The 72089-nt window shown below is 32.9% G+C and overlaps 4 protein-coding genes across 4 annotated transcripts in view; 2 read left to right on the forward strand and 2 right to left on the reverse strand.

Moving 5' to 3' along the window:
- LOC148600245 (uncharacterized) overlaps positions 1 to 13602 on the reverse strand; it is a 17545-nt gene extending 3943 nt beyond the window's left edge. The window contains exons 1-16 of the mRNA XM_088557217.1: positions 13509 to 13602; positions 11327 to 11369; positions 11106 to 11145; positions 10646 to 10754; positions 9228 to 9410; positions 7932 to 8070; positions 7465 to 7543; positions 7124 to 7191; positions 6500 to 6659; positions 6092 to 6245; positions 3979 to 4109; positions 2944 to 3058; positions 2619 to 2738; positions 1732 to 1834; positions 1020 to 1181; positions 368 to 543 (exon numbers count right to left, since the gene is read on the reverse strand). Of these exons, the coding sequence (XP_088413343.1) occupies positions 368 to 543; positions 1020 to 1181; positions 1732 to 1834; positions 2619 to 2738; positions 2944 to 3058; positions 3979 to 4109; positions 6092 to 6245; positions 6500 to 6659; positions 7124 to 7191; positions 7465 to 7543; positions 7932 to 8070; positions 9228 to 9410; positions 10646 to 10754; positions 11106 to 11145; positions 11327 to 11369; positions 13509 to 13517 (1791 nt within the window). The 5' untranslated portion in view covers positions 13518 to 13602. The remainder of the gene's footprint in view (positions 1 to 367; positions 544 to 1019; positions 1182 to 1731; positions 1835 to 2618; positions 2739 to 2943; positions 3059 to 3978; positions 4110 to 6091; positions 6246 to 6499; positions 6660 to 7123; positions 7192 to 7464; positions 7544 to 7931; positions 8071 to 9227; positions 9411 to 10645; positions 10755 to 11105; positions 11146 to 11326; positions 11370 to 13508) is intronic.
- Positions 13603 to 20272: 6670 nt separating this feature from the next.
- Positions 20273 to 30009, reverse strand: LOC148600246 (uncharacterized). Its single transcript, XM_088559527.1, has 5 exons — positions 29895 to 30009; positions 24601 to 27245; positions 23165 to 23208; positions 22348 to 22516; positions 20273 to 21459 (listed from the first exon to the last, which is right to left on the reverse strand). Exons 2-5 carry the CDS (start codon positions 27209 to 27211, stop codon positions 21140 to 21142), a joined length of 3144 nt encoding a protein of 1047 aa, XP_088415653.1. The 5' UTR covers positions 27212 to 27245; positions 29895 to 30009; the 3' UTR covers positions 20273 to 21139.
- A 174-nt stretch (positions 30010 to 30183) lies between these two features.
- LOC148600247 (eukaryotic translation initiation factor eIF1-like) lies at positions 30184 to 41428 on the forward strand. The gene is made up of 4 exons (XM_088559529.1): positions 30184 to 30350; positions 35071 to 35234; positions 39505 to 39636; positions 41201 to 41428. Exons 1-4 carry the CDS (start codon positions 30314 to 30316, stop codon positions 41213 to 41215), a joined length of 348 nt encoding a protein of 115 aa, XP_088415655.1. The 5' UTR covers positions 30184 to 30313; the 3' UTR covers positions 41216 to 41428.
- Positions 41429 to 46090: 4662 nt separating this feature from the next.
- On the forward strand, positions 46091 to 59899 carry LOC148600248 (uncharacterized). Its single transcript, XM_088559528.1, has 9 exons — positions 46091 to 46248; positions 47631 to 47964; positions 48397 to 48429; positions 48852 to 48958; positions 49770 to 49843; positions 50902 to 51713; positions 52668 to 52771; positions 53519 to 53592; positions 54689 to 59899. Exons 1-9 carry the CDS (start codon positions 46213 to 46215, stop codon positions 59763 to 59765), a joined length of 6651 nt encoding a protein of 2216 aa, XP_088415654.1. The 5' UTR covers positions 46091 to 46212; the 3' UTR covers positions 59766 to 59899.
- The last annotated feature ends 12190 nt before the right edge of the window (positions 59900 to 72089 follow it).

Consider the following 72089-nt stretch of genomic DNA (forward strand, 5'->3'; position numbering starts at 1 on the left):
TAAAGCTTTCAAAATCATTATGCTTACGATACGATACTCGTAGAAATTTACTTCAATAAAAAATACTGAAAATCCACATTTTTCCCTTCCTGCTAACTGGCCGCCTGGAGGCAAATAACACACATGTAAACGATATTCATACCCTTTTGTAATAAATAAATAAATTACAAATATGATTTTAAAGCACACATTCTCTGCTTTATTTTGACATCTTCTGATCGGATTATGAACTCAAATATCATGACTTAAAACTCTTAAAATTCATAGACCAAGATTCAGTGTGTTTTTGATACTACATAGTGGATGTATTTAACCCGGAAGTGGTAAGAGAGACCTTTATATTTATAGATGTGAACAATAGTCTTACCCTTCCTTTTGGTCGCCATTGTATTGTGTTTGTTGGGGCATTACAGAAATTGACTGGTATAGCTTCCGGTGATGCACGCGAAGACGAATTTGGACAGTCTGGTAATGACGTATTAGTGATATATGTAAACTGTAGCAAGGCTCTAACGGTGTCTAGTTTTCTACATTTTTCAATATCTGAATTATAGTAAAAATAAAAAGAGACAGCACATGAAACGAAAAGCTTTACTGCTGTCTTTTCAATATTTTTAACTAAGAATAATATGGAATTGCATTGATATTAAAAAGAAAACATATTGCAGTACATATTACTTCGTTATACAATTATAACTCAATTGCATTTTAAGATTTTATCTGCTTCTCAATTCTTTAAGAACACAAAATACAAGTCTTCTAAATTTGAATACATGCGCTTCTAGGAGTAACATTTCATTAGTAACACCTAAAAATAAATTGAATATTTAGAAAAAAAAATATTTGTTTAGTTCAGTGAAGAATATTATTTTTTGTATCTAAAGACTTAAACGCCTAACTGAATTTTATAACAGAAATCAGAGCTGTCATAAATATACTAGGTGCGAAGTATTTATAAATATTACAGACGGGTTATTGTGAAAAACAATAAGTAGCTGTTATTATCCTTGTCTACTTACTGTCAGTGTTATTGATAAACGGAACAAATGGAAGTGGGAGGATCGTAGTTGTCATTGATGTAACAGGCGATGCTGTGACCGACGTAGATGGCGTTGAACTTGCGGTATTTCCGGTGTTTGAGGATGGTGGACCATTTGGAAGTTGAAGACAAGACCTCGTATCTTGAATGATTAACGTAGTTTAGTTTGAAAAAAGAAATATATATTTCAATATGTGTCTTTAATGATTTATATCACTTATATCTCATGCGCATTATGCATCGTATTCAAATAACATTTCTAAATGATAGGTACTTTGTACATATTGATTATTAACTGTATTTACAGATTCATAATTATCATTGGGTTAGGGCGGTTGACCGTAACAACTATTACAGTCATCCCAAGATGGCGGATTGAAATTCTGGTAAAATATTTTTCTTAAATTAATTTGTCTATTCAAGTTATACAACCAAATAAATATGACAAATAGTCAGTCATTCATCAATGCTTAATGTTTGTAGCGGGAAGTACATGGGTAAAATGTATGATTAATAAGAAATTACAAGGTAAGAATATCGGTCATATTTTTGTTGTTGAATAATTTGAATAGACAACTTTATTAAAGAAAAAATATTCTCACACGAATATCGATCCTCCTTCGGTTATCCGCTTTACCCCCAGTGAATTATGGATTGATGTAAACATGCATTTAAAAGAAAACAAATCTTACTTTTTTGCCATTTTCTTGGATTACTGGTTACCGTTGGCAGTTGCCATGGTTTTAATGATGAAGTTGTTGTCACATGGTTACCCGGGTTTCCATTACTAGCAATCTAGAGATTTAAATTTTGCTTATCCAAATTGTAAGATTAGTTTCCTTCAGAACTAATACTGTATATAATCAGAATTATCGAATTTTCTGAATTGGCTGTTAAATTTACCTTCGCATAGCATGATATATGTATGTCTGTCCCCGAATAAAACAGGTAATTCAAATTTAGCAGATGCATTAACAAATATGCGTGTAACAAAACTTTACCAAAACATGTCTGTCATTATGGTGGATCGTTAGGTTTTCAGATTAAATCATCATGTACTTACATAAATCTTCTAACATCAAAGTTACATGTTACAGGATCATTTAATACAACGATCATGTTCTGGTAAAGTTGAGCATAACATACACCTTGGTTGGTAATTTTGTATGTTATAACCAATAGGTGGATGCCACCGCTGGTGGATGAAAGGTCTCTGATTGTATTAACCAGACCAGTAGTGAGTCTTGTCTGACCCCGAATTATATCAAGCATTTTTTGTCAAAATTGTCAGTATTACAAATTTTAAAAATCATAGAAAACATAGGATTGGTTCAGTTCTTGTATTGCAGATGGTAGAACCTGTTTGTGCTGAATTTGACTTCCTATTTTCAAATGTATGTTTTGAGTACTTCTTGTATCAGTGTTTTTGTTTTAATTTAGATCTTCCTATGTATAATGTATTTGATTGTAATGCTGCTGATGAAAGGTTACTCTTGTTACTCTTTGAAATACATATATTGCATATAGAAATTTGCAATATTAATATTGTATTTTATAACCTGGTCATGCACCTACATACCTGAGTATACCCTAGTTTATTAAGGCCATTAGTAACAGAGTATTTCGGATTGGAATTTGACAGTAGAACGTTGTAATCTGTGTTGTTCTCAAACTTAGGTTCGGAAATTTTTAAAAATACCTGTAAACATTAAATGAAAACAGAGGAATACAATTTCTATACACATATATATTAAAAAAAAATATTATTTCTCACTCATCTCATCAAACATATTAATGTATTGTGTCCAAATACGGGTAGGGACTTTAAAATAATTTTCATATAAACTACTGAAGTTCAAATATTTATGAATCTTAATAAAAATATAAGTATATCGAAATCGTACCTCATATTTACCAACAGGAATACTAGATGGAAGATCAAATGTTGCTGATACTTTTGCCTCGTTTCCAGGGAACCATTTGGCAGTGTCGGATCTAACGGGAGCTTCGTATATCTTACTGAAAACAGAGAAGTGTAACTAAGACCGTTCAATTTAAAGGTTAAACAACACAGGTAGTTTTACGTGATTGAATTGTAGCAACGTTTACACAGAGAAATTTAAACTCAGAGACAACTGCAAACTTTTATGTGTGAGACTGTGGGATATTTCTGCGACCCCACAAACAGCAACCCTTTGACACTGATACAAATATTTTCATACCTTCTTTCAGCAGTACTGTGTAGGACGACTGGAGTTAACAGAGACCCCTTAAGTTGAGAAATATTTCCCTACCTTCTGTCAGCGGTATTGTGTACGTCAAAAAAAGAGCTAACAGAAACTCCTTGACAGTGAGAGATTTTTTCATACCTTCTCTCAGTGGTATTGTGTAGGACGAATGGAGCTAACAGAGACCCCTTAGCACTGAGAATAATGAACCTACCTTCTGTCATCGGTATTCTGTGGGATGAATTGAGCTAACAGAGACCCAAAACGATGAGGATAATGTTCCTGCTTTCTGACGGCAGAAAGGAGCTAACAGAGACCCGTTAATGCTGAGAATCTGGCAGCGGTATATATTATGTCATCGGTATTATATAAGTTAAATAGTGCTGACAGAGACCCTTTAACACTGAGAAATACTTCCCTAGCATCTGTAAACAGTATTATGTGCATCAAATTGAGCTAATAGAGACTTCGTGACATTGAGAATGTGTTCCTAACTTCTGTAATCAGTATTCTGTAGGACGAATGGAGCTACCGCAAACCCCTTGATACTGAGACATGTTCCTACCTTCTATCAGCGGTATTCTTTAGGACGAATGGAGCTAAAAGAAAACCCTTGACACTGAGACATATGTTCCTACCTTCTATCAGCGGTATTCTGTAGGACGAATGGAGCTAACGGAAACCCTTTGACACTGAGACATATGTTCCTACCTTCTATCAACGGTATTCTGTAGGACAAATGACACGTTATAGTGACGGATCGGTGCAGCGTATCCTCTGTTTGATATATTGACTGCAATACAAGCTTGCCCTGTAGTACTCGCCATTGTAGGTAAGGATACCTGTAAGAGAAATATTATAAGCTTTATTTAAATTGAAACAAATAATCAGTCAAAGTAAATAAGACACTAAAATATCTTCAATATTATGAATTTCATTATTCCTTGTAGAGATAATTGGCGCTATTTCAACATGCACGTCTTAATTTTGAAAGATATCTTGACCTTACTAAGTTAACATGTATCACCTTGCTATTTATACTATTTTCTACTACTGGTATTTTGTCGAGTTGATTTTTGAATTGACTTGATTATGAATTGGATTAGTGTTCGAAAAATTATTTGTTATCCTTATATAAGAGTTTGAAACGTTTATAGCCGAAGGCCATGTGGGCTATTGCCATCACTTGGCGTCCGTCGTCGTCTCGCCGTTAACAATTTTTCAAAACTCTTCTTTTCTGACACTACTTGACCAATTGCAACCAAATTTGGAATGAATGTTCCTTGGGTATCATTCATAGAACTGATGTAGGGATTTTTTAATTTGTCAAAAAACATGACCACCGTTACTAAAAATAGAACATAGGGGGGTCAGACAGTAGTTTTTCGCATATATCTCCAAAACCGTTAAGTTTAGCCAAATTCTGACTAAATTAAAATGGTGAGATCTATTTGAGGTCAAATTTTCATTTTAATTTGTTAAGCGATGTTGGAGTTATTTCCCTTTTTCGAGGTCTTTTTGCTATTTTTAATGTTAAGTCTTTCAAATATCTTCTCCTCTGACACTACTCGACCAAATGGAACTAAACTTGGTATGAATGTTTCTTGGGATATTCTGCATATAACTGTTGTAGGGATTTTTTTATCTTTCAATCTTTCAAAAGAACATGACCGCTGTTACTAAAAATAGAACATAGGGGTCAGTCAGTAGTTTTTCGCATATATTTCTACAACCGTTAGGTTTAGCCACATTTTGACACGACTACAAATGTTCAGTATGATGAGATCTATCTGTTGTCAAATTTTCATTTTAATCTGTTATGCAATGTTGGGGTTATTGCATTTTTTGACGTTTTTTTGCTATGTCTAATGTTATTTCTTTCAAAATTTTCTCCTTTGACACTACTTGCCCAATTCAAACCAAGTATGAATGTTCCCTTGGGTATCCTGCACAGAACTTTATTATAAGGCATTCACTACAGATGTTTTATAGTCGTCATCATGATCTCGTGGATCATTGTAGTGTATCCATCTGCACCACGAAAACTGATTTATTCATCGGGTCATAGATTTTCGTTCCTCGTTTGTCTACCCTGGACTTGACTTTTTATGAGCAACTCGGCCGGTGTTTCTAGAAAAAAAAAACCAGAGAAAGCATACCCAACCGGTGCACCTGGTCCAAGCTCCCAGTTTTTAGTGGAGTCCGAGTTGCTCATTTGCTTTTGTTACTTTGTATGTTTGATTTTATTTGCTTTATGTTCTTTGTTGTGTTTGTGTGTTTTCTATGTCTGGTCTTTGTCCCTGGATTACACTCTTTTGATTACCGCTATAACCTTGGTTCCATTGATTACTCCTTCAAAAGTCTTCAGAGATCAAAATTATCAAGCGACTTCTTATAAGAGTCATTGCCCTCGAAAGATGAAAAATGATGTTTTTTTACAGTTTTCAACCAATATCTTGACAACAGTAATAGATTGAAAGAAACTTTCAATTGATGAAACGATCCTTATAATAAGTCCTACCAAAGTCTTCTTGAGTCAAAATTGTTGGACAATTTCTTGTTAAATTTATTGCTCTTGAAAGACAAACTTTAACCAGGTGAGCGATTCAGGCTCCTAGGATCCTCTTGTTAATGTGTTAGTGTAAATTTGTTTAATCACAATTGCTATAAGATTTTCGCATTTTACGCATGTATTCAAATGCGATTCTCTTGTGTCTAACCGTCTGCAAATATCATTTAGTACCACAAATGAATAAAAAAGCGTGGTCAAACCTTCATAATACGCATATACAGAAAAAGATAATAAATCCTACAACTTACGTACTGATTCTAGAGCTAGGCGGTACCCAAGTGTATTGAAAATCTTTTCAAGGCAGCCATATTTATCATAGTTCTTCACTGTTTCATCGGGTTCTAATCCATTTAGGTAAGTTAAATGTAGATCGTTGAATAACTGCTCCGACTGAGGGCACAAATTTCTGTTTAAAAGAAAAAACAAAACAAAACATTTCTATGTTTTAAATTGCACATGACTGCTAGGATGGTTGTCTCACTGACATCCATCTTTTCTTTCATGATTTGCTGTAGAATAGAAGAATGAATCATCTGCTTAAAGAAGGTAAAAAAGGAGCTACTTAATGTTGTTTGTTGTTCAATTTAATTTCATGCCATATTTGAAATAACCAAGAATTCATAACTGGTGTTTTAAACAACTTTGTACTTTGAACTTTACCTCGGTGGATTTGTTGTGTCTCCTGGATGACATGTTTTCCCGCCAATCAATGCTGTATCGATCTTCATGGTGGTAAATGCTCCTTGGTCTTTTGATAAATCAGGGAATGCAGATATTATGTTGTTTGCGTCACCTCCCAGCAGACATTCGTGATAATGTCCTTTAATAACAAACATAATCGACCAGTGTGTTTTTTAAAATGAACTTAGACGTTTATCATTTAATTTGGTCAGCTTGTAACAAGACTTTTGATAGGTTTTTGATATTCTGCATTACTTTAAGCTTGTTACTATCACGGTCTTTATCGTCGTTGGGTCTATAGTTCAAGTTCAGATTGATATAGTTCCCAAAATATAATAATATAATGTAAATATGATATATTTCATTCAGGCTCCATGACTGGGAAATGATTTGAAATACAATAACAAAAATGTATCATGATTGTTTTTCAAATTTTGACAGTTTTTCGCTTCTTCCTAGTCTGTCCCCAAACAATCCAAAAATTAAAATATACATGGTGATGAACGGCAGAGGGAATACTTAACGATGTGTTGATATAAATAGTGGTAATTAAAAATTGACATTTTAAATGATAGAAAGGTCTTTATAGTACACAACACTCACCGATTTGGCTTCTGTCTACCATGGGGCTAGATTTTAACTTATAGGCTGGGTGTGCAACTTGTATTGGCCTTAAATGCAATTTTGTTAATGACATTGTTCAATAGTTAATACAATAAAAAGACAAAAGAAATAAAAATTGAACCAAAACAAAGAAAATGATACAGAAACAACCATCGTAGACCTTATAAAGTATGCAATTTCGACTTATTGCCAGCACAACAAATTGATACAAAAATACATTTTATATGACGCAAATAGCATAATTAGTTACTACTACAAATTTATACCTTTTGGTAAATAAATAAATCTATTTCAAACATTCTGACATTTAAAGGACTTACATTTGAAGATTCTGAAGTAATGTACTTATAATGGTTGTGTCCTGTTGGGTACTGTTTGTTCCCGGGGTATACCATAAACCTAAGTATTTATGAAGTGAAACCAGGTATAAAATCATTTTTCGAAATATATTTTGATACAACTAATGCTAAGTTAAAAAAGTACATGAATCTAAAACTTAATATACTTTGTGGAGTGTACCGATTTTTCCTTGACTTTTTTAAATGTAAAATTCTAAGTTACACCCTTGATATATTAGTATTTTGCATTATTTATTTATTTCTGTTAAAAGCATATATGTATTTCTTGCATCAATTTAACTAACCCTGTCATGCAAATTTCCAACCCTGAAGAAGAAAAGAAATGATTGCTAGATTGTATAAAAATAAAAATGTGAAAATATACCCGGACTTAAATTGTGCAATAAAAATGTCTGCATGATTCTTATATTGAACTATACTTAACTTACCGTATTCGCCATGAAATCCTGCTTGAACCGCGACAACCACGCCATTGTACTTGTTTAGAATTGGTGCTAACTGTCTTATGTGATTCTGGATCTGGGTTATAGTCGGTTCTGACTGTGGGTTATACTGGCTGTCAAGACTCTGTATAAAAAACAATAAAAGCTTGTCCATTTCCAACGTTAACATTCATGTAATGAATTGGATACAGACGATAACTTTACTATCGACCGTATTATGTTATTACCAATAATAACTGTTAGGTTCACTACAATTCAAATATACATTTTCTTCTATGGAACATTATTTCTGATGTCTTTAATGTACTTGTCTAGATTATTTCTTTTTTAAAAGTGTTTATTTCACTTTTTATACAAGGAATCACTTTCTTTGTGGATATTTTTACGGAGAAAAAAATAACTAATGAAAGAATTCTGAACCAATCAAAAAACAAACAGTGGTGCAGGATAACGGTAATACCAACTGCTGTTTGACCCTTTATGTTCTATTTTTAGCAACGACGGCCATGATTTTTCATCGATCCAAAAAAATCCAAGCAGTCATATTGTTCAGGATAACCTAAAAAACAGTAATACCGACTTCCATTGAAATCCCTATGGTAGTTTCTGAGGAGATTTTAAGTAATAAAATCAAAACAGCAAAAAACGTCCAAAAGGGGCTATAACTACAACATGGGGCAACATATTTTCACAAAAATTTGACCACAGAAAGATCTCATCATAGTAAACACTTTTACACCAAGAATTTAAACCTAACAGTTTTGGAGATATATACAAAAACGATCATTTTGCGCAGGGTACTCTAAAGAACAGTCATTTTCATCCAAATCCATTCAGTTGTTGTAGAGAAGATGTTTGAATCAATGTTAAGGACGACGACGACCGGACGCCAAGTGATGACAATAGCTCACATGGCCTACGACCAGATAAGCTAAAAAGGTACTACTTCTTCAGTGAGTTCTTGTTTCACCAACACAATAATTATTGCAATTTGAACTTGTTTTTACTTTTTTGACACAGTTCTCAATTTTCCAAATCTTTAGGAAAATGAACACCATAATCATTACATCTTTCATTCTCTGTTTAACATGTTCATATGATATAATGTTATCACATGAAAAAGCTAATGTATATCTTTCTAATGAAAAATATAAGTAAATTTGTATACAAGTATTATTTACAAAGATAAGTATATTTCAAAACCCGGCCAAGTACCTTGCACACAGCACTTGAGAAATATTGTAGAATTTTTTAAAACATTGATAATTATAATCTTCTTACATTAATGTACATAAACCTTAGCACAAGACTCCAACCAGCGTCTTTGGCAGCTTCAAGGTCTTGTTCTAGTTTCTTTAGAAAGTCTTGCGATATTGGTGAACCATCAGTAAAACTATCTAGACTATACATCCTCAGTAAAAGGTTGGTACCATGGTTGTCAGTCAAACAACGAAGATGGTCTTTCTGTCAAATACAACACGTGATGTTGTTCCTACTATTCTATTCTGTATAGAATTACATATGTTAATGCACCGTCACATGTTTTTTTTTAATTTTTATTGAAGACATCGATGTTTACTTGGCTATTTACAAACAATCTGTATTTCATTTTATCATACTATTTACATGAAACGGTATTTAATAAGGTCAAGTATGATCATCAAGAAGAAAGTATTAAGTAGCAGTCTTTATAAAAATCAGACATCATGCATGTCAAAAACCCGCCGAATTCTGTTTTATTTCTTGTTCATGGTTCAATGGTCACATAACCAGTCTTTATTTTCATTTTGTTGTTGCGCTTGTGGGACAAAAATTATATAGATTGCACATAAAATTGGCACTTTGCAAGAGTTATCGTTACTGATTTGATTTGATTTGATTTGCTTGATGTTAGTGATAGATAAATGTTTGATTTTTCTAAATAGAAATCTGATATCTAAATGCAGAAATAATTATCGTTATGTGAAAATGTAGCAAATATTGCCTGAAAAAGCATTGTTTGTTAGGTGGGTTTTTCTACACCATGAATCACTTTACAATGGCAGTGTCTGATTTTTTTTATGGGCGATTACTTTATCACTTAGTAACAGAAAATACGTCAGTGACATCGTCGCACGTGTATCCAATACATTATATAAGGGACACCTTTGTACAATGAGTTATTTAACTTTTGGCAAAACAAGAACTATTCGTTACGTATGGTTATCACATTAATTCTAATTGCCGTGACAAAACTGACAAAAGGTATCACGCGTCATATGTACACGTAATATTATGTTGCCAGAATCATTTCATAAGAACATGGGATGTTTAACTTTTATATTTAATTTCCATTCTTCTCCACGTGCAACTCTTCAACTTCGCAGGTGTACAACTCCTTTTGTATTTTTCAATTCAAAGGAGGTTTGACTTCTTGTTTTACTTTGGGGGCTCCATAATTGCTCAGGTCTAATGGCTTTACTTTTGAGAGGTATTTTTATTACAGTTGGCCCATATTCGTGTATTTTAAATCCTTGCCTCTCCTTCTAATATCTTGGTAGTTGTCTTCCAAACGTTATTTAATATTATTATTATTTTTCTTAATTATTTGACAATCTAGCTATTACATATTAACATATTGCTGCTGTTGTCTTTAAAAAAAAGAAAAAAACTATTTATTTGATGTTTAGACGCAAAATGAAGACATACAATGAACTTACTTCCAATGGATGAAAATAAGATACAGATGTAACTGAATCCAAGTAAAGGCCACGTGCTGGATTGAGGATATTAGTTAATAGCTGGTTGTCAGTCTCGTGTGTATACGTACTGGAGACAAAAGATGTTACAAATGTTCATAATGGACTGAATTTTCAAAAATACGCTTTTGTGTCTAATATAATATATCCATACACCCTAATCCCAATTAATGTCATCGTGAAAGACTGAATATTTTGCAAGTGATTGATGGAAATACATGTAGTTTTTATCAGCAAATGAAAAAACACAACACACACACACATGGCATTCAGCTTACTTCATTGAGTATAAAACCTCCTTGAAACGATATTAGACAAATTCTATAGATCCAATTCGTCTCTCCTTCTTTTTTTTTTTTATATCAGAAATGCTTTTAGAACGCATTAATTTGGGTCATAATGAATACAAATCAAAACTTACATTTGCTGAGACCCACATTGTAGTTGGCCGTTTACGTCGACTGTGGAAAAATACAACAAATTATATACAAACTAGATAAAAGGTGTACACTTCGACATTATCAACGGTTTTAAAATACAAATGACTTAGGCTTGGTAAATACTTGCTACTAAATTCACAATACAATATTTGATAAACTTTGATCACATGCATATTGTAAAAAAGTTGCATAAGTATGTTACCGTGCAGCAGCAGTAAGGAAGTTAGAAGGAACAAGGTGAAAATCTACAAAACAAGAAAAGAACATCACATGCAGAATATACATGTTCATGCCAATATCAAAATTTTAAAAAGTGCGTTAATGATAGTGTCGTGCATATTTTCTTTTTATACTATCTGTAACGAATACGAAAGAGCATATGTTTTAAATATCATATTTCATAACAACTTTATTACAACAATGTACCTGATGGCTGGCATGGTTCTAGGAGGTGTTAAAACCATATCGTGTTTTGTTTATCATTTATCTCAACACATTCAATATAAACCACTTAAGATGTATTGATTTATGGATTGTTTTCCAGACTGATATGGATGTCGATGAATAAACATACGATTGATAAAGAGTGTTTTTATTTTTTGGCCATGTTATGTGAAATAACCACAACCCAAATATAAAACTGGTTATGCGAACATAACTTGGTTAACAATTTAGAAAGTCCGTATTATTTAATTTCTAATCAATTTAAGTGAAGATTCTTTTTTTTAATTGGAACTACGGACCGATCAACGTTAATCACAGTATTAAGTTAGTTAATGGAATTTAACCTATCTAGCCCAGATGAGAAATTAATAATCAAATTTAATTATTACTTGTTATACTACAACCTATATGTTAACATATGTAAATCTAAACTGTACTAGTGATGAATTTAATGTGTATCAAAAATATTTTAAATTGTATACAAAACCTAGAAGTTTGCTAGTTATATATTGATTGGTTTAATTGAAAATATGTCCAACAGCTAATATGTAACCCCTTGTATACAAAATTGTGTTATATTTAAACATATTTGTAACTGATTATCTGTTTTATGCTAGGGGGAGAGGGTGGGTCTGAGATTATTTTGAGAAAAAAAATAGTTCCAAATTTGAGGGAAAAATGTTCTTTACTCAGCCATTCACAGAAAAAAAAACTATGATTCAAAATTTCCACAATACATAACGACGTAGATTTCTAAATATTTGTTTTACTCCGGCTGCCACAGAAAAGAATATTTTCGCACTTGCGCGATAAACAATTTTTCTTGCTCAACAGCCCCTTTTCCGATACCACTAAAGGAGGAAACGGTATGTGCCTAATTTCCATCAAGTTCAAATTAAAGATATCTACGTACGGCTATATAAAATATCATATAACATCATAAACTTAAAATTAAAGGGCAAAGACTGCACTTACCACTAAGAGCATGGGCAATTTCCTAAGAAATTGTACACGTTATTGATACTTTTTCTCTTAAAGTTTCACCAAGTTTTAAAACTTATGACCAGTAGAAAACTGGAGAATTTTGAAAACTAGAAATCGAACTGCAAGTTTGATATATGGAATATATCTGTTTTCATTGTGTACCTTGAAACTCCAGTCATAACTTTATCATTGAAGTTACATTTTTTCAGATTCAAAATTTTATCATTAAAAACAAAAGAACCAACACCATTATATTTTAACTTAATGACGAATAACAATAAAAACCACCAACAGTTACTCAATAAAAATGGTAGTTAAGTCGTCATATTTTATGGTAGTAGTCTTTACAAAGCACGGGAAGCTCAACACTCATCGAATAAATTGCCAAAATCGTTGAATATGCTAATTTGTAAGGGATATAGTTATGAATTTGTTGTCAATCGTTTAAGATAAGTTTTTAGGTATTTTAAAACATTGATTCGCTCATAAGGGTCTTTACATAGAAACGTACACACCATACTTCGGCATGAAGCGGTTGTGTCTTTATTGTATGACTTGAGATGTACTGTGGTTCTCAAAACAGCATGGAACAACTGGGATTGATATTACATACCATGATAACATAACGTTTATTGGTTTAAACTGTACCAAGCACTAAATGCGTTTGTAAAGCTTGTAAAGATGGGAGATAAAGAAAATGCTCTAGAACAAAAACTGAGCTCGTAAAAGATTATCAACCTTGGTTCAAAAAGTTTAAGAGAAGTAGGCATATGCTTCAATATTTCATGCATGATCAGTTACTGATTATGGCAATGTCAATTTTGGTGGTGACCAATTTAGGAACTTCTTACATTTTAACGTACCGGTAGTATGTTTTAAATATGTAAATCGATACACTATTGATTGCATTATATCAAAACTGGTTAAAAGTATGCATAATTTGTACCAGAACTTACTCTAAACATTATGTTTCAGTTGACGTCTCCGTGTTTATTTCCTATATCTTATCTATTTAGGTTATTTCAGTACTTTTCTATATACAGACTAGACATTGGATACCCTATTGTTAGTTATCAACGTAGTCCTTTTCAATGTTTTGGTGCAATGAATTCTGTATCGTCTATGATAAAAGAAATATCAGAAAGCACTTTTACTATTCACAAAATAACCTTCTTATGTTACCCTATCTTATATTTGCTATAATGTTGTCAATGATTTCTTTTTCACCAGCAATAGAAATCAGTAAAATAATTATTGTTACTGTCAGCCATCACACACACACACACACACACACACACATATATATGTGTGTGTGTGTGTGTGTGTGATGGCTGACAGTAACTATGTCGATTCCTATCATTAATACTTTTAGGTTTATACTGCAAAGTATTTGATTTAACGTCAGTTCCTAAAAGCTGTGTGTAGCGTCGCCAATCTGACCGTCGATTGTTTCTAATTAGTGACGATCATGATCTTGATATGGATTTGTTATCAAAGCGTTTGAAAAGTATAGTACTAGTAATTCATTTGATATAGATAATCGGCAATTTTTATCATAACAACTTACAAAAAAAATGTGTTTTAGGAAATATTTTGATTCCATTTTCTAACTATGTCTTTTATTTTCTTCTGATATTAAACCATAATTCGTCCAGGGAGAAACACGCCTAAAATAATGTGTATATATGTATGTATTGAAATTCAGCATTTGAAATCATGTGTTACAATTACAGTTTTTGTCAAGGAGTACTGACTACTCATTGCACTGTTGGATTATCAAATTAATATTAAAGAAAGAACTTGTTGATATAAATCAAATAAAAATACAGCCGTAATTCCAAATCAAAGTGCTGTAAGCACTGGATGTTTTTTATTTTTGTTAGAACTAAAGCATGAACAAAACTACATGAAGTCAAATAAAACATACATTTGCATTTTTCATACCATTTAGAACTGTTTTTTTTTCTTAAGATGTATAAACTGAATGTCAATAATACTACCGATTTCTGAAGTATAAACTGTAATAAATAGTTCAATAGTACCGAACTTCAAATACATTTATAAATTCTGTTCCATTTCAACTTTTTTCCCATTTCTTTAAAAATCTTTCCAATTTGTATTTACATAAAAAAACTATACTAACAGGGTATTTATCCTACACTGTAGTTATACTCAAATAAAACCAATTTAGAAAATAACTTCCTTGATAAACATAATATTTTCAAAAACTGGAGACTTCTTATAAATTTGAATTTTCCCACCAATTTTACTTGGTTAAAAATCACTGCTAGTCACTTCCTGTTTATTAATTGAAAATATTAATGATAGGATGGAGGTTTTGACTGATGGGTGTGTTAAATGAAAGATGTTTCACACATCCAATGCTTCTTGACACATTACTGCAAGAACTAAATTCTCTAAATGCAAATTTATTACATAATATCTTTCAAGGCCAAAAGGAGTCCTCAAATCTTCAGTTGATTTGAAGACTAGATCTTAATTATATTTGCAGAATTAATAGAATTTTATTGAGCTGATTAACTGCTAGAACAAATTCACCAGTTATAAAAGAAATATTGAATGATATAAAAGAAATAACATTTGGACTATATTTGTGTGTAATGTTCAGAGTAATCAAGGGAACCAAGGTTATAGCGGTAATCAAAAGAATGTCATCCATGGACAAAGACCAAACATGGAAAACAAACATACACAACAAAGAACATACAGTAACTTAAATCATACATACGAAGTAACAAAAGCATATGAGCAACTCAGACTCCACTTAAAACTGGAAGCATGGACCAAGTGTGCCGGTAGGGTGAGAGTCCTCTGCTTTTCTAGAAACACCCGCTGAGTTGCTCATAAAAAGTCAAGTCAGGGGTAGACAAACAAGGAAATCAAAATCAATAAGACAACCTATCAGAAGATGATCAAAAGGAAATGAGGTTGTTTCTGAAGTAAGAAATGATCAGTGTGGTGTTTGCTGTCATAAAAAAGAATGTTTTATTAGTCTAAGATGCCATGAGCCACTCAGCAATAAACGGATGCTCGCCATACCAGTGCATCTTAATTTGTTGTTAAGCTTTCTATTTGTGTGTTTATAACTGATGTTTGATATTTGCACAACGATAGTTTTTTTTTATCGAATGTATATGCAGAGACTAAGCAGTACATAATAGTGTAAAATATGTGATAATAGCTTCGATAAAGGTTCTAACTAGAAACACATTACTTTTTTAAAAATACTAATCGACAGTACTTTGAGCACTTTCTTCGTAGCATATACATGCAGCAAACAGAGTAAACAAATAGTTGGTTTCAGGATTTTATTTTCCGGTCACATGACATATAAAAGGTAGATCACCATGGCAACACTATCCTTCAAAAGGTGAGCAAATTACATTATACAATCAAAACATAACAACAACTAACGATATGGATATCAGTTCTACAACAAAGGGGCTTTCCCAGACAAAAAATAAAAAAATTTACAAGCAGGCGTTACCTAATAAAAATAAAATAATTCACAAAGAAGGGGGTATTCCAGATATAATATCATAGAGTATAAAATGTTAAACATTTAAACATATCTTTAGCAACCAGGAAACAAATTTAAATATCATAAAATTTGATTTAAGTGAACTGTATTACCTACATGTATAGTTAGTTCAATAGTGAATAGATATTGATTCAACAAATAATACCGGTCATCTTTAAAAGATAATTACATATAAGTTTGTTAGACAGTTACCTGTTTGTATCAAATATTCTAACCACATAGTATAAAAATTAATTTGTTTCATACCTTTGTCAAACACATCATAGTCAATACAGGAAGACGCTCTGATACATGCTTTATATGACCTGAAGACAAAATCATGTATAAATATATGGTAAACCATTAGTTGAAACCATCAAATGGGGAAAATTAATTAAAGAACAGACTGTACTGTTAGATACAACAATTATGCATGTTATTACAATATTTCTGTTAGTTTTTCTGGTTGCACATTGTAAATGGGTGATATGAGTATCCTGAACCTTATTGTCTGGGAAAGCCCGGTCTATAAATGGAAAACACTTTACAACATTCATTAATCTATAAATAGCACTTACGTAAAATCAGTGGTTTAAATTTGATTCAACCTTCATTTGGAACAATGCACTGATACAAAAAGACAACAGAGAATATGATTATAATCTGAATAAATGTTGATGATTTAAAGCAATACTACAAATAAGTTTACCTTATTTACAAAAAAAAAGGTAAAATAAAAAAAAAAACTTGCACCCATTGTCGTGCTCAGTATATCCCCAATTGTACAGGAAGGTGATATCATTCAATTTAGTGAAAAATGGCAAAGTCCCATAAAGCAGGATGTTAATATCTGATGACACCTAAAATCACTTACAATGTATATCTTATCAGTATAAATCAACACGTCAAGTCTAAAATCAATTCATTCATAGGGAATTTTTAGGGACTTCCAGAACAGTTTAAGGTAGACCTAAGGTAAGGGACACAACTCTTTAAATCAGCGATATGTTTGTATCATATTCAATTTCACCAAAGCCTTTCAAGCTTTCCCTTGAAACAGAATGAAATCAGTCCAAGATACTTTGATGCTTACATGAGATGGTTGTAAAATGGTAAATACAAATGTTCCGATATTTGGTAAGAGTTGTGTCCCTTACCCTAGGTCTACCTCCTTAAAAACAGTGTTTGAACATCAGTCTCAAAAACAAAATTGGGATTAACAAACAACATGGTCTTAGAAATGTTTTCTTAAGAATAACCATATAGTATATGTTTCTATAAATAGCCATGAAGAAATGTATAAATAATGAATGAACAAACAAAATACAAAGTTTGTGTCATAAAATGAAAATAAAGCACCATCAAGTTATCATAAACAAACAAAACAACAAGTAAATAAATAACATTGGGTAATACAGTGTCAACTTTGGCACGATAAAATATCAGTACTCGTCTCTTTAAACATCATGCAAAATTTAATTCAAAATATAGTCATGTCGAATCAACATTTCAGAATTTGACCAAATATAATACAGTCTGTTTGATATAACACTGTAAGGAAAGTGATGACATAAGGAACTGTGGATATAACAGGAAATAAACCGATCACTTTCAGGGAGGTAATGCAATCACATTTCAGGGGAGATAATGTAATCATATTCCAGAGGACATAATATAATAAAATCTTGATATGATTTCATCTGACATCTGGCTTGATATTTAGAGAGACAAAAACTTTGCTAAAAAGCACAAATTCTATTTACATTAAAAATTCTAATTTGCTGTTTCTATGGGCACATACAAATCAAATAATGACAATGTGGAAGCATCTAGAAATTTATACTTACATAAAATCATACAATTTAATCATATCATATTATTATTATATTAGAAACAATTAGTCTAATATCATTATTTCAGGAAGTTGGTTTGAGAAAAACTTATTAAATGTCAACTGGTTCATTTCATTATCACATTATCCATAATGCCCTGGGGAAAATTGAAAAAAAGTAAACAATAAAAAAATTGGAAGTCGAATCTAAAATTGTATGTTCTTAAAATGTGAAAATGAGGTAATTTTAAAACTTTTTAAATATCTTTTCTGATTCAAGAATGCCAAAATTAATTTGAACGAAGATTTTAACTCCCAATTTATGGGTAAATTGTAGATTTTCTTGTACATCCTGCATAAGCTGATTTACCTAACCAGTTGTTGTGATATCCATCACAATAGGGTTTGTAAGTCTTATTCTAGTTTCATTTTCCTTACCAGAATTTTGTTTGTAGAATATTTTGAATTTCAAAGACCGATCTACATTTTATTGTTTCCTTCCATATCTCAGAGCACTGCATTACGTGGCAAAATCTATCATTTGCCTTTCTTTAGATTTTTATCATGTAGAATGAATTTTTATCGTTTTTCATCATTGTTTTTACAAGGAAAATTGTTTTGGCTTGTAAGTACCAGATTCATGGTGTAGAAAAACTCACCGAACAAACAATGTTTTTTCAATCTTCAGATGCTAAATCTTTAGGTAACATCAGTTTTTTTCTGTATTCAAATCCACACTTTTTGAGAAAATCATACATTCATCTCACACTTAAATCAACCTAATCAAACAAAATCATGAACAATATCTCTTGCAAAGTGCTAATTTCATGTACATCTATAAAAATTTTATCTCAAAAATGCAACAACCCAAAAAATAACCAAAACTAATTATGTGGTCTGTCAACTGATTCTGAATAGGAACTAAAGTTAAATTGGTGGGTTTTTGACATACATGAATCACCTTCTGTCTGATTTTTATAAAGACTGTTACCTATTACTTGAATCAATGTCATGTACTTAAGCCAATTCTTGTAAAACCATGGAGTCACGTGATGAGACTTACAAACCCTATAAAAAATGCCACAAAATAAAGTTGTCATAAAGCTATCTTACAACGAACAGTTTGAACCATCAAATTCATAAAAGTCATGTGATATTTTACATTTTCCTGTATAAAATAGAGAAGAATAAAAATAGTCTTTTATAAATAATGTTAAATGTTACTTAAATTTGGTACATTCACATCAAAAACTACAATGGCTATCAACAATCACCACTTTAAGCAGAAGACTTCTTAATTTTAACACAATCACCACATTAAACAGAAAACTTTTAAATTTTAACACAATCACCACTTAATACAGAAGACTTCTTCATTTTAACACAATCACCACTTTAAACAGAAGACTTCTTCATTTTAACACAATCACCACTTTAAACAGAAGACTTCTTCATTTTAACACAATCACCACTTTAAACAGAAGACTTCTTCATTTTAACACAATCACCACTTAATACAGAGGACTTCTTCATTTTAACACAATCACCACTTTAAACAGAGGACTTCCTAATTTTAACACTGTCACCACTTTAAACAGAAGACTTCCTAATTTTAACACAAATGCCATTTTAAACAGAAGACTTCATAATTTTAACACAAATCCACCTTAAATGAAGATTTCAAGTTTTCCATGAAAGTATATCATGCCATTTCTTTTAAATGAAATTAAAACATTATCATTAACACTTGAATTTAAAACAGTGTGGTTAAAGGACAATTGTCCTTGCTCAGTCAATATTAAAGACAGATTTTTAATTTCAAAATAAGTATTTCATGCATTGAGGTATCTTAATAAAATAATTGTTTAATTAAAAGCTGTAATAATTAGATGTCAGTCTCTGTAAGAATCAGGCAGTGGGTGAAACATGGTATGAAAAAACCCATCATTTTGATAGTGTAAATTGACTATTTGCACCATCAGAATCATGGAAAAAAGATAATATTTTCCATATCATGTTGGTGCATTGAATTATAATTTCACTGAAATGCACTGAAAATGAACATTTAAAGGGCAGATAACTCAGTCAAAAACCTCATTTTTCTAACATTCTATTGAAAAATTTCTGAGCAAAGCCAGTGATGCAGAGATCATATAATGGTCTTTCAAATAGAGAAAGTGTCGTTGAGTGATGTTATATTGTCAGATTGGTGGGGTTTTGCCATGCATGTTTCTGATTTTTCCCATTTTGCCTGATTCTTACTAACACTTATACTTAATATCTTGGTTCTTAGGTCACTTGTCATTAAAACTAATGATCTTTTTATATCCCCGTTAAAATGATGAGTATTTTTTTTTTGTAGTAACATAGCTGGAAAAAGGTAGAAAGCAATGCTTTCTTGTTTTTTATTTTATTCTATTATGATAAAATGGATAGCAAAGCCAACCAAATCAGAAAAGACCTGAGAACCAAAAAATGATGTTTGTTTGGCCTATAGAACATTGAGGTAAAGTGAGAGTAACATTTAAACAGATTTCACTGTATTAAATATCAATATAAATATATACACTAAAACATATAACACACCAGTCCCAGATAAATCTGAACCAATGAAAAAGGGAGCTTCCTTTCATACAGACAATCATTATACTAAAGAAATGTCAAAATCTTGAAAGGAATTTGAGTTATGTTACAGTAGTAAACCATGATATGTCCATCAGTTGATAGAAACATAAAAGCAAGTTTCAGATTTTGGAACACGTTTTTACAACAATTAAAATAATTTATAATAAAAGTCAGTGTAGTTTTAAACTTCTTGTAATTCTTGGTTCAAATTGCCACATTGAAAGAAGATTGGTCGCAAACTATATCAGAGATGTATATTACATATGTTCATAGGGAATATGAAATTTCTGAGCAAAAGAGTGAATGAGAATTAATGAAAACCAAGAACTATGTAATAGCATATCATAGCTAAGAGTTGTTCCATTAAAACATATAAGCATTGAAGTCAAGACACTTTTGACAAGGAGAATCGCCCATAGAAGCAATTTAAAGCTACATTTCATTCAAGAATTTCGACAATCACCCATTTATACATTTAAAAGTGTCTTTCCTCTCTACCTTACACGTTTTAAAAAATAGCACTAACACTAATATAGTTGAAGGAGTTTGTATTAGAAGTGAATAAGAACTGATAAAATTCTAATAAACAACTATTCCTCTAAGTATTCAACATAATACTGAGCCTCCTTAAGGTAATTCTTTATGCTTGTTGGAATCGGTAAATAATCAATGTGGTCACGTCGTACAATCTGCAGAATCTTAAATCTGCACATATGCTGCAATGATTGCATCTGTTTAAACCGTGATACTGGATGTAGAAGGTGTACTGGCATAGGTGGCGCTCCTGGACCAGAAGGTCGAACAAAGTACAAAAATTGTCCATTACGAGAATTCTGCACACACTGTTCGATGAACTGTTTAATTGTAGATTTTCCATGTGTCTCTGGCTGGGACCAAAAACTAAACTTTCCTACAAAGCAATATTTACATATTAAGGAGGTTGATCTAGGGTAAGGGACACAACTCTTACAAATCATTAGAATGCTTGTATTCTGCATTTGACATCAATCACATGTAAGTGTCAAAGTAACTAGGACTGATTTCATTCTGTTTCAAAGGAAAGCTTGAAAGGCTTTGGTGAAATTGAATATGATACAAACATATCTCTGATTTCAAGAGATATTTCCCTTACTCAAGGTCTACCTCCTTAAAAAACCTGATTAATTTCTGTCATAATACAAATATTTTTGTTCTCTCTGGCTTTGTAAAAAAATCTTTATTTATTTTTTGTGAAAAATATAAGTGTGTTGCAACATTGATAAAAAACAGCTGCATATGAAATCTTAACAATTAATGGAACTGAAGAGGATTTTTTTTCAGAACATACAAGCTAATTTATGAGTTCAGTATAAATGGACAATATTCATTTTTTATACATGTACTCTACAGTACCAAGTTAAGAATTATTATTTCTGAGCTTTGTTACATACATGCATTTACTTTTAATATTCATCAAAAAAATTATTCATATCAACCTAAAATATGGATCTCAGGCATTTTCTATAAATATCACTTCAGATATGTATTCAGAAATTTTTAACAGGGGGCCTCATCCAGTGATTTCCAGTTTTTCCTATATAAACAATCAAACCTTTCAAGCATGAAGGCCCCCTGGATCTACCTAAGCACTATAATCCAATTGCTTTACCTTTTTCATAGAATTCAATTTAAGTTAAGCTACAATTATCTCCTAAACCCAACTCTAACTGACATTTTGTCTATAAATTGAGAGTTTCACTTATTGTTTACTTTGCATGATTCTCAGACAGAACTGTACTTAAAAGAAATACAGTAAAACCTTTATGATGCTCTATCCTGGTATGATGGACTCTTCCTTGCATGTTAAATGAAAGACTTAGGATGTAACGATCATCAGAACTATCTCGCACCAAAAATGATCCATCAGGTTTATCTATCAATTTAATTTCTGCCTCCTCCCAGCTCAATGGTCCCCAGTACCAACCACACTGCAATAATATCATATATCATATAAAATATATCATTCCTCTGGCTTTACCATGTACATCATTTTACAATCAGTACTATTCCAAAGAAAACAACAGTACACTGACTTTTAACCGTATCAGTTTCTAATACTGTGTTATTTGAGTATTTATTTATAGTGCCACTAATGACATGCTTCTGTAATTATTTAGAAACGCTCATGGTCTATTATAACAGCAACAGTTGTATGATCATACATATACAATAAACTGAAAAAAAAACAGACACTTCTATCGACATGGATTTGAAGTTTTCCATACTACATTGTGGAAGTGGAGTTTTGTACAAAATATAAATACCATCATGACAAAAGCTAACAGAGGTGACCGGAAAACAGTTGAACACTCAGACTGGTTAACTGTTTAAAACCACAGGAGCAGGATTAAAGATTTAAGGAGGTGGACCTAGGGTAAGGGACACAACTCTCATAAATCATTGGAACGTTTGTATTCAGCATTTTACAGCAACCTCATGTAAGCATCAAAGCAACTTGAACTGATTTCATTCTGTTTCAAATTGAAATTGAATATGATACAAACATATCACTGATTTCAAGAGTTATGTCCCTAACCCTAGGTCTACCTCCTTTATTCATAATGTTTATAACTTACATCCTTCAACTGTTGCATGCTTTCCATAAAATCTTGTCTGTAACCTGCAACATATAATTTTTTTGTTTCATGAAAAAGATGGAAAGTATTTTTCATGACATTATACGTAGTTGCATGTACATATATACATGTATGTACATGTATTCTTTGTGACAGAAGTTACACAAGTATTCTTCATAACAGAAGTTAAATGTGTATTCTTTACGAAGAAACTTACACAAGTATTCTTCATTTTAAAATTACACATACATGTATATTCTTCATGACAGAAGTTACAAATGTACAGGTGTCTTTCATAACAGAAGTTACAAATGTACATGTATCGTTCATGTTGGAAGTTACACTTGTATCCTTCAGGAAAAAAGTTACAGATGTATCCTTCATGTTGGAAGTTACATATGTATTCATCATTATAGAAGTTACATACATGTATGCATTCTTCACAACAGACAGAAATCAGATAGAGGAAAAATACTGAAGATGGCAACAAAAGTACAACAATATACAGTGTAGTTGAACACACTTTTTCAATATTTTTGCTCAAAAGTCAACACTTTGAGTTGGGAATTTCCAAAGAAGAACTGTTTTGTGTTTTGCATTCTGTGATTTAAGAAAAACACATGTTCTAAAAGAGCAAGATGGTTGCTTAGGTGCTTTTAGGTGAAAATGTAAATTTTTAGGTTATAATGAACTAATCACAGAAACAATAAATATTATGAATTTTATTATGCCCATTTTGTTGTGTAATGCACGTAGCCAACATGTAACTGACTTGACAGTCATACTTTGCATTCAGTGTTTTAAGAAAAGAGATTTTTAAATTCAAGCAACACCCAGTCACTTGTTTGTGCTTTGTATTTTTTTTTGGGTTATAGTGTTGTTACAATAATATGTTTTCTTTGTTTCAATAACTGATTACTTTTACTCTCTCAAAGAATAGTTGGTATTGGTTTGAACTTCATGTAACAGGATCTCTCATCACAGTATTTCCCAATCAGTCAAAAGTAATCAATTAGTGATGTACTTGAATGATCTTACATGTACATGTACAATATATATTAGCATGAAACGTAAAGTACTATTCAAAAAACAAAAAAACCAGAGAAAGTTGGCCAAAGTCCTTTTTATATTAGAAATTATAAAAAACTTGTAAGCCTTCAAAATGTTTATATTACACAATTTAAAAAAAATTGCCTACTTGTAGCATGGTTTTTTTGAAAAGTAAATCTATTGCAATCTTCAGTTGTACAGCTATATACAAAAAATGCATGTACATGTGGTTGCATTGTACACATATCTGATCTAAACACTAATTAACTGTAATATGTATTTCCAATGTCATTACAAACTATACATGTATGCTTGGCACTACCCTTTTTTACAACATACATGTTCATGTATAGAATGTGTTTTCTGTGTATTTAGTGAATACTGACCTGTTTCTTTATTTGACCTTGGTATTATTGCTGGAGGTCTAGTGTCAAGGTCATTAGATCTCTGTTTTAAAGGAGGAGTTGGTGCTGATTCTGGAGTTCTTTCATCGTGATCATCAGGCAAAGTTTCATATGCATTCCTCACAGACTCAGAACTGTCCATTCCAAGTTCTGCTAGTGACATATGAATGGGTTCTGAATCATCATAATAAAAGTCAGGCAATCTTTTCATCTCCCTTCCATTACTCTGTGAACTTTGACCTTCTAGACATTGTCCACCAGAGGCTTCATTGCTGCCATATGTGTCAGTGTCTAGTTCATCCGCAAAGGAGCTCCGCCTACTTGCAAGGCTTTCAAGGATTGCATCAGCATCATCTTCATAAGACATCACATGAATATCACTCAAAATCTCCGATGAACGAATACTAGAATTGTCATCACTTTCAGCAAATGAACTCATAGATTCTAGAGTTGAACTTTTCCTGTGATGCTGTCCAAATGATCTAAATTCTATTTTTGAGTCACTGAAGTATTGTGTTTGAGATGACTCTGGAGTTGGTATAATAGGTTTAGATAATTCATCCCTCTCTCTGTAATTGTTTTCTGATGAATTAATGTCAAGTTTCATATCAGAATGATAAGGTCCATTATTACTAGAGGTCAAAGGTAAGCTCTGACTTTTTGATGACATTTTTGGTACATTAGCTACACCAGTATTGCTATTCTGTGTTGTCAAGTTAAAGGTCCACGGCTCTGAAGAACGATTGATTTTCTTGCTTGTACTATGATCAGAAGAACAATCACACAAACTTTTTCTACTCAGAATAGCAAGTCTTTCTTCTGAATTCCCATCCTGACTAAAGTCCTTTGCAGAACAACTGACATTTTCTAGTCCCTCTGATATCCACCCTAACTGGACTTCTCTGTCATTCATGGCACACAAGCACTCCTGTTTTTTAATAAACTCTGCATCTTTGACTTCAGCATACCCCTCGTCTTCCTCTGAGATGTGGAGAATCTCTAATTCCTCTGGAATACTCTCAGCTTCTGTTGATTGTGGGGAGTCGAGAACTACACATTTTATAGTGTCTCCAGAACTGACCGAAACTGACAAACTACCGCAAGTGTCTGATATGTTGGATGAAACATCACAGTTAATGTCTGATTTAACTGAGTCAATATTTTCACATTTAGCAAAGTCAGTAGATTTATGAATTTTGAGTTCATTCATTTGGCTTGGCTGCTCTAATATAATGGCACTATTTTGTTGGTTATAGCACTCAGCACAACTTTCCTCTTGTTTCTCCAAACTTTTTCTATAGTTCAGTAGATATGATTCTGTGTAATGCTGCTTTGTATCACAGCCTGTTTGATCATTCATATCGATGTTATGTTCAGAATTAAACACTGAGTTGATAGATGATTCTTCTATATGATGTTTAATAGGCGAGTCAGTTTTGCTCCCTGGACTAGCCAGAAAAGAAGCTGAATCAGGAGATTTCAGATCATCATACATGCTGTATTTCCTTGCAGGAAGAGGGGGTCCTTCATCAAAACTTGACAATCTATTATCAACAGTCATATTAAATTGGTCTGGAGGTTCTATAATATTCTGAGTGTCAGACAAGGATAAACTGTTTGACCCTTCTTGTTTCTGAGATCGTTTTCGAAAAAGAATCTTTGGATTTGCATAAAGTTCACCAGTAGCACTATACTGACATAGGCAAGTATCTGAATTACACATGCCATCCTGTATTGCACTATTGTCAATATTTGGTAAAGAAATCTGATCATTTCTTAATGGACAACTCCCCAGTGACAACATGTTTGGAGAATTTCCACATATTGTGTAAGGTCTTTGTAAAACTGCCGGGGCTTGTGAAAGATTTATATCACTGGCACATGCTGAAGGTGAATTATTATCCATCTTCCTTGTATAAATGTCTCTGATGGGATCATAATTATCTGATCTGATACAATTTTCAGCCGTTCCAGATGATTGAGTCCTCCTATGCTGACTCGTTCTAACTGTTGTGTCTCGCTCAAAATTATCATTTATATTATTTTTTACAACCATACTTTCAGACATTTGAAGTTTCATTTTACGCCGAACTTCATCAAGCGTTTCATAACCAGGATCAGGGTCAATAAAAATCTCCTCTTTTTCCTGGAATGACAACTGAGGATTATCTAAATCTATTGCTTGATCATCTGATACAACAAAGTTGTTAACAATCACACAATCCTCTTCAAAACTTCTGTTCAGTGATTTGTCAAACTCATAGATACCATTACCATTTACAACAGGAGCTTTGCTTTTACTTTTCTTGTTGTGACTTTGATTTAAGACAGTGATAATTGGTTTCTGTGCCAGTCTTTCTGACTGTGTTCTACTGATCTCCACACCTTTCTCCTCTTTCCCTGCGATATCATCGCTGCGTCTTCTGAAAGACACACCTTGTATGGACTCATTTTCTGGTATTCCAAGGTCATAAGCTTTATTTTTCAGTAAAAATCTCCTTTTCAGTCTTCTGAAGAGTCCAACATTAGCTGACGCTTTGGGTGGAGAGACACCAGGGGGCAGAGTTTTGGATTTTTGCCTCACAGGATCCATTTCCTTGTGGAGGTCAACCAGGCATCTTTGCAATCTAAAAAAGATATAAATATATATGAAATTAAATGCTTAAATGTCTTTTTGTACACATTGTGTCAGTAAAATCAAAGGACCGACCCACGTGAATCTGTTGTGTTTAAGAGCATCAACTTGGCATACAATGTGAAATATATGTATCAGACCCTTGTAAGTGACTACATATAAATGTATATTATTTATTAGTAAAAAAATGACAGAAATCCATGAGAAAGTTGGAAATAAATTAACAAATACATGCATGGTATGTACATTTGTGTGCATGAATTTTAGAAGTCATAAAGAGGATGCAGTTAAACAAAGATACTATGCAGGTCAGCTGTCCTAATTTATGTTTCATGTTTTGGTTTTACACGTATTTCAAAGCAAAAAAAGGCATTGCTATGTAATAAATGAGTCGTAAATGAGAAATACAGTATATGGCCAATGTACATGATTAACTGATCTTGAACTTGCAAACTATAAAATGTACTTATACCGAAGTTGACCGGCATTAAATGGTTTAGCTTATGTACAATACCGTCACTGAACCAAAATTTTTATTTCTCCAGTCTGCACAGTTCAAGTCACTCGTGATCTCCACTTTGACTTCACCAAAGTAAAAACTGGGATAAAATTGCTCCAGTTTTATGTTTCATTATTGATTTCTGTCAGTTACTTGAATGTTATCAAACTGCTAGAACCATTTACACATATACTTTGGAAAAAAAGACAGGATTAGTACACTACGGTAACAGACAATTTTTAGAAGGTGACGCCACTGTTGAGAGTTGAGACACTATGACTCCACTCAAAATATCTCCACTGTGTCTGTGGAGAGTGGAGAAATTTAAATTTGTGTTGACTGTAGTGAATGAATGTAAGAAGTTTTTGAAAATAACTAGAACATTCTTCATTAATCATGCTAATGACCATAACTATGTAACTGACATGTAAAAACTCTGAAGTTGAATTTATACCTCTTAATCAGACACAGCTTATAAAACATTCAATCTGGTTAAGAAATCACTTTCAGACAGCAAAATGAACAGAATTCTATCGTACCGAAGCTTTTGGCCATAAATATAAATAAAGACATCTATGTTGACATCCATTTGCAAATGTACCAGTGTTTCAAAGTTCAAATTTGCTATCAATAATGTCAGTTTTAGCCTTGCTTTTAATTTTTATGTTAAGAATTGTTCTGAAACATCAGAATGTTCCAGAAATGACCTCAATGAATCCCTGATTCTAATACACAGTAGAGTTGTTGGGGTACATGTACATGTAGCTGTAGGAATCAAACTCTGTAACTAACTGAGCTAAGGAGTTAACTCAGCAGCTGATGAAAGATGGCTATGTATACATGTACATTTTACCTTACCAATTTCATTGGCAATTTGAATTTTGTATATAAATTTATAGTTATTAAAAGTTCTGTTCCCACTGACTCAATCTGCCCAGGATTCACCCACCTTTTGAGTCTGTCAAATAACATTTGACTTTGAAGACAACTTCATCCCTGCAATGTATGTTGTTACATTGCTGGTGACGAAAGGGAATCTGTGATACCTCCTATAACATATGCTGTGCACCTGCGTTAAAAGTCCAAACAATCATTTCTACATGTATATTGCTACTGCCACTTCTGACAGAAAAATTTTGAGCCTGATTATTTCATATTTTGACAGAGAATCTACACATATAGGAGGTTGCTGACTCTACGTCCCTGGAATTTTGTTTTTTTTTAAGAAAGGAGAACTAAATAGAGATTGTATTGAACTCTGTATACAGTTTCAAAGGAATATCAAATGCTGGATAAAAAAACACCTCAGAAACATTTATTATTGGTCCCCTTGGCTTTTTCTCTTTACTGATCTAATAGATATCAATTTATTAAAGATAAAATTATAAGTACATGTACCTGTATAAGTGAAAGTAAAGAATTGAAATGTTAAAATAAAAATAAAAAGTGCTTGTGTATCAAATCTCCCTGATTTCCACTAATGTTGTTATCAATTTTCTTATGCAAATATCAAATAATGTTCTGTAAGATACATTTTTGTACATATTGTATATTGAATTAATACGTTTTCTGGCATGTATTGTTGCTGTTATTTACAAACTCAATAAAAGGGTAGAATATACGTATCCTTACTACTTACATGTATGTTACTTAATTCTTAAACCTAACACCCATGCCAACAATGACCATTTGTATATTGTAATAGTCTAAAATTCAAAGGGGATTATTGGGAAATTCATAGTAAGACAAGATGTACATGTATATTTTGTTTCTGTTTCCCATGTATATGTCCTCCATTAATTAGAGTCATGTCTTTAAAATAGGTCCTTCCCGAAGTACATGTACTTGGGGAAGGTCGCCGAAGGACCTACATCGTACATGTAATTACATGATAAAATGTGTATGAGAATACAAATATTTGAAAATATTGAATAAAAATCTTAGAATGCAAAATACGACAATTAAGAGCAATACTTCTGCAAGACAAACATGGTTTATGTCACAGTGTCATGTCTCATGAACTTGTTTACAAACGTTAAAAAATTGAAAGGACTTGAAGATCGCGATCATTAACGCGACAATTAACACACATCATGTCGAATTTTATGTTGATATATGTAAACCAGAACCATGGAGTTATACCGTAATTATGACAGAAAACTGTTTTTTTTGGGATAAAATTCCATTAAACTCAACAGTTTGCTTCTAATTTTCAACAACAGGAAGTGCTGATCATAATAATAATTTTGATGAAATTAAACGGAACGATCTTATGACGAAATATTTAAAATTTTGGTTGTATCAATGTTGAGGAGGAAGAATGCTTCAATAATTCCACAATCTTTATCTTGGACCTTTGTTTAATATTTTGAAACTCTAGCACCGAATTATTCGCGAAAGTCGAGTTGAAAAAATTGCGTTTGATCATTTACAATTGTTTCTTCAACTTCCGGTTGAATTGGAAGAACGTAAACAAATCTGAAAGTTTTCCAAAAGAAAAATCCATCATAATCCTTTAAATATATTCTTTTATTGGTGTTTTTGAATACATAAACGTTTTTATGACAAGTATAAGTAATACATTTGGTCAAACTCTTGGTGAGTAATCGTTGTATGAAGAAGTTTTTCATCATCAGCTGATGTAAAAAATATTTCATCATATTCAGTATGTTTCAATTTACAAATGTATCGATGTAAACATGCCCATGCGAGTGGATTTAGTCATTCTCTGTGGAGCTTGAGACTTATGCTTATAGATCTATATGTCTTCTCAAAGACAATCTTTGTGTTATGACAACATGAAGTAAATATTCAAGTTTCATATACTGTCACCAAAACTTCAATTTTCCAGATTACATAGTTTTGTATGTATTAGTAATGAAATCAGTACACCTATCATGAATGAAAGGAAAAAGCTCAGTTTATAAATGAGCATTGTACATATATGTTAAAAGCTTGCAATTATCAAGTATGTGAGTGGAAGGCTCAAAATATCAACACAAAGAAAAATGAACACCCTAAGTAAATGTACACTAGTGTCGCTACACTCAGCGACTTGTGTTTCTCTAACACACAAGTTGGAGTTTTAAATCTGTGTTAGTCGGTGAAACACAGTGCCAGTCTAATTTTTTCACGATGAAATGTGTTACACCCACCCAGCTGGGACTTTGTACACTACTGTCGACCAAACTTAATTTCTCCCCTCTTCACAGTTGAGTCACTCCCATCCTACACTCCACCAAAGTAAAAACCAGTATAATGTTGCTCAATTTCAATAGTTGTTAATATTTTTTTTCTGTCCTTTACTGAAATGTTATTAAGCTGGTGGAACCGTTTAATATACCTTATAACCTCTTTCAAAACTTTTAACTTATATACTCACAACTGTCAAAAAGTGTTTGCAGTCCTACCACAACACGTGTTACTTCCGTAGTGGTATTCAATGTGGATCCTGAAATATTCGAAAGATCTTTTGGAGACAATCAGTTCAAGACTATTATCTGAATATAATAGCATTAAAACCTGTAATTTTTCAACACTGTATACTTCTTTTCCCCATACTCGGTTAATATCCCAACTTAAAAACATTATACATGTACATCATTGTTTTTCCAAAAAAAGATGGTACACCTAGATACAAATATATAGTTCTTGGTAGAGAATCCTCACACTTTGTAAGAAATAATTCCAAGTCATCTTCGAAATACATGTATACAAAGGAAGACATTGACAAAATGCTGGAATTTTTAATTGACATATTTGTCCAGTGTGGTAGATGTGTTTTTCAACAAATGGTCGGCATTCCAATGGGAACAAATTGTGCTCCTTTACTTGCTGACCTATTCCTTCACTCTTGTGAGGCTGACTTCATTGCTGATCTGATCTGAAAGAAAGAATATTGTTTGCCTAGATCCTTTGATCTCAGTTTCTGCTATATATATGATGTATTATCTTTAAACAATCCTAATTTTGGGATTTGATACATCGCATCTACCCCAAAGAACTTGAGATAAAGGATACTAAGCAGGCACTGTGAAGTCAGCCTCATATCTTGACCTACACTTAGAAATTGATGGTAAAGGAAAACTATTGACCAAACTTTCTGACAAACATGATGACTTTTCAAGATTGAAGTCATCACTACAGGAGTTTTATAGTCATCGTCATGAACATGATGAACTTGTGGATGGTTATGGTATATCCATCTGCACCATGAAAGCTGATTTATTCAGCGGGTCATAGTTTTCCTTTCCTTGTTAGCCTACCCTGGACTTTTTATGAGCAACTTGGCAGGTGTTTCTAGAAAAGCAGAGGACGTTTACTCTACCAGTGCACCTGGTCCATGCTCCCAGTTTTTGGTGGAGTCCGAGTTGCTCATTTGCTTTTGTTACTTTGCATGTATGATTTTAGTTACTTTATGTTCTTTGTTGTGTATGTCTGTTTTCCATGTCTGGTCTTTGTCGCTAGATTACATTCTTTTGATTACCACTGTAACCTTGGTTCTCTTGATTACTCTTGCATAAAGACAGGAGAAGTTAATTACACACAATTTTTAAAATGGTGACTCCACTTTGGAGAGTGGAGACACTGTGACTCCACTCAAAATATCTCCACTGTGAAGAGTGGAGAAATTATAATTTGTGTTGATAGTAGTGTATATTCCATTTGTTAATTGTGTAAGGAGAACCACTGACCTGGGTGAAAAATCACCCAGCACGGTGAAGTTAATCTCATTGATCTTCACAATATGGACGTTAGTACCCGAGCTCCCAGGTTACTGACCTCCAAAATTCACTTGGGACCCCAGAAAGTCACAAGTTGTCTGGAGGACAGGTGAAAATTCTTATCCAAATGCCAAAGTCGATACTAGTTGATTTGTCCAGCTTTAATCCATGGCGTCAGCACAATAAAATAGTGGTTGAGACAATTAGCACGTGGTATTACCGTAATCTTCCGTGTATAACACACACTTTTTTTCAACACTAATCTTTGCTCCAGAAGAGGAATGGTGGTATACACCAAAACAATGAGTTACTAGATTTTTTAACTAAAGACAATTTTCAAGTCCGTAATTTTCAGGAATCAGAACCAAAGTCGTTAACTAAAAACTACATTGAGCCATTGTATTTTTGAGAACAGTTTTATTTGAAATACACAATTAAAGTTTTACTGCCATTTAATAGTTGTTTTATCCATCAATGGCGTTTCCTTGCATTTCATAGCTTGTACGAAAAACCATGACTAACTTCTTACTGTTCTCTCAAAGTCGTCTAATTATAACTTCTTCACCTGTGTGCGATGGAGCGTTAAATACACAATACCGGGAGTGCCAACCTGTCCCCGAGCCCACTGTCATTTAATTATCAAATGACAACAGATCAATTTAAAAGGTGAAACAATTATTACTAATTCTTTAATCCGCTTGATGAACTGTTTCCAGATGTCAGATATCATTACACAACTTGGCAAATTAAAACATTTATTTATAAACAGTCAGACTTGACGCCATTGTTTTAGTGAATTACCTGAAATGTAAACATTTCAGCCCAATCAGATCCAATACATCGCTATTTATAAACTATTTTAATCAATAAATGGCTTGCAAATGCAGGGAAACATACAAAATACTTTTATTTAAAAGATTAATGATGAAAAGATACGCATTTCGGGGATTTACTGGAATCCTTTCATCTCAATGTGGTCTTCTGCTGGTGATTTTTCCTCGCTTCCCAGTGCGCATTTTACATGGAAACTAACTTTTTTTTGCCGATCTCTCTTGAAGGGGGTGCACGGAATACACAGATGCATGTAATACACGGAAGAATACGGTAAAGACCGACAAATATAACGTGAAAATGGTAACAAAGACATGTATTGTTGATACATACTTCATGAATTTCCTGTATTGAATAATTATAATTAATTGCAGTTTATATGATGACCAGACATGCATCGGAGACATTGTAAACAATATGTTCATTTAAATTTCTAAAAATAGACAACTACATATATATATGTGCGAGGTTTGTCAAGGGATTATTTTTCTATGGGAGTAAACTTCAGTTGGCTTCAATGAAAGTTTGAAACCGTTAAACAAAACTTATTATTAAAATAAAGATAGGCCTCAGTGTTCTAGGATCCTAAGCCTATATGTAAGTTGTATTTGAAATGTACTTCAAATAAAAAATTCTCAGAGTTAACTTGAAGCACTCAGTGGTCGAAAATGACTGGCTGAGGACGTCGTCTCGTCCTCGTTTGGACAACGTCTTGTAACTTATATAATTATTACTGACAATGTTCCCAGTCCTGATTAAGGGCTTCTACTTTACAATTCTCATGTAAACATTATCTTGGGACCTGTAATTACTTTATTTCTGGAAAAGTTGTTCAATTATTAAAACTTTAAGAAACTAAAAGCGTCACCAGACTGTTTTTACAAGTCAGTCACTCGAATCAAATTACAGAAATCAATGTATAGTGTTTTATTAAGTACTATTCTGTGTAAGAATCAGGCAATGGGTGGCATATCATATTTCTCAATTTGGTCTGTTTTGCCAAAAATATATTCAATTCATTTAGAAAACAAATGAAAAGCTATTTAAATTTATCCTGAAGCAAATGTGACGTAGATATTTTTTGACTGCTTATATAAGGAAAAAATGCGGGAAAATGCAATAAAATCTCATGTGTTTTTTCTTTCATGTGCCACACCTTATACACATTTTGCCTGATTCTTAGACGGAGAAGTACATGTTTATAAATAGTAATTATTAGTTTACAAATGCAAAATTAAAATATCAAGATTGCATTATTACTTGTTAAAAAAAGGAAGTAATATTTCTACTTGATATCCCCACTCATTGGACGTGACTGTAAATAAAAAAACAACACATCAACAAATGATAAACGTACAAAATATGAAAAAATAAAAAAAAAAGATGATGCCAAATTTATAATTACACGACTTTTTTTCATCTTAACTGGAGTGCTTCAAATTACCTGAGAAACAGGAACACTATACATATCTTACAATGAATTCCCCGTTTCGTCTCATTGAATTTTACGACTATTGCAATATACAGACAGTCGGTGTTGGCTAGGTGGAATCTGGATGGTTAGCACTCAAAATGTCGGTGTAACACAGAGTTTCACTCAGTGCGGATGATTGTTAGAGAAACAAATGTTGCTGAGTGTAGTGTACATGTATGCCACAGATTGGTTTTAATTTAGTGAGCATTTTTACAGTTTTTCTAGTTTAAATGTGCATGTCCTTGTAAGTACTGAACATCTTTTCCACATTAGTTACTTATTATTTTAGACCCTTTTAAGGATGCATCAGTTGATGAAGATGGAACGGCAGGAGTACAGGAAGGATTGATACACATTCGTATACAACAAAGAAATGGAAGAAAAACACTCACAACTGTCCAAGGAATATCACCGGACTATGACCTGAAAAAAATTGTTAAAGCTTGTAAAAAGGTAGTATGTTGCAGGGATGTCCATGGATCAGAATGAACACATGGCTTATTCTCTGGTTGGACAATTTTTTTTATTATAGCGCCTGTTCTTTCGCGCAGAAAATGACTTGCCAAAAAGTATAAGTTGAATGTGACATATTTAATAGCACAAGCTACTTATACAACATAGAAACCAACAATGGTATTTTTTTCTATCTGTATTATCTGTTTCAATTATAACAAGGTAAAGTTTTCCCTTACCTAGGCTTGACGGTCCACAGCTCTAGAGAAATTAAAACCACTGGTAGGTGTAGTCATTTTGTTGATACCATTAAACCATGTGCATTTAACAAGTTCTTTATAATTTAACCACAAAAAACAAACAAACAGAAAATCGTCGTTTTCGTCCAAATTGTGTTTTTAAACAACTTGTTGGAACTTTCGGGAGTCGATCCATCGCATTTTCATAAAAGTTGGGCAAATTAAATGGCTTTGCTCTGTCAGATAATTGCTGGGATCGTTAAGGCATTGTTGTATGATCGTCTTCCTCCCTCTCCGATCACATCTATCTTTATCAAATTGAAATAAACTCTTGATAATTTCTATATTTTATTAAGTGAAAAGTTTTCAATTTTTGTTCATTTAAAAAAAAAAACAGTAGAAAAATCCAGCTTTATATAATCTTATTGATTTTGCCAACGATGATAATTGTAAATTTGACAGATCCGAGATGTGTTTACACATGTGTTTCACTCTCTGACACATTAAACCCCTGTAAATTACCAATCAAAACATTGAAATTACTGTTAGAATTAACACATGTGCCAATCATATAGATTTATGAGAGGTTTAGGTGAGTAATAAACAAGAGTAACTGGGAAATACAGTGCCAATTTGCAATGCATGATGCAAATTTGAATACATGGCGCACACCAAATGAACATATGGCGCTCGTTTTGAATTCATGGCGCAGTGCCATGCAAAAAGAGGCCGTGGAGAACCCTGATGTTACTCATTCTTAAGTTTGTATTTTACTGTGTACATGTATGTTTAGTCTTGTCATGTGACACTGTTCAGTGTAATTTGTGAGAATGGGTCACTAACTTGCATTCAAAAACTAAGGAAGAGATTTTTATAGAGTAAATTCTACAATCTTATCATTCAAGGAAAACGTTTTATGCTGAAAAGCATTTAGATTTTTTTGTTGAAATAAATAGAAAAAGAGATAACAGTATTGTTATTGAATAGTTTTTTAATTCTGAAAAACAAAATACATGTAATGTATGATACATGTAATTAACATTGCATTTCATATGATATATGATAAGCTTGAATATCGGCCAAAAAAATACAGAAGCTTCACACGAACCTGATTTTCTTCCGCTGTAAAGAGGAATTCCACTTCAAATCGGGTGCTCTGGAAGGGTAAGCATGTCCTGCTTTGTCATTGGCACCTGCTATATTACAACTTAGTATAATCTGGTAATCTAGCAATTATAATGCAATTCCACAGCTATTGACATCAGGGTGTAATCATTCATTTTTAACTAAGTATAATTTGCAAGTGTAGTAGATAACTTGGAAATAGTGAACAAAAAACCAAAATTGTATTGATGTAACAAAAAAAAATCACCATAAAAAGCATTGAAGTACATATACATGTATGCTTTGTAATTGCAAAGACAGATTTAGGCGTTGAGTGGGCACCGCCCCCTATAGTTACCCCAAAAAGTTTGTTGAAATAAAGAAATGCAGGCCCTTCTTTGATCAGTCAAGCGTGCTCTCAGTTCTCGATTTCTGTATTTGCCCTTGGAACAGAATGTTAAGCTACATTGTATACTGTACCATGTAAATTCAGTGTACACCAAAAAGAGGCTAACACTTGTATTAACAAGGAGGAACTTTCACATTTTATTAAATAGTTACTTTCATGTCTGATACATGCATATGAAAATCATGTGGACAATGAAAATATTAAAATTACTTGATATACAGTATACATGTTTGTGTATATTTAAACATGTACATATGTACAAATAGATATGCAACATGAAGTAGTAAACTAATACATTGTACTTTTTATTTGAACATGGCTGGTACATTATAAACTTACATCATGTGCATTATTTTTCCCATAAGCTTTGTTTGCAATAATTAAAAGAAATACTGTTCCTATAAAATTGTGATGATTTTGGAAATTCAGTGTCAACTTGCTTGAATATTTGTTACATTTCCTCATACACTGCACCTCGTGGTATGCATTTAATTTATAGTAAGAGTTGCCCAAGTTTCCATCTATCTTTTCTCAGGAAGCTACAATGTATACAGCATCACACTGTCACATACTCCTAATAAGGCTTTCATTGATATATATAAACTTGCTGAATGTAACTCTTCAATTTCAAAACTTGAATCCTAACCCCCTTATACTGACATCAGTGGGAAGAAGGAAATTTTGCTCAATGTATTCTCAAATAGTAGAAATGAATTTGAATGTAAATGTGATTTTTCTCATTTATTTTTTAGCTCTCCTGGCCGAAGGCCATGTGCATTATTGCCATCACTTGGCGTCTGTCGTCGTCGTTAACAATTTTTCAAGACTCTTCTCCTCTGGAACTACTTGACCAATTAGAACCAAACTTGGTATGAATGTTCCTTGGGGTATCCTGCATAGAACTGATGTGGATATTTTTGATCTGTAGGAAAGCATGACCGCCGTTACTAAAAATAGAACATGGGAGTCAGACAGTAGTTTTTCGCATATATCTCCAAAACCGTTAGGTTTAGCCAAATTCTGACATGGGATTAAAGTGTTCATCATGATGAGATCTATCTGCGGTCTATTTTTCATTTTAATCTATTACACCATGTTGGAGTTATTGCCCTTTTTCAACGTTTTTTTTCTATTTTTAATGTTATTTCTTTCAAAAATCTTCTTCTCTGACACTACTTGACCAATTGGAACCACACTTGGTATGAATGTTCCTTGGGGTATCCTGCATAGAACTGATGTGGATATTTTTGATCTGTAGGAAAGCATGACCGACGTTACTAAAAATAGAACATGGGAGTCAGACAGTAGTTTTTCGCATATATCTCCAAAACTGTTAGGTTTAGCCAAATTCTGACATGGGATTAAAGTGTTCATCATGATGAGATCTATCTGCGGTCTATTTTTCATTTTAATCTATTTCACCATGTTGGAGTTATTGCCCTTTTTCAACGTTTTTTTTTCTATTTTTAATGTTATTTCTTTCAAAAATCTTCTTCTCTGACACTACTTGACCAATTGGAACCAAACTTGGTATGAATGTTCCTTGGGGTATCCTGCATAGAACTGATGTGGATATTTTTGATCTGTAGGAAAGCATGACCGCCGTTACTAAAAATAGAACATGGGAGTCAGACAGTAGTTTTTCGCATATATCTCCAAAACCGTTAGGTTTAGCCAAATTCTAACATGGGATTAAAGTGTTCATCATGATGAGATCTATCTGCGGTCTATTTTTCATTTTAATCTATTACACCATGTTGGAGTTATTGCCCTTTTTCAATGTTTTTTTTTCTATTTTTAATGTTATTTCTTTCAAAAATCTTCTTCTCTGACACTACTTGACCAATTGGAACCAAACTTGGTATGAATGTTCCTTGGGATATCGTGCTTAGAACTGATTTTGGGATTTTTTATCCTTTGAAAAGCATGGCCGCCATTACTAAAAATAGAACATAGGGGTCAGACAGTAGTTTTTGGCAAATATCTCCAAAACCATTAGGTTTTGACCAAATTCTGACATGAGGTAAAACTGTTTAGCATGATGAGATCAAACTGGTCAAATTTTCATTTTAATCTGTTCAGCCATGTTGGAGTTATTGCCCTTTTTCGACGTTTTTTTGTTACTTTTTTATTATTTCTTTCAAAAATCTTCTTCTCTGACACTACTTGACCAATCGGAACCAAACTTCTTATGAATGTTCCTTGGGGTATCATGTATAGAACTGATATGGGATTTATGATCTGTTGAAAAGCATGGCTGCCGTTACTAAAAATAGAACATAGGGGTCAGACAGTAGTTTTTCACATATATCTCCAAACAGTTAGGTTTCTTACTCTTAGGACTACAAAAGTCTTTAGGCATAAAAATTACTGACAAAACATTGATGGAAGAAAATTCTTTGACAAAGTTACCTGTACATAAATGCAGAATCCTCTTAACTATAGCCATCTAACTCCTCTTACATTTGTAAATAATAAATTTTCATAATAAAACCTCTGTATTTTTTTTTTCTGACAGGAGTTTGCATGTAATGGAACAGTTGTAGAACATCCTGAATATGGAGAAGTCATACAGTTACAAGGAGATCAGAGAACACACATACGAGATTTCCTCAAAATTGTTGGCATAGCAAGAGAAGATCAGTTGAAGGTACATGAAGATATATTAATTCTCCAGTCTCGATCCATATTATTGTGTAGCTAGTTTAGTTTAAAAAGTTAAATACTACCTTATAGTTTAAACATGATTAATTGTCAAAACAACATCAATGAGATCAATGTAGTCTTTTCCATATAAATTTCTGACAACAAGACTGAGCTTAAAAAAATTAATGAACTTATATAGCAATCATTGGCACGTTGGGCAAATTCTGTAAGCCCACCAGAATTTGTGCCTTTCATGGCTGCTGGGCTGGTGTCAATTTCTAAGACTGAAAATGCCTTTTCTCTTTAACATGATCACTTTAAAAAATGCCTTCTCCCTTTAATGTGATCAACTTGAAATACCTTCTCCCTTTAATGTGATCAACTTAAAATGCTTTTTCTTTTCAACATGATCAACTTAAAAAGCTTAAATTCCTTTAACATGATCACCTTAAAAATGCTTCCTTTTTTAACATGATCAACTTAAAATGTCTTATCTCTTTAACTTGATATATTACCTCACAAAACAATAATGTACATTGATGTATCCATAATTTTACACAGAGATGAACAAGTAATGATAATTAAGAAGGAAAGGAAATAAAGAAACAAAATAATAATACAAAAAATGAATGAGAAATAAGAAATATTGAAATAACAGAAAAAACAGGAAGTTGATTTTTAACCATAAAAATGCCCCATGCAGGTCTGGGTGTCATAAGAATAGGCCCACAGCAGTACTAAGCTTGTTGTAAAAGGCAACTAAATAGTGCTCAGAACCAGGGGCTAGGGCCCTCTGCCCACAGAGCAACTGGGTTGTGTGCCCCAGGTGGTGGAATGGGGTACCCCTGGCATGTTACATGCTGGGGTCGTCAGGCCATAATACAGAAACCATAGTGGTGCAACGTGTTGGGAAAGATGCCACATTACTAGCATGTTTAGGAACCTTTCTGTAGTATTCTATTGGAGTAGGAACCATTGGACTCCACTACAGGAGGCTAAATTGCCTGACCTTACCCATATCTCCCCATTTCCAGTGGCAATCATTTTTTGTGGAAAAGGTCATATCTAAGGGCACTACACTTGTTTCTTATCTACATGTAAGTGTATATTACATTTTGTAGCCACTCTCCCACTTTGTAGAGGATAGAGGGATTGTTTCCTTGTTGATATTTCATTTCTTTATGACTTGAGAAAGTTAATTGAAATGGAAATTTTTGTACAAGAGATATTACTCAGTTCATTTTTAGAAGGGTTTAAAGTTAACACTTCAATTTATATTGATAAAAATTTAGTCTTAAACTTTCTGTGACACTTAGAAGATTAATATGAAAAAAAATATATTTGTTGAAGAGTAATCAAGGGAACCAAGATCCTAGCAGATTAAATTAATGACTGGAAGAAAACAATTGTGGCAGTCTAGTGCTACACTTAACAAATCTACACAAGTTCCAGAAAGTAATATGATAATTATTTCTTCAACAAAGTAAAGTATTAAAAGTCATCCATGTTTATGGAATTAGATACACATACATTGTAACAATAACTGTATTTCATTTTATTTCTTTCAGGTTCACGGTTTCTAAAATCTGGAACTAATTTTCTGGACATGTATATCAAACCATTACTTGATCATGTGATTAACATCCTGTGCAACTGTCATGTGACAGACACGTGACAGAATAATGTGGAATATTTATCTGTACAGTTGTCAATTTTAAAAACTTTGCCTTTTTTTTTTGTCTTTTTACATGTACATGTATTGTATGAAAATGTATCAATAAATTATTGATAATTTGGATTCTGTTAGAGAGTGAACCAAGGAAAACTGACATTTCAGTGGTACATGTATACATATAGCATGTCACAGTTACAGAGAAAATATACTGGAAACTTAGAATGCTTTCCATTTTATGGTTTGTTCTGGTTAACCCACAGATTTGTGTTCCATTATTGGTTTGTACCCAGTGGTTTGTCTCATTTGGCGAACCAGTTGAACCAGTCGAACCAGAAGTAGAATTAGAGGAAGTTTTGCCCTTGTCATCTGTCCTGTATCAAGATCTTGGGCAGATAAGTACATGCAACAAGGGCAATATTAAAAGGCCAAATATTAATTTATTACATATTTTTACACCAGTAATGAATAATTTACATTTTTTCATTTTGGTACAAAAATCATAAAAGGCTAGTTTGAATTTGGGGGTTATGCTCGTTCACTGAGATTCTCATTAAATTCTTTTCCTGTGTTGTATATTTATTCTCAACTCAATCAAAATTCAGAGCTGTGAAGCACTTTTATTAATGTTTTTGTTGGATTTGAATTTTCTTTGTGCTTAAAGCAGCATCATTCTCCATTATGACAGCAGATGAATTGGCAACTTTTTTTTTTTCATTGTTCTTTATACTGACAGATATTTTCTATCTTGTGCTACTCCTGTGATAAATAAAAACGAAACCTGTGATTTCAGATGATGCTAAGTCAAAGCAACTGTGATATCGCCAATAAACAGAATACCTGTAATGTCTCCTAAATTTTGGATGGTTAGGTAGTTGTGAGGCAGTGAAGCAATGCAGTTTTTAGCTTACTTGGCCATAGCCCATGTGAACTATTGCCATCATTTGTCGTCTGTCGTTTTTAACAATTTTTAAAACCTCTTCTCCTCTGAAACTACAAGACCAATCAGAACCAAACTTGGTATGAATGTTTCTTGGGGTATTCTGCATAGAAGTGGTGTGGGGATTTTAGATCCATCGAAAAACACGTCCGCTGTTACAAAAAGTAAAACATAGGGTCAGACAGAATTTTTTCGCATATACCGCCAAATTTTATCGATTGCTAAAGTGATCTTCACGATAAGGCCTACTAAAGTCTGCATTTGGTCGAAGATGTGGGATGACTCCTTGTTAAAGTTATTATCCTTTGAAGTTGAAAAATGGTGTTTTTTTTTCTTTATAGTTTTCAGCCAATATTTTGATAACTATGATAGATGAAAAGTTTTAATTGCTGAAATGATAAGGCCTACAGGAGTGTTCATCGATCAAAGTTGTCAGATGACTCCTTTTCAGAGTTACTGCCCTTGAAAGGCAAAACATGATGTTTTTAGCAGTTTTCAGCCTATATCTTGAAAACTAATAGATACATGTAGAAAGAAACCTCTCAAATGATGAATTTATCCTTATGATAAGTCCTACCTAAGTCTTTTTTAGTCATAATTGTTAGACCACACTTTGTTAGATTTATTGCCCTTGAAAGCCAACAATTTAATGGGTTGGCGATTCAGGCTCCTGGGAGCCTATTCTTTTAAATGTAAGGACTAGCAAAAATGAAAGTTTTTTTTGTAGTAGGAAATTCGAATTTTATGTCATTACTTTCAATGACGTCAGGAAAGGTGGATTTTCTGTCTCAATACAAGTCACCAAATGATTACCAAAAAATTTTGTTAGATACTTACTAAGTTAGATAATCCTACTTCAGGATTTTACAGATTGAAATCTTGCAAGAGGAACTCATCAACTACTGAACAGATTTTGATTAAATTTTAGAGGAAGGTTTGGCATCATATGTGGGTTTTCTATAAATGAATTCACTTATTTTCTGATGCCTTTAAAGGGGTAATAACCAAAACAATATGTAAACCTGACCTCTCATATTGTCAGAGGGAGTTGAAGTCTACACATGAAATGTGGCTGTGCAGTACAGATTTTTGGTATATTTCATGTATTTATACTACATTCAATATAGTAGAGGATATTTAAACGTAAAACTGAATACATTGGTTTTCTTTGATGTTAAGGAACATTTGTAGAAATTAATTCACATTAAGAACTATCTTGTACTCTTTTTACACTGTGCATCAGGATAAATAAAAAGAAATAAAATATAAAAAATAACTATTTAAGGTACATGTACTTGAAAAAAATACATGCATAATGACGTCTCTGTAATTCATATACAATGTGGATAGAATAGCAGTTTGCTGATCTTTTTTTCAATTCAAACTTGTTTGAAGAATGCATGTACATTACATACATCGATTATGTTTAGTAAGATAGGTAAAAACCAATTTAATCCAGATCAGTAATGTGTTTTGGACCCTACTGCCATGTGATGTTGGGACATTAATTTACATAATATTTACCTCAATATATTATAATTATTCTCATTCCTTCGTTTTTTTTAGATTTAGATAAAAATGATATAAACGATATTTAATAGCTTGAAAACCTAGTAATCATTGACATTCGTGCAAAAGATGGAGATTTAAATATATACTTTTTCAGGGTTGTGAAGGTAAGGGGCCATGGGCAATTTGCCCCTCCTAAACCGATTTCATAAATCTTTTAAATTTTCCGAGTTTAAAATTAGGGGCCAAAGGTGGCCGCGCCCTTAAAGTCGTCTTTTTTAATTTTAGGTGTGGTTTTGAATCCCTGCCTGCATTTTCTCTCAGATTTAAGATATCTCTTACGGGTTTCGAGTTCAAAGGGGACCAAGCCTCCCTCCAAAATGGACTACTGAAAATTTTTGTTGCGATTTTGATTTTTTTATTGGATTCCACATGAAATTCCCATCCTAAATTCTAGAGCTTTAAAAACTAATATTGTGGCCACACTTGCCTAAAATGAACAGAGTTCAACTGGCAGCGGTAGTATCATGCTGCACCCGGCCAAGCTTTATATATCACATTCATTTGAATTCATAAGCTATGCGTCAAATATTTATTTATGATCCAAAATACAGATTGATATGAAAATTCTTATTAGATATTCACCAAAACTGGTATGATTGATGATTGGAATAACTTCTACAACATCCCACTTTTTGTAGAGCATGCTTGAATATAAGAACAATAGAACGTCTTTGATTTTTAGGATTTGCAGAATGAAAAACGTTTTCTGACTACAGTACTGATCTCTACAAATCATTCATAGATCAATTTAATTATACTTTTGGATTATATATCTTGATGATACTTTCCCCGCAAATAATTACTTCCAAAGAGAACTGAAGATGACATGGTCTAATGGTAAAAGTACTCGTACACCTTTTCTTTATTTATATATTTCACTAGAAAGTGACAGCCTTTATACCAAAATTTATGACGAAATAGATAACTTTCACATTCCTAGGTGGTATATATGACGAAATAGATAACTTTCCCATTTCTAGGTGGTATAACTTTCCCATTCCTAGGTGGTATTTACATTTTACAATTGGTTCGTTTTGCTTGTATTTGTAATAAAGTGTCAGATTTTAATGAAAGCAACATGTACTTCGCAGAAGTTCTAAAATTTTCGCCGTTACAAAATTTTGATACACAATCATAGCTCTTGCTGGTTTTGTTCACCAGGATTTTTACGGAAATAGTCTTAAAAGCACAATATTTCAAAGAAAGTCCAATTGAATAATAAATTTATTTGTATATGATACGATTTTCAAATTATTGTCTATTTTGTAAACCTTGTGAACACAAATAAAGATACTCAACCCTTAATTGCATCCTTACGTTAAAAATATGTGAAAGTACTATTGTTAATGGGGAACCAATTTTCGTGCTTTTCGTGGGTAGGTCAAACCACGAAACTTGGTTCACCACGAATAGTAGATTCCCATTGTTGGAAAACTTTAAAACCACGAATCCAAGAATCCACGAACTTGTGTTTCTTCCCTGTTCCACGAAAATTGGTATCCACGAAGTAAAGTACTTTCACAGTAAGTCATTTTCAAGTCCAGCACTACTTCAAATTCTTGATTCAACTAGAATAGTAGTGACCGATTATTTCTAATGCTGGTAGTGATGGTATTGTCATTCTTTAATATATTCTGAGATTGCTTCCAGTAACTGCAATAATTCTGTTAGTGGATATATGGTGTATGTTGAGGTATTCCATAGAGAGAAATTGATGCATTATTGAGCGATTTTTATGATGCGTTTGTCTGTTGTTTCAGTTCATATTTGACCTTACAATAAAAGGGGATGGTTAAGGCCTTATCAAACTAGTGTAACCCACCACAAGCATGCGCCTGTCCAACGTCATAAATGTGTTTTTGTATGGTTTATTACATTTTAGTTTAATTTTTAAGAAATGCTATAGTTCTGTTACCAGACTGGCAATGTACCACTCCGAGTTGACATTTCTAAAACAATATTCAGATACCAGAATCTAATGGAGTTGGTTCTCCCATTTTCACGTCTATAGTAAAAGCCTATTAAAGGTATGAACCACACGAAGTTAACATGCGCTGTTTGATTTTTATTTATTTCACCTCTGAAACACTGATATGTTTCTGTATTGAGTTGGTGCAGTCGAGTATTGTAACATCATCATACAAGCATATGCTATACTGACGGTATGTCATATATCACCTGAAACAAAACTTTAATTAAGCAACTTTCATGTTTTAATTACTGTTATAGGTAAAACACACAGGTATGCGTCACATTATGAGCTGTCATTCATCTTACAACATATAAGTGACAGAAATATGTATAAAACCTGTAAAAATAACGTGTGATGATCTAGTTTGTTGTGTTTTGTATCATAATTTTGTGTATTTTACATTAAATGTGTTTAAGTGGAAATTATGAGTAGTACTGGACTATCTAATTTTGAAGCTGAGGTTAGTTTATATAAAATACATCAAAATTGATATAAATTAAGGTGTGGCATGTTAAAATTTAAATTTGTAATTTGTTTTATATATATATATTTCTCGAATGCGAAGCCAACTATTAACTGTGATAAATATCTCTCAAATAAAAAGTCGGCTTATGTCACATTCATGCCACAAAATGGGAAGTCAACTTTTATCACATGTTGACAAGTCTCCCTTAAATGAGAAGTAAACTATTGCCACTTTCATGCTGATGTATCTCACATAAATGAGAGGTCAAATGTAATCACATGCATGCTGAATCCTCTTTCGTAAAAAAAGCTATTCAACCTCATAAGTAAACATGCATCAAAAGAAACTGGAAAACAGTGGTTTTATCAACATAATTCCTAGAAAATACAGTAGTTCTACCGATTCTATGGCCGATAGAAAAGACAATAAGGACTTAATAATGAAAAAGTACAATACAAATTATAACTGTCTACCATATAGTATATTTGTTGTAACTTTACAAACTTATGATTTGGTTACATTTTTCTTTTAGGTGAAACTAAATAATGTACATTTTATTCATACGAAAGTTTTTAAGTTACTACCATTTTATTATCAGCTTTAGATAGAAAGTTAACTTATGATAAAACTTGTATACTGATAGCGATGTTCTATGGGTAGAAACGCTTAGGGCAAATAAGGTGAGAACACACACTTTTTGATAAGATATAAAAGTACATGGGTATCTATACACTTGTACCACAAGCTTTCATACCAAAAAGGCAGATTGGAATTATTTTTGGGTTTTGGTCTCAACTGTAAACGAATATACACACAATTTTTCTTCTAAATACAAAATAAAACAAAGAGTATTTTAACCATCTTTATTGTTGGAGAAACAGAGTAGTTCAACTTACCGATCATATTAAAAAGAAATCAAGCATGACCAATTATCATAAGATCATAGACCAAACACCAAACAATCCACAAATGAATGAATTGTAGTATACAGCTCTTGAATAATTCAAAATCCAAATCATGCCAAAAACCATGTTGTATCCTAGAAGATTATCTTTAGCATAGAAAAATCCAAATGGCCGTTATCAGTATCATTACCTACATTATCAATTGAGACAACAGTAAAAAAGATCCTTATTATTCATAATATACGCAAAAAAACTTTTTTCAATGAATGTTGTTGACAAAAATTGTCTATACCCATACAATGTTTTCTAACTTACTTTTAAAACGTTTAAATGACATTCATTTTTTGTCTTTGCACATACAATGTATCGTTTCTCTTATAACTAACGACCCGCTTGCAGTTTTTAGATCATTCATGCTATAACATTCCACGTCTCTCTTCAAAAGTCTACATATTGATAGTTACATTGTAGCGACCTAAGCCAAGACCATTAAACCAAAGGGACACCAGCAGCGACGAATCCGCACAGAGCGTACCGTTACAAGTCTATAACAATGTATACGAACCATCCAATCTTTATGGACAATTCCGGTATTACAATGGTAGTCGAGGAGACTTAACAGTTGATCCTGAACCTTCCGAAATTTATTCACATACCACATCTTTTAAGTATGATACTGATGGTGATCCATACGACCTTGGAGATAAATTCAAACGAGGCACCACATGTAGGGTTGTATTATGTGTTATTCTTGTTCTCAGTTTGATTGGTGTCGTTACTGCTGGCGTTGTCTTATCTGTTTTATGTAAGTATAAACGGACAGTTAGCAATAAGCATATCATAACTTAACAAATAGTAAACACTAATTATTTTTAAATTCTGTTATGGATTACACAAAATGTCTTTTTTTTTTTTAATCTAAGGACAATTCTGTCTGTTTGAAATATTATATAAGATATATTCCGGTCCTTTATAAGGACAGACATTTACTATTCAATATCAACGACAAAAATAAAGCAGAGAAAAATGGCATGCCATAACAAGCAACAAAAGGCAGTCTGAGTTGTATATCATCTTTGATGATCTGAAGGAAAGACAAGAGGAATAGACCCAGTATAACGGGTAATTTTAACAAGATTGTCTTATATGAAACACGTATGTATGATTAATTCAATTTAGTTTCTTCTTTATTGTATGTTATCCAACATATTTATAATGAGTTATTTTAACTTTCCAGTGTCCCACAATAACTTCCCGAGAAAAATCTCAAGTAAGTTATAATGTTTTTGTTTTACAATCCCAATAACAGTTATTGTGGGGAAAATTAATATTAAAAACCATATTCATTTCGACAGTATAAAGATTAAACATCAACAGAGACTAGCTTATGGCGCTTTTATACTCAGAGGATGTTTATAGAAAAGCAGAGGACGCTTGCCCTATCGGTAGACTTGGTCCACGCTCCCAGTTGTTAGTGGAATCCGATTTGACCATTTACTTTGGTTGCTTTCTACGTATTATTTTGGTTATTTTATGTACTAATTATATACATCATACCATTAAATTGTGCTTTATTTAAATCTAATCACTGAAATTTTGAAAAAAAACGCAACAAAAGCTATGAAAGGCAAACTTACCGAAAAAAAAATCAAACGTATTTGGGAAAATGTGCTATTTTCATCTAATTTACAGAACAATATGCATCATCAGTTGTTATCAACAATATCACATCAACTCCTGCACTTATACAGACAAACAGTCATCAGTATAGACAACTAGCCAAGACATTTTGTAATGGTGTAAGTAGATATTATAAGTTTATCGCTATTTTGTTTAAAATCAATTTGATCTTGCTGTACGATAATTTTCAATCTCACGCCAGTCGAGTGAGAATGAAAATTATCGCTAGTTTCTATGTCCTCGCGTGACATACAAGCAACAGCATAGGAATATTTGAAGACCCAAATAACCGTCTGTTTGTTTACTGCGTATGAAATAATGGCTAATTTGTGGCTATATTTTCTAGTCTACAATGGAAGATTATTAAATACAGTAACTTACCCGATTAAAATGAATAAATCCCAAAATTATTTAAAAAAATTTAAACGCCATCGTCATAGTTGTGTATCACAGCTGCACAACATACGTGACATCACGTAGCACGTCGCTGAAAAATAGTCCCGATAGGAAATTTTGCAGTGCTTATAAAACTTACATATTTAGGTCGAGCAAAGCCGCTCGACGAGATGAGCATGAGAAACTCCCTCTCCCTGAAAAAAATATTAAATAATCTAATATTATCATAGTCTATCTTATTTTTACTAAATTCGTATATAATGAAAATAATCATAGGAGTTTATTTAACATTTCTTCTAACAACATACGATGTCCCCACTAATAAAGTTAATGCAAATATTTCAGTCAGGACATAGAGAACCTGCCGATATAAAAAGTGTTATTTACGCTTCACAAGTCATAAATAAAAGTAATTAACATTAGAATGCAGTACTTCGATTTTAATTTTTTAATCCGCCTTTGATGTATCTAATAATAATCATTTAAAGGTATTTATGATACTTTCTGTAACTTTATCACTTTTTATACTTTTAGGTCCACGAAATGTTTACTTCATCATTTTCCCCATTTAAAGAAGATTTCAAGAACTGCTTAGTATTGTCAATAAGGTAAAATAGGAATATCGCGTAAATTTTCTCTGAATACACAGTTGATTTATTAAAACATATCTCACAGCAATTAATTAATTTATAATTTTTAAATTGTTTATTGATTCAAATATACAATGGATTATAATTTGGAAAACAAATATAGCATATGTTCTGCGAAATGATATTCCAAAATGATATGTTCAGAAATATTTGGACGTGTTCAAGACTATAAACAATTTCATATTGAATTTACCTGTTTATATCACCGTTTAGAAGATGTCCTTAAAAATCTTAAAAGATGCATTAGCTGTCATTTTAATAATGTTCTTTGTTTCTGTTGAAATATACCTTAACTTGAACTATTTCTACTGATTTGTACTTTACCTGTATAATTTCATTTGAAATCCACAAATAAAATGCATTAAACATGAAGTAGGTGTCTATATATTTATTGTCTTGTAAGACAAAAAATCGACCTAGATAAATTCGTTTGCATGTGACGTCTGGTGACCTTAATCCGCGCATGTGCTGTAAGTGTTGCTTCTTTCATAACAAATTATATTGCAAAGCGAAAGTGGTCATTCAACGGCAAGCAAGACCGACGGACTCAAGCCGTAAAAGAAAAAAAAACTTCGAATATAACGCAAGGATATTTTTGAAATTTACGTATTGTGATATAATGTGGCTTAAATATGGTAATTATTTATTTAAAAACTAACCAAGAAATAGATGAAATGAAACGAAAACAAGACACGTGCTTCCCTGTGAAGCCGTTATTGTTATTTTTTTACCAAGGTTACAGTATTTTTAGCCCAACTGAATGTCCGGTCGGCAATTTTCGGAAGTAATGGCGAACAATAATTAGATCAGAGCTATATCGATCTTCTCTGATTAAAAAAAATGTTTTCACAATATTCTGTAAATATTATCGACATTAATTGCTTCAATTGCATTACTACAAACTTATTTCATTGAATCAGCAAAATTCAGTAGAATCAAAACTGAACAAATTTGGCAGCTAATGCAGCTTTAAAAGTTTAGTAAAATCATTCTATATTTATTACATTTTTTGCCAGCATTGGAAGAAAGGTAAAAATAAAGTTTCAAATCACGAAGACGCTTTATTCAGATGAAGGAACAGCTGAACATTTAGGAATATTAAAATATTTCTTCCAGAGAACAATAGCGGAGACAGGACCTTGGAATTTATTGCGTATGGACGAAACAAGCGTAGAGAACTTTGTTGAAACGCAACCGACAGAGCCTCCGAGAAGTTCAATACTTGACAATGAAACACCATTTTCTAGAAAACAACAACATGATTTACACACTAAAATTATTTTACCTGTGATAGAATTTCGGAATACCGTAGGTGGCGCTTCAAATAAAATGACGGTAGATGATGAAATATTGTCTGATTTCAAACCTCATCCTTCAAGTAAAATGCCTGTCGATAATATAATATTGTCTGATCTCACAGCTCATCCTTTGTATACAACCGACGAGTTATGGCTGCATACTGATATAACGGCGCTCAGTTCTACTAATTCATTAGATTCATATCCTTCAACAGCAGTCATTTCAATATCTGAGTTGCGCGACATGATCCCTTCAGAGACGACGACGTCTTTTATACCTCGTCCAAAAAGTAAGACGTTTTCTCCTTTAATAAATGGATATCATTCAATATATTTACTAACACAATTTGGCACCGATAGAAGAACCTCCCTTACCACGTCGTCATTAGAACCTGCCGAGAGCATGACCACAAATCATATACCACCATCAATCAGTCGTTTCTTAGAAGATGTTAGTGTTTCATTTCAAACAACATCTTTCCCATACCCATCGGTTATAAGAATTGAAGAAAAGAAACCACTTGTCACAAGTAAGATTTGTACCACATTTTTATGTATGTCCGTAGTTATAGTAAAACCAGATAAAATACTGATCATTAATATCAGGAAGGATATTCTTTGTTTTTGCTAAATATCCCATAGAATTTTAATTATTGAATGCATATTTCCGTCAAGGCGTGATTTCAAATTAGGAAAAATAATCAAAAATAGAATGATGATGAATACACCTAGTAAAGGACTTTGCTTGCAGCATCATTTATTTATTGTTTGAAAAATATTTAGATAGCAATGATTTTTTTACTGATACGCATCTATTTTTAGTCTAGTTAAACGAAAACATATTCAGATGAGATCACCTCTTAACTCTCACAAAACTGTCGTAGAACTGTCAGAAGAACGATTTTTGGACAGGTCTAAAGTCAATTCATTAGGATTTCTAGCAGAGCCGGTTGTACTAGTGGAACTGTTCTCGTAGAGCAATTCCTGCCAGAACTGTCAACTGAGCTGACTGTACTAGTAGAAGTGTTTTCGTAGAGCCAGAACTGCCAACAGAGCTGGCTCTACTAGTAGAACTGTTTTCGTAGAGCCAGCCATGTCAGAACTGCCAACAAATCTGGCTCTATAATTGTTCTAAGCCACCTTTAGAACTGTCCTAGAGACGGCTCTTCTGATAGTTCCCCTGAGTGGTTACAACTGATCTGTACTCACATCCAATTTCGAGTTATCCAGGTTAAAATGATATATTATTCGAACTAAGCAAACAAAACCAATACCAAAACAACAAACAGAACACATACCCAGAGATACAATATGAACTAAAAGTAGATTATCAACCTATACCGCACCAAATCTGGAAACATTGACCGTTTTGTCCCGATAGTGCAAATCGCTCCCGTTTTTTGGAACGATTAAACTACTCTGTTAATTATCATACACATTGCTATCTGTAAGCTTCATTTGACGCTACTGGAATTTTTTTTCAGAGACTTTTGAGTCATCAGTTACGATAAATGGTAGATTTCATCAGAGTCTTCTGGACCCAAATAGCCCACAGTTCCTGGCTTTACAATTAGTTTTTTGTTCAGCTGTTTGTATATAATATGTTTAGTATAGTTATTATGAAAATATTTGTCGGTCAATTTAAACATCAATCATGTTTTCCGCCGAAACACACCATAGAGAGAGAGAGAGAGAGAGAGAGAGAGAGAGAGAGGAAACAATACATAATATATGTAACAACAGAACACACCGCAAACGGGGAACAAAACAATACATATTGTAAAGACAAAGTACACCCCAAATGGAGATCAAAACAATTCACACTGTTAAGACAAAACAAACCGCTAACGGGGAACATAATACATATTGTTACGAAAAAAAAACATAACAAAACAAAACATCTGGCTACCAAAAAACACTGTAATCAGAGAACAAAATAATATTTATTGTAACGACAAAACACAACCGCAAACGGAGAACAAAACAATCCATATTGTAAAGACAAAACACACCGCAAACTTGGAAGAAAACATTCATATTGTAACGACAAAACACACGGCAAAAGGGGAACAAAACAATACATATTAGGATCATAATTCAAACACGGCAAACACTATGCATAATTAGTTTATTCATAGTTTAATAATAATAAAAAAAAACAAACAAAAAAAAAAACAAAAACAAAAACAAAAAAAAAAAAAAAAAACAAAAAAGACTGATATTTGATTTAAGTTAATAATAGATCAAAAATGAAAAAAAATGCTAAAAGTAAGATAAAACTTATTAAAGACAAAAATGATTCGCATTAAGTTTTATGTAAACACCCTTTTTTCAGATTAATGACATGCTTACCTCCCCTTCATCGGAGTTTAAAGATAAAGTAAGAGGATGTGAAGTTTTGGAGTTTAGGTAAGCTTGTCAAACTAAGGTTGTGGAGTTATGGTATGCTTGTCAAACATAGCGGATGGAGTTAAGGCAGAGTTAGTGGATGTGTAGTTTTTGAGATTAATTAAGCTTGTCAAATGTGGGTAAGGGGATGTACAGTTTTGGATTATATGTGAGCTTTATACAAAGAGTAATCAAGGGAATCAAAGTCATACCGGAAATCAAAAGACAGGGACAAAGACCACTCATGGAAAACAGACATAAACAACAAAGAACATTAAGTAACTGAAGTGATATATACAAAGTAACAAAAGCAAATGAGCAACTCGGACTCCACTAAAAGACTGGGAGCATGAACCAGGTGCACCGGTAAGGTAAGCGTCCTCTACTTTTCTAGAAAAACAACCACCGAGTTGCTCATAAAAAGTCCGGAGTTGACGAAAGAGGAAAGGAAAACTATGACACGATGAACAAATCAGTTTTCATGGTGCAGACGGATACAAAATGAGATTTTGACGTCAGGTCAGGAAGTATTACAATTTACAGCAATGCCGATAAGTCAGAATGGTCAAAACTAAGGTTTTCCTATTTTCGGCGAGGTCATAGTTGTAATGTGATTCCCCCTATTTTATTTGACTGACTACGAAATAGTCTGTAATGCAAAGGGTTAGACGGAAATTACGACATTGACCTATAAGATATTTCGATATTTTGTTAATGTATTATTTACATCTTATGCATACCCCTTAATCGAGCCTTATCATCTCGCACATAACCACATGTGTGTATAGGGATTGTCGAAGAATTTGATATAAATTATATTGTGTATGTAGTTGACTCAATGATCATATTCATGCCAATGGTATTTTAACTATAAAACAACATTGTAGGACATTCGTTAAATTGAATTAACCGTTAGTTCATAAAGCTGATTATGTGACAATACTAAGTATCTGTTTTATATAAATTTGCGCAATAAGAGTGAATCATGTTAAGAACCGGATATCACTGTAGAGAATCGTAAATGTTGACATGACTACATATGCAGGTTAACTCAATTTATACAACAATGGTCGTCAATACAAACGAAACCTAATTAAGCGATGTTGTTTTATTTCAGCGAAGGTAGTATTGTTATACGATACCGCCTAGGAATTGAAAGCCATGCCGATGAAGACACGTTAGTGTTAGGCGATGCCCTTAGGCATTTCCTACAGTTAATTATTTCTCGGTCAAATACGTGGAATAAATTAGAATTTGACAAAGACAGCATAAGTACATTTATTGAAAATAGCAAATTTGCAATTGATTCTTCCGTGATTTTAACAGAGATCAGCGACAAGATATTTGCTGGAAATGAAATGCCATCGAAAGCATTTCACAATTACGATGTGACTACAAAATCTATAGCTCCATCTTTAAGTTCTTATTTCACAACACATGTCCACATTTCATCTACATATACAAATGCTGATTTAGAAGAACCCTATGCCTACAAAGATAAATCAAGTGTGCCGTCTTATGAATTAAGCTCATCACTTTTGAATGTTTTAACTACAGATTGGAGTATACTCGAGTTTTCTCATTTTAAAGAAACAATCTCCTTGGATACAGTCTCAAACTTGTTTACATCACAGCCAAAGATATCTGGAACAACATCTGAGCTGTCAAAACAGTTTCATCGGAGCATTCCAATCTTTGAAATCTATTCGGATTTTCTAAATACATCTGACATTTATAGAAATAATATTGAAATTTCTTCACCATCAAGTGAAATAATGCCCCGCGATGCCGATGTATCTCCATTAACAGTGGTGATAGTTCAAGAAAGCGAGTTATCGGTTTCTATACCGATATCTGGTACATATGAAGGTGCCGAAATATTATCGACTTCTGTCTTACAATTTTTATCATCTAAGTATACACCTGAGATATTAAACAGCGATTCAGATTCAAACATTATGACAAACAGAGAAGAAACGTCTAGCATGAACTACAGATATGATACTTCAAATCCGCAGTCATCCTCTGACCAACTGAACCAGTTATTTCCTACAGAAAGCGATTTGCGTATCATAAAATATAACATAACTTATTTTTCAAATGACAAATCAACACAACATCATAGACCTAGTCATTTTTATGATAGTTTGCTTATCAGCGATAACACTGATACACTTCATATGACCAGTAAATTGTTATTGCAAACAGAACATATAGATTTCAAGCAAACAGGCTTTCAACGGATCAACACAATGAAAACATCTAATGATATTGATTATGTTAAACCGACAACTACAAAACAAATGGAATTCACGACATACACGTCAAAAGAAATATTTGAATATTTCACTAGTCCTATAATAAATTTAACGAACAAAAATTCTCCAGAGCAATTGGATCAGTTATTGTACACAAACGAGTATAAGTCAATAAGTGGGACATATCAACAGACATTACGATATACTAAAACCTTCAGTGATTTAGATGAACCGACGAAAACAATGTCAAGTCTCATTAAAAGTTCTATTCTGACTGGATCAATGTTATATTTTGATGAGTCTTTAGGAATGGACATGCATCTAATTACGATTACCAATCAGTTAACTAAGTTACCTCCTAAGCAGACGAAAGCATCGTTACAGGGAGAATTCAAATCTTTGCAGTATACTGCATTAGCTCTGTCAACTGAATCTTTACATGACCTCTCCGACCAAACAATGGTACCAACAAAAGCAGAATCATACAAAGAAACATCTTTGCATATTTCACAACAAAATTTGTTTCGTTGGGAAACAGATTCGATCAAACGTTCATTGGTACTGAGAGAAACTGATAGCGCGTTTTATCGAACGTCTTATCAAACACCATCACCACCAAATACTTACCTGGTTTTTCATGATATACCATATCAGAAGTCCCACCAAACCACATTGTTATTGGATGAAACTAGATCATTTAACAATCAAACGTATCCAGAAGTGTCTCAACAAATACAATTAACAGTAGGAAACGAATCATCTCACCCGACAGTGTTATCGAATGGAACGGAATCATTTCTACAAACCAAAGAAGTTTATACATTCGACAAAAATTCTTTTTCTCAAATATCTTACCAATCATCGCCCTCGAATGATAATGAACCGTCCCAACAAACACTGTTACCTAGAATAGCTGGATCATTCAGGAAGGATATGGAAGTATCTTATCAAATGAATCAAGTTCTATCAATATCACAAAAGAGTAAAATACCTTACTTCAGCTTGTTGTCGAAAGAAACTGAACCATTCAGCAAAGGAACGTTTTATCAAACATCTCAAGAAACATTTCCAAGTAAAATTAAATCTACATACAAAACATTGTTACCTAGTGGAATTGAATCATCATTAAACGAACAAACATCGAACCAAATGTTCCAAATTACGATATCCACACAGGGAACTGATACATTTAACGAAGAATTATTTTATAAAACATCGCTAATAAAGGGTAGTGAAACGCCTCACTTAATGTCATCAATACCACACAATAATATACTATATTACCAAACATTAATACCGAGTGAAGTTAAATCATTTTACAAGAACGTGCTTAAACAAATGTATCAACAATCATCATTCCTAACAGATATTGAATCGTCTCATCAAATATCTATATCGCATAAAAATGAGCATTCACTCCGCATCGAAAGTGCCCATAATATGTCTCTACAAACAATGTCAACAGAGGAAGCCGGTTTTATTACCAAAGAAGAGACGTCTTATCAAGCTAACCAATCAATTGAATCAATCACATTTTTGAATAGAACGTCTCAACAGTTATCCATAGAAGTAGCTCAGTTAACAGACGCCTTATTTTCTAGTAGACAAGGTACGGTAATATTTCACCAATATGAAAATCTGAGTACATCCTTCACGCACTTTTCGAAATTCTATCAACACAATGTTCAGTCTTTACTAGAACCCCCCGATATATCATCGAACAACGCAATTGCGCCTCAGCAGAAATTTCATGCAGATATTTATGCATCAGCTAATGAGATAATACCTTACCAAACAAAAACTTTTGTTCGTCAATCCACAGTCACCCGTCCTGAAGGATTTCATCCTAAAGAATTTGTAATATATTCTTCGGGAATGTCACAACACAAGTTTTATTCAAGTTATTCAATAGACATAGCCGTGGAAACAGTAGAACAAAAAAGCAATTTTAATACATTACTTGGGATTTCAACTTCTTCAATTGAAGCATTTGTAAGATCATATGACTTAATTGAATTGATTGATGTATCGACGATGGAAACCAATCATTTATTGCAATCGTATATCAGAACAACGTATATCGAACCAAACATCAATGCAACACTCGGTCATAATACAGCGAATTCTATCGAAACCAGCACACTGTTTACTAAGCAAACTGAACGTAGTTCAATAGAGTCCACACCATTTTTGTCCCAATTATCATCGACAGCGTCTTCACTTAAAAACCAATTAAAAGAAAGGGAGCAGGATTATCACTATACCCAATATGACATACACGCTGTAACTGTAAAGGAAACTACATATGTCACGAATTCCCAAACAAAACACCTAGATTATCAGAGTGAAATGCAACTTAACTTTTCGTCTTCTATTATTACGAACACGTCAAGTTTTGAAAGCTATCCAGCCAGTGAAACGAGAAATCTGCAAAGTATACAGTCTACATCTAAACCTTCAACATTAAATGATCGAAGTTTGTCACAAGAAACCGTTACGACCTCGCCGACTAACAATTCAATATATGTATCAAAAACCAATACCTTCAACATAACGGGTGCAGCTGAGGAAACACATACAACTGACAAGTCACTAGTTCTAACGAAAATTCTGGTATCAAGTGTAATCTACGAAATAAAACCTAAATATATAGATACAAGAACACGTTCGGTTAAATCAAAGCAACAGACAGACTTCCTATACTCAAGCAATACACAAATGACTTTTAGTACATCAAGATTACCTTTAATTAAGATAGACTCTAATGTGTCTGAAACGCCTGCCTATAGCAAATCTCCTGTGGTATCCAGTGCTTCTTTCAAGTCGACAACAACAACAACTGTTTCACCTGAATTAGAACGTGAACAAAATAAGATGTTGTCTAACTCATATTATTGGTCAGGAAAAGCAAATACTATAGAAACCAGAGACGAACCACTCCGAAATTCTGATAAAAGACAGCATATGGATAGGATATCTATTTCTTCAATTCAACTGACACTGAATCAAGAGGAACCTTCAATTCAACCGTCATCAAATCGTGAAGAACCTTTAATTCAGCCGACACCGAATCGTGACGAACCATCGATTCAGTCGCTACTGAATCGTAAAGAACCTTCAATTCAACCGACACTGAGTCGTGAAGAACCTCCAATTCAGCCGTCAATAGATCGTGATGAACCTGTAATGATAAACAGTTTTGAAGTAACACCAACAAGAGAAAACAAAAAAACTATCAGTCTACTACATACATATGCACGACCTAGTATCAGTCACACGAATAATTTAAGTCGAAGGTTTGAAATTACTACTGGTGGACGAGAAATCGGAGAAAGCATCGACGGTACAAATCTCAATAGCCAACATGATACATTGAATAGTATACAGATTCAGTATACTTCAACAATTAAAGAAGCTAATCATCATGATCCCATAAGGTATTTTAGCACAAGTGTTGAAAAAACAAAAGCCAGCAGGGAAGACGTATTCGTAACCCTGCAAGGAAGTATATTAACATTTGAATTGAATCTAATCCGTAGTTCAAATGAGTTCTTCCTTCAATCTAGTTCACAAGATCTTATTACTACATTAGCAGATGATAAATCAACAATCACTACCGACAATTTACCAGACACATCGAATCGTTCGATTGAATCACGCCCTAAAGGATTGGACATTAAAATAACTAGCGCCAGGTCAGGTCACATTAATGACCTGTCTCCAAGCTTTCATATAGGTTATATGGAGGGTCTTAGTTTATCAACTGGTAAAGCAAAATTATCTGGATATTATAATGAGGACGAAAACAAAATATTTTCACAAACCGCTTTTCAGAAAAACATCATTTTGCATTCATTACAAGAAGTTTATGGCGTTCAAAACACTGAAAGTGAAACTGAAATGATTGCATTTCCAAGTATGGTAAAAAGAACTTGATAATTTGTCGTCTCAAATAAATGTTAACAACTAGGTGAATTAAATGATTTATTTGATAAAAACGATTGCAAATACCAAACAAACTGACATACATTTAACAACTGTCTAACTGTTAATAAATCAAATCATACGCCTTTCATTCGCCTATAGACTGGATCTCAAACAAACAGCAGTCTGAATTTGGCGAAAAAATATTTTTAGTATACAAGAGTACCATTCATATATGTATTGCAAATTTCAATACGTCTTACATTTTATTCAAACGAAGGATACGATGCAAATAATAACTCAGATATAAACAGGTACGGAGGTGTACTATATTTCAGAAGCTCGATACATGTACCTCTATTTTCATTTTAAAGAAGGAAAACAAAATATTGTTGTATTAACACAAACAGTAATTAGGAATTTAAAATTCTGATTAATTATTCTTTGACGGAGTAAAGAACTCATCCTTGAGTTTGTTTTGATTAATGATATTTATGTTTACACATTCATTTGCGCATAATTTCACGGACATACAAGGTAACCAGCCAACTTATTCTTAATTTAATGGTAAAAATCTGTTATTGACAGCAATATGATGAAGTCACAGTAATTCCGCTTTTCAATTTCTTTACATGTATTAGATATTTTAGTATTTGACTTGAAAGGCGAGACTGGGTTAGGACTGTGCTGAAGTATAGTGGTTGTTGTTGTTGATTTTTATAATTATCATGTATTCTCATTTTATTCATTAAATTTGAAAGTTTTAAAGTCTCTAATTACGTATGCCATAAAATTAAAACAAAATAAATAAAATAGGGTATAAATGAGATTTTGGTATGATGGTGAGTCACCAAAAGTGTTTCATGTACTTGTTTTACCATTCGAAATTTAATATTCCGTTTAAGATCTTCTGAAACGATTATTATTTTGATTATATTTTCATTGTTTAATTTAGTATAACGTTCAGATTATATCGTATTATATGAAACTTCTGTTCTCTTATATTCTTCATATTTTTTTGTTCGATCCTTTATTAGAAAAATAATGTTTTCTTTTGTTGAGGCTAGGTAAAACAAAAACGTTGTTTTCTTCCAGAGCAATTTTTTTGCTTGACTTTTCCATTCCTTTATCAATGAATTTTAGCCTAAAAATTAATCGTCATATCCTCTGATTTTTCTTTCTAACATTTATGAAAATCATCTTCGACATTCAAAAGTTGTCAGTGAATTAACTCGCTTCTGCGACTTGTCCGTGTCAATATAAATGCCTTAATTAAATAAATCTGTTCCTTCCAAACTGATGCAATACCTCTTATTTATATTTGTGTTTTTTTTTCATTTTGTTCAGATTTAAATACTGAATTGTTGAATTCTGGAATAATTTTGAAAAATGGACTTGGAATAAATTTGTTGTAAACGAAAATAATGAGTATAATTGCTATGTTTCCTGGATTGTTTTAAATGGAAGATTTATTCAGTGTTTTCAACAGAATAATCGTCCAAACCGAACGACCTATAATCAGACTACCTTAAATCAGTCAGAGTTGTGTACATTTTTAATAAGTTCGTTTAAACATTTTTGTAATTTTGCATTGTGAACGTAATAACATGTACAAAATAGAAACTTGTACACTATATATACATCCTAATAATTCATACATTTTCATTTAAAAGATTTATAAATATTTTAAAACAAAGTTAAATCTACTAACTGTGACTCATACGCCAACAATTGTTCATTACTAATAGTGAAACCTATAGAAAATACTTTATGATCAAAGAAAAATTAGGTGCAAATCCTACTCCATATTTAAAATATACTGCATAACAAACTTATTTTCTCCACAGGATACTCTTTTTGGAGGCTCAGGATTCTAGATTTTTCCCTAATATTGCATCAAGAACTGATAGTCATGTATTCACTGACAATACGATAGTTACAGTCTATTATGCATTCAAAATAATTTATTCAATAAGCAGTATCATGAGGCAAAGCTATACACAGGTATTAAACAATAATTTCACAGACGTAATAGTGATTTTTTTTAATATTGCAACTTCCGTCAAAGATGTGGTTTTTAATTGACCGAAAAATACCACATCACACGTCAGTATCTGTAATATACGCCGAGTCCCAACCATTAAGTTAATGTGAGATGCCTAAACTTCCTGCATCAAAACATTCACTGGTATTCCATATTTTGTTTCGAAGTTCAATCCATGAATCAACATCATCTAAAAATATCAAACACAAGGTTTAAAATATTATTGCTGTGTACAGTTTATTTTGGGCATAAACTGCATTAATTTCAGGTTCAGTATTTGATGGTTATGTATTAAGCACATTTACCATTTTTGAAGTAGTGATCGAACATCATTGCAAATACACAATACAGCATCACGCGCAAGCACTCATTTATGTACATTTTTATTTGTTATTTCTTTTTATGAAGATAAGGTATTGCAGAGAATTTGCGGATGAATATATTTGTTGTTATGGATTTAATGAATAATATAAACAGTTTATGGAGAATGCAGCTTTTGTATTTTTTTTCAAAGGGCACATTCGTTCATACCAGTTTTCGGTGTTGTTTTTTGGTGAAATATTAACCAACTGAAAAACCCATTTAGATACTTTTGTGTTATAATGATGATTAAGCCTAGACAAAAAATCTTTCCGAGCTGTTAAAGTTTAACAGTTAAATTAAAGTTTAAAAACAACATCAAAAGTATTTTTTCTATGAAATCTTTAAAAAATTCTTAGAAAAAAGGAATGTTCATGGAATAGCTTTCGTTCCAAGCATACTTACTACATATTTTCAACGTACGAAATATTTTGTCGAAAAATGGCTTGATACAGTTAACTTTCTAACTTGGAATATTTAAGTTGTCAACTCATGTGAGCAATATTTCCTCTAAAACTCTTATGGATGTTGTTGAGGACTATGTAAGAAAATGAATAAAACGAGAACAAGACGACCTTTATTTGCTGGTTATAAATAGGTCAATGAGTGTTTATGCAACGTCAGTTTTCAAAGACCTCGATGTAGCCGAAACATTGTCTAACATACGTAACAAATATATCGTCGTACAGGCAGACAAAAACCACTGTTTTGCCTGCAAGACACATTACTTCCATGCTTATTATTGGAGGAAGAAGGAGAAAACATGTCAGTATTTAGTCCTATACTGCTACCGCAGCACATAAAGAAGAGATAGTGAAAAATCAGATATCCATGCTATCCTCTTTTGGTCTCTATATTAAAGACGATGATTGTGATCTACCGTTCATAAACTTACTTCATAAAACTCCACAAGAATCCATAATAATAAGACTTTATAGCTGTATCGGCAAAATGTACGACCAATCCTCTTTCGAAACTATTAACTGTCATACTCATGTCTGTGAAAGAGGGTATTCAGTCTTACCACGACACAAGTTACTCCCGTAGTGACATCAATTTAATGTGATTTCTAAAAGAATCGAGAGATCTTTCGGAAACCCTCAATGCTAGATTTTTTATCAAAATATAACGACATCAAGACTTCAGATTTTTCAACCCCTTATACTACTTTTCCAAATACCGAATCGAAAACCTTATGAATCGTTGATATTCAAAAAGACGGGACGGTACTTCTAGTTACAAATAAATAGTACTTCGTAAATATTCCTCATAGTTTGTTAAAATGATTCAAAATCATACCTCAAATATACCAAAGAATGTTGTCAAGTTGATTTTTTTGCTGGATTTTTTTTATTGACAACACATTTTTCATGTGTGGTCACTATAGACACCATGAAGTAAGTTTTGACATTCACTCAGAGATCGATGAAAAAGGAAAACTCATGACCATACGATATGACAAACATGATGACTTCTCATTCTGTATTGTCAACTTTTCTTTCATCTGTGGCAACATCCCTCCAGCACCTGCGTATGGAGTTTTAATATCACAATTCATAATTTATGTTAGGGCTGGCCATAGCTACACGGACTTAATCTACAGTGCTAGACTTCTTATAATAAGGCTTCCTGAACATGGTTATATTGCTACAATATTGAAGTCATAAGTACAGAAATTTTATTGTCGTCCTCATGGACTGGTAGATCATTATGAGAAATGCATCTGCACCATTGGGACTGATTTTTTCACCATGTCATAATTTTACTTTCCTATCTCGAACACGACATTTTATGAGCAACTCCAGGGATCTTTCTAGAACAGTAGAAGACGCTTACCCTACCGTTGCACCTGGTTCCCAGTTTTTACTGAGGCCAGGTTACTGATTTTCTTTTGTTTCTGTGTACGTGTTGTATTGGTTATTATTGTTCTTTGTTGTGCGTGTCTGTTTTCCTTTTCTTCATTCTTGGAATATATTCTGTTGATATCTGTTCGAAATGTTATTTCCTTGATTACTTTTTCTAAGGAAATTGTAATTAAATATAGTGATTTTATCCCAGAGGTTGCGGAAACTACGCAGACTTTTTGTATCGCACCAGAACTCTAACAAATAGGCGTCTGGAACAGGGTTATGTTGCTACAAGATTGAAGTTTTCACTACAGAAGTTTTATGGTCGTCATCATGAACTCGTGGATCGTAATGGTGTATCCATCTGCACCATGAAAACTGATTTATTCAACGGGCCAAGGTTATAGCGGTAATCAAAAGAATGTATTCCAGGGACAAAGACCAGACATGGAAAACAGACATACACAACAAAGAACACAAAGTAACTAAAATCATACATACAAAGTAACAAAAGTAAATGAGCAAATCGGAATCCACTAAAATCTAGGAGCATGGACCAGGAGCACCGGTAAGGTAAGCGTCCTTTGCTTTTCTAGAAACACCTACCAAGTTGCTCATAAAAAGTCGTCCGGGGTAGACAAACGAGGAAAGGAAAACTATGACCCGTTGAATAAATCAGTTTTCATGGTGCTGTTGGATACACCATAACGATCCACGAGTTCGTGATGACGACCATAAAACTTCTGTAGTGATGACTTCAATCTTGTAGCAACAAAACCCTGTTCCAGAAGCCTATTTGTTAGAGTTCTAGCGCGATACAAACAGTCTGCGTAGTTTCGGCAAACGATATTCTTTCATTCTGATCAGTGAAGGAATAGGTCAGCAAGTAAAGGAGCACAATTTTTTCCCATTGGAATGCCGATCGTTTGTTGAAAAACACGTCCAGAACACTGGACAAATATGTTGTCGATTAAAAATTCCAGCATTTTGTAAACATCTTCTCTGTATATTTGGAAGATGATTTGGAATTATTTCTTACAAAGTATGAGGAATCTCTACCAAGAACTATATATTTGTATGTAGGTGTACCATCGTTTTCGAATTTTTTAGGATTCACATTGAATTAATACCACTACGGGAGTAACAAGTGTTGTGGTAGGACTGCAGACCCTCTTTGACAGTTGTGAGTATAGAAGTTAAAAGTTTTGAAAGAGGTTTGGTGGTACATTTTGCAGATCCAGCTATGAAACGTTGTTTGTATGGATTCTTGTGAAGTTTAGGAATCCAGTACATAGGCGGCAAATCACAATTATCGTTCTTGGCAGAGAGACCAAAAGAGGATAGCACAGATTTATGGTTTTCCACAATCTCTTCTTTGGAGAGAGTGGTAGCAGTATAGGTCTTATCACTGCTATTATTTTCTACGTCTACCTCTGATAATAAACATTGGATATAAAAAGTTTTGCAGACAAAAACAATGTTGTTTTGGGCTTTGTCTGCTGGTACGACAACATATTTGTCATGTATAGTAGACAATGTTTTTGCTACATCGGGGTCTTTGAAAACTGATGTAGCTGTGGCACTCATTGACCTACTTAAAACTTTCATTCGTTTCAAAATTAAAGACCTCACGGGCTTTAACCACTCTGACAGAGAATCAATGTCTTCTTGTTCTCGTTTTATCCATTTTCTTGCATAGTCCTCGACGGCATCCATAAGAACTTTAAAGTTATAATTCCAATTTATGGAGCGTGGTTCACGGTACTTGGGACCTTTAGAGGGGATATTACGCAGAGATTTGTTTTCGATAATGGTTAAATCTTCCGTAACGACGTGACCAGAAGGACCATATTTGAATGGAGAGGTTTTGCAAGAATAGTCAGGTGGTTTAGCCTTGAAGTCCTCAATCTCGAGGTTCTGCAATAGCCTTTTATAATTGAAAATTTTGGATACGATGGGTGAAGTATAGGAATATGAAATAAATGGTATGGATTAGTCTTTGAAATATGGGGAAATTATGTTGGTAACGTTTTTGTGATGGAGGATGTTAGCCAAATTAATTGCATCTATACCTTTGTTGACAAACGGTAGTGGAAGAAATGATCGTTTTTCTTCATCTTGACTTTTCACACAAACTGGTTTAAAGAGTCTGTGAAAACCAATATCCAAAATGATGGCAACAAGTCTGTATAATGATGAGGTGGGTACAGAAACAGGAGTGTCAAGACTTGTTTTGTAAAGGGAGTGTAGTAGAGTAAGAGGTATAGAATAAAGTTTGGTATCTGGACTTGTTTGCATTAAAAAGCAAATATAAAGAAATTGGTGGTTTATATTTAGCTACTGTGTGTAGCTTATTACAAACATATCGTCATATCTTATCGTACTAATGGTGTTATTTACAAAATACAGCATGTATTTTGTATTTCGAAATTTTGAATTAAAACAGTTACGACCGCTGTTACATACAATAAATATCTTATACGTATTTAAAGAAACATATATTTAATTTTCTTTCCACTTTTGCAATATGGTAACATTGATACTCACTGGCAATATCGTAAAACTACACACATCAACAATCAAATACATGCAGTAGGGAACATTTACCAATCCATTTAGAATTTGCTGGAATCTGAACTGTTGCTCCGAATAATTCCTCTGAATGAAAAAAAATAAATAAGTTTATATTCCAGATGAACCGCGTACATGACGAGTAAGGAAAAGAGTTACATAAGTATGCACATGCAATATCTGATGGCATTGTCGTTGTAATGAATACATTCCCTTCTAGAGTGTATGCGCTAATTTATGTTTTAAAATAATGGCAGAGTATGATTGTAGATGAAGAGAGTATGACGAATATAACATTTCTGATCATATCAAATTGACTTATCACACTACTGTATAATATTGTTTAACAATTACTGTGTTTGATTTGATTTATATTTTTGCAATAGTTCAACTCGTATTTTTGTTTGAATTATCACATACTGTAAATTGAAATCAAGTACACAGGACATAAAACAATTTTGTTAACTTCAGAAGAAAAACTCAACTTAATATTATTATTCGAAAATGTATTAAAGAGTAACACAAACAAACATTTTCAATACAATGCTATTCAATTAATTTTGGTTCTACCTGGGAGGTTTGCAATGTAATGAGTAATTATTTTCTTATTTGCAGTTAAACATTACATAGCTACGGTATGTTTAATAGAAAATTTAAATAATCCCTGTACTGTTTTCATCCTTTTTGTCCCATGGCAATACTGGTTTTATAAGGTATTAGGGGAAAATCGCAGGGAAACTTCTTAGTACTTTTCAATTGTAATTTAGGCGCATACTAAAATTATCGATGGTAAAAGGTTAGAGTTACAAAGAAAGAAAGCCAGAGATAAAATAAAAATAACAATGAATATGAAAGAAGGAAGAAGTAAAGATAATAAAAATCAAAGACAATGGATGTCGAAAATGAGAGAGATACAGAACATGAATATAAGAGAGGTAAGAGGTACAAAATCAAAGATGAAGAGGTACATACTATGAGTATCGTAGATATACAGTTATATATAAACGTCGCAGAATATGACAACTCTATTCGCTTCACTGCTCCATCGGATCAAATTGATAACGTAAACTTATAGAAGGGTCTGAAAAATTCCCAACGATGTTAGAACTGTCAAATTTGCGATGCAAATTTTTGGTCGTTATATATATATATATATATATATATATATATATATATATATATATATATATATATATATATATATATATATATATATATATATATATATATAATGGCTGAAAGAGGCATATATCGTGGATATCAAATACGAGAGGTACTTACAATAAATATTGAAGATGACAGAGATGCAGATAACGAATATAAAAGATGAAGGACGAAGAGGCCATAGATATCATAGATGAAAGTTAAATAGACCATGTACTTTGAACATGGAAGAAGAACATACCATAAATATCAAATATATCAGAGGTATATCCAATGAATATCGAAGTAGACAGAGGTACATATCTTGATTATTGACAATGAAAGAGGAAGAGATTGTGAAGAGAGAGAAATTAAAACATATGCAACATAAAATTGCACGCATGGATATGATAAAACGCAACAATTTCACCAGCGTATAAACGTAGTACTTTCAGAGATCACAAATAGGTGTCCACCAAGTGTAAACATACTTCTAAGTTAGCTCTGACAGGCCCTAAAAACACAACATCTACGGTAACAGAATGATAACACTTCTTCAAATAAACTAGAAAGTAAAATAACGGCATATAGACACATTTATAATCAACATCTCATGTTTATGGACAGGCGCATGTCTGCGTATAAATATCGAAGTCAACAGATCTAGAGGAACAAACCATGAATATCATAGATGAAAGAGGTACATACAATAAATATCATGGATGAAAAAAGTGTAAACCACGGTTGTCGTAGACGAAAGAGGTACAGACTATAGAGATCGTAGATGAAAAAGTTACATACCATGCATATTGAAAAGGATTACGATATGACATGATTTTAAGAATTCAAATTGTAGGAAATAAGATTATCAATGCGTTCTAAACAATGTATTCACCGATTGGTGACAATCAGCTAGAAGATCTATTTTATCTAAAATTTGAATGATCCGGCTTGTATGTAATGTCGAGTGTAATAATACTTAAGAACGTGCATTTTTTAAAACAACAAATCAAATAACTTAATTGTAGTTAAGCACATGTATAAATTATGTTAGTGATAATACAAAATAACACCATAGGTAGTTTAGTACTAATTTCAAGAAACACTTTCTTGCCTCAGACTCTTTAATTTCTTAAAGAGAACAATACCACGAAAATTGCATGCTAGCAATTAGTTATCAAACAAATCTAACTTTTAGAGAATGGATTATGAGGCTTCCCAATCAACGAACTATTAGGGAGCAATCTGCAGACGGTCGATAAATTTGAGCGCGATATTGTGGACCACAGACTTTACCCTTTATGTAGTGTGTCAAAATCAAGCATCCGCCTGTTACATTGCTTTAGTTTGTAATGAACTGTTGATTAAACTTAAATGGTTTGGCTATAAATTTTGTAAGTTCAATATTTCATTTTGAATATAGAGAATCTTTTTTTTTCACACACTCTGGACTAATTACACACAAGTGAACCAAGCCCCGTGCAGGTCCGGGTGTTAAAAGAATAGGCCTGCAGCAGCGCTAAGCTTGGGCTAGGCGCTCTGCCCACAGAGCAACTGGGATGTGTGCCCCAGGTGGTGGAATGGGGTACCCCTGGCGTGTTACATGCTGGGGTTGTCAGGCTATAATACGGAAAACCTGACCGAAAACCATAGTGGTGCACCGTGTAGGGAAAGATGCCACGTTCCTCGCATGTTAAAGAACCCTGCTGTGGTATTCAATAGGAGTAGGAACCTTTGCGCTCCGCCACAGGAGGCTAAATTGCCCGACCTTACCCATCTCCCTTTTTCCAGTGGCAATCAAAATTTGTCGACCCTATTATCCTTGTGACCCATTCTTTTTTTCATTTCATGTTCATTTTATCATCCATTTCATGTTCATTGTCTGAATATAGCTGAAATATTGCTGCTCGGACGTTAAACCCCAACAAACAAACAAACGAACAAACAAACAAGTGAACCAAAATAAGCTGTTTCTTGTTTTTTTTTTTTTATCAATTTTTGACAATTTTGCATGTAGTTACTCACTGCATGTGAGCATTCGTAAATCGGAATAAGATATTTACATTCAGTTCCTTTTAATTTGATAGGACATGAAGTTGTAAAAATAAATTTGATTTTTCATCGGTTTTACTGAATTACCTCACAGTTTCCAGTATTTATAACTGTCTAGTAAATGAATTTCTACAATAGAATCAATGCTATTATTTGTTCTTATGAAATGTGTTGAACGGGATGGGAAAGTTGGGACAATGAAACTTTGACTACGCTCAATGAAAGATTAACAAAACGACCACATCCCTCGAATGACAAGTCTAAAATTAACCTTAGAGCTGCACAAATCGTTAAAACACAACCTTCACCTTCAAGTATATCGTCACCATTCAACTGGTTTACCTAACAGTTTGTACCCAAACAAGACGGTTACTAAATCTATGGCTTGAAATAAGAATGAAAAAAAAACTAAATAAATGGAAAACATTCAGATAATTCAGATTATTCGTATAACATGTGTAAGTTATATTTAGATATGGAAATTCGAATAAAACCGCCGCGTTACTGTTCATAATATATGTTATTATGTTTTAAAACTGCAAAACACGTTACAGGAGTCCAAGTATCATATGCAAATTCCCCATTTGTTAAGCTCACCTTGCCCGAAAGGCCTTAATATGAGCAACTGCCCTCACTTACTGTCAGTCATCGTTATTGTTTACAATTTTTGAAAATCTCCTTATGCACTATTGAACCAATTATAACCAGAAATATTCCTCAGGGTAATTTGCCTACGACTGCTGGGATTTTTTTATCTATTGACAAACATGACCATTGTTAATAAAAATAGAACAGAGGCTGTCACAATGCTTTAACGCCTTAATTTCAAATGTCTTTATTTCAAAACCCGTAACACATAGAAGAAAACTATGACTTATAAGCTCTTCAGTCTGTGGAGATCTATCGTCCATGCAAATTACATAAATAAGTCATTTTTTTCATTTTTCGGTTATTAACCTTAGAAATATAGCAGTTATCTTAAAGATTTAACTTTCAATCAGAAAGAGTTGGAAACCTCTCAACAGTGAGCATTTTAGAAAAAAAGCGGATTATTTGCGGTTTTCTTGACATTATTTCTAAAATCTCTCATGATGTTTTAGCCGTTACCAAACATAGCAACTGTTACCAAAAAACAGACTGATTGGGAATATTTCTGAAGCCATTTGTTTTAAAAAGTGTTCAACAAGATACAATCTATATATGGTGGAATTGTTTTCAAGTAATTTGGAATTATTGTCCTTTTTTGACGTTTTTTTTGCTATAATCTTGTCAATATTTCTTTGTTTTACTTCTCTGAAATTGTAAAACAGAGTCTTACCAAAACTTTGGAAACATGTTTATACGGATGTTTTTACAACCGTTTGGTCTAGACAAATTCTGACTTGGGTTAAAAAATTCAACATGATGAATCTAACCATGGAGATATTGTCGTGAAAATATTTGACCCTCCTCGGAGTTATTGTCCATGTTGACGTATCTTTTTTTTTTAAGTGTTAATCTTAAAGAGCAGCTTCCCCGAATCCTTAAGTGCCATGAAATTTTATAGGGATGTTGACCCTAATGGTTTTAACAAATGATGTATGCTCGTGTTGCAAAAATGACTCTGCTGGTAGCAGTATTGATTTAAGTATAGAGGCATTTTTAATTGATGACTTTTTGTTTCAAATGATACTACTAACTGATTTCAATACTTGTATTTTAATAAGCGTTACACATTCCTCACAGAAAAGCTTTAAACTATGGGTATCGGCAATATTTACTAAGCCTTCCACCGTTACAAAGCCTTGATTAAAATATTAAAGCACAAGAAGGTAATTGATTAAAAATGGTATTGCTCACTGAATTTGTTTACGGAAATAATTTACGAAATATATTACACTGGGAACATTCGATAAAACACTGCTATCTATATAGTAAAAAGGGTATATTATGAAATTGTTTGGTATATATACATGTTTTTACTGCCATTAATAGTTTTAATCGTAAAGGACACAACTTTCAAGTTATTCGCTATTTTTGCAGATAGCGATAGTCGAAATGTATTGCATCCTTACGTAAAAAAATAAATACCTTTTAGTATTTCATTACATCGGATCTTGCCTATTTTATACTTGACTTATCCGTATTCAGTCCACTGGAATTGCAGAGACTTGTTTATATCTAATGCTTGTAGTTTAGATAACATTCTCATTCTTAAATATGTACTGAGCTAGCTATCAAAACGTGCGAGCGATCTTTAAGTTGATATCCCATTTTGTGTGTATGGACTGTGTTGTGGTATTTCATGGGAAAATGGATGTATTATAAAATAATTCTTAT

Source organism: Perna viridis, chromosome 13, assembly GCF_037379345.1.
Source record: "Perna viridis isolate PV_CMFRI_1.1 ecotype Kerala chromosome 13, ASM3737934v1, whole genome shotgun sequence".
In the NCBI taxonomy this organism is placed as follows: domain Eukaryota; kingdom Metazoa; phylum Mollusca; class Bivalvia; order Mytilida; family Mytilidae; genus Perna; species Perna viridis.

Coding starts and splice junctions, on each gene's coding strand:
- LOC148600247 (XM_088559529.1), top strand. CDS start 30,314: ATGACAAGTATAAGTAATACATTTGGTCAAACTCTTG. Junction 30,351..35,070: donor TACATTTGGTCAAACTCTTG/GTGAGTAATCGT, acceptor TTATTATTTTAG/ACCCTTTTAAGGATGCATCA. Junction 35,235..39,504: donor TTGTTAAAGCTTGTAAAAAG/GTAGTATGTTGC, acceptor TTTTTCTGACAG/GAGTTTGCATGTAATGGAAC.
- LOC148600248 (XM_088559528.1), top strand. CDS start 46,213: ATGAGTAGTACTGGACTATCTAATTTTGAAGCTGAG. Junction 48,430..48,851: donor CTTCCCGAGAAAAATCTCAA/GTAAGTTATAAT, acceptor TCTAATTTACAG/AACAATATGCATCATCAGTT. Junction 53,593..54,688: donor TGTGAAGTTTTGGAGTTTAG/GTAAGCTTGTCA, acceptor GTTTTATTTCAG/CGAAGGTAGTATTGTTATAC.
- LOC148600246 (XM_088559527.1), bottom strand. CDS start 27,211: ATGGATCCTGTGAGGCAAAAATCCAAAACTCTGCCCCCTGGTGTCTCT. Junction 23,209..24,600: donor AAGGTCAAATAAAGAAACAG/GTCAGTATTCAC, acceptor TATATGTTGCAG/GTTACAGACAAGATTTTATG. Junction 22,517..23,164: donor GCATGCAACAGTTGAAGGAT/GTAAGTTATAAA, acceptor ATATTATTGCAG/TGTGGTTGGTACTGGGGACC.